The sequence below is a fragment of the Papaver somniferum genome, chromosome 5 (assembly GCF_003573695.1).
Source record: "Papaver somniferum cultivar HN1 chromosome 5, ASM357369v1, whole genome shotgun sequence".
NCBI classification, from domain to species: domain Eukaryota; kingdom Viridiplantae; phylum Streptophyta; class Magnoliopsida; order Ranunculales; family Papaveraceae; genus Papaver; species Papaver somniferum.
This window is the reverse complement of record NC_039362.1, coordinates 122,475,724-122,547,812: the sequence shown is the minus strand read 5'-3', so window position 1 is coordinate 122,547,812 and position 72,089 is coordinate 122,475,724. Positions and strand designations below refer to the sequence as shown.

The 72,089-nt window shown below is 36.3% G+C and overlaps 3 protein-coding genes and 1 long non-coding RNA gene across 5 annotated transcripts; 1 reads left to right on the top strand and 3 right to left on the bottom strand.

The window, feature by feature from the left end:
• Positions 1-30,896: 30,896 nt before the first annotated feature.
• Positions 30,897-35,301, bottom strand: LOC113282553 (DEAD-box ATP-dependent RNA helicase 27-like). Its single transcript, XM_026531585.1, has 11 exons — positions 34,848-35,301; positions 34,208-34,393; positions 33,711-33,896; positions 33,210-33,338; positions 32,939-33,052; positions 32,560-32,856; positions 31,995-32,033; positions 31,788-31,892; positions 31,614-31,682; positions 31,393-31,518; positions 30,897-31,279 (listed from the first exon to the last, which is right to left on the bottom strand). Exons 1-11 carry the CDS (start codon positions 35,208-35,210, stop codon positions 31,181-31,183), a joined length of 1,713 nt encoding a protein of 570 aa, XP_026387370.1. The 5' UTR covers positions 35,211-35,301; the 3' UTR covers positions 30,897-31,180.
• Positions 35,302-36,306: 1,005 nt separating this feature from the next.
• Positions 36,307-38,040, bottom strand: LOC113282554 (protein BASIC PENTACYSTEINE2-like). The gene is made up of 2 exons (XM_026531586.1): positions 37,903-38,040; positions 36,307-37,503 (listed from the first exon to the last, which is right to left on the bottom strand). The coding sequence occupies exon 2, from the start codon at positions 37,421-37,423 to the stop codon at positions 36,518-36,520; it is 906 nt and encodes a 301-aa protein (XP_026387371.1). The 5' UTR covers positions 37,424-37,503; positions 37,903-38,040; the 3' UTR covers positions 36,307-36,517.
• Positions 38,041-39,116: 1,076 nt separating this feature from the next.
• On the bottom strand, positions 39,117-42,135 carry LOC113282555 (calmodulin-like). 2 transcript variants are annotated; one of them, XM_026531587.1, is made up of 4 exons: positions 41,903-42,135; positions 40,857-41,014; positions 39,708-39,788; positions 39,117-39,475 (listed from the first exon to the last, which is right to left on the bottom strand). In XM_026531587.1, exons 1-4 carry the CDS (start codon positions 41,976-41,978, stop codon positions 39,341-39,343), a joined length of 450 nt encoding a protein of 149 aa, XP_026387372.1. In that variant the 5' UTR covers positions 41,979-42,135; the 3' UTR covers positions 39,117-39,340. The 2 variants fall into 2 exon arrangements, with proteins under 2 accessions (XP_026387372.1, XP_026387373.1); XM_026531588.1 differs by lacking the exon at positions 41,903-42,135 and adding an exon at positions 41,220-41,556.
• An 11,254-nt stretch (positions 42,136-53,389) lies between these two features.
• LOC113282552 lies at positions 53,390-56,050 on the top strand. Its single transcript, XR_003327016.1, has 2 exons — positions 53,390-54,918; positions 55,578-56,050. It is a non-coding gene; the product is annotated as an uncharacterized LOC113282552 (long non-coding RNA).
• The last annotated feature ends 16,039 nt before the right edge of the window (positions 56,051-72,089 follow it).

The window sequence follows — 72,089 nt, the reverse complement described above, 5'->3', positions numbered from 1 at the left end:
ATTTTTTTATATATATTATATATAGATAAATATCCATAGGAATGTAAAAAAGAAATGTTATTTGGTAGAAAATCCTACATATCCTTACATTTTGTGAGAAATGTTATAATAATATATAAGAAAGTGTCTAAAACATACTTCAGAAGTTGTACATGCAAACACTCGGTGCTAATATAAGAGAGATATGACCGTTATCATTTTTTTAAGAAAAAAATATAACGTACCAGTCTCACCTAAAAGGTCCAAATTTTGAGTCACACCTAAAGCATCCACAAACCTTAAGACGACCCTGGTGACTATTGGATATTTCGTTATGCGCCTCAAGCCATTTTGCTTTAAGGTATTTCCATGTCAACTAAGAGACATGAGTCGGTAAAACTAATTTTGAAAAACGCAGAAGTTTTTGAAACAATAACTTTCTATTATTCTCCTTGCACTCAGGAAAAGCGAAGAAGAACTTGTGGTGGAGTTTCCAAGTCCTTTCGCTGCCTCGGAAAATTGTGAATTTCAAACCGGTTCCATGGATCGTCCTCACCGAAATGTTTTTCAGATGCTTTTTAGTTTCTAGTTCGAAATCTATTATTTAGAATTTTTAGTATGATATGTTAAAAAATTTCGATGGTAATATTTTGATAATCAACTTGTACTGTTCATTATCTCTACGGTTGTAAATTTTAGTGAATTAATAATCATTTATCATTAATCCCTTCAACATTTGTTTAATTATTGTACTCTTTGTTATTTCCGTTTCCTTTCCTGTTATATTTATTTTTTGTGTCGGAAATAAAAAACATAAATCGAAAAGAAACATCGTTCATTGTGGCTTGTGTTACGAGCATCTGGGAAGAAGGTTGAGAAGCGTTGGCCCGAACCACACATTCTGATAGAAAATTATTGAAGCATAATAGGTTTTGGAAATTTTCATTCGCTTTCTGAGGTTTATGACATGATCTAGCTTTTAGGCAAAAAAAAAAAAAAACTTCAAATTTAAGCGACAAATAAAATAGGTCCTTTTTACAGTGTTATATGAATATGGGTTCAGTTTCATATGGAATATTATGCTCTTAGCCTTTGAATACAAACTATGAATTAAGGGTGCGGATATAGAAATTTTGATACGTCAATCCTCATAAAATTGGAATACGGAATACGGTGAGATACATATATCGAACAAAAACATTTTATATAATATGTCTAATTTAATATAAAAAAATGTATGAATTGGAAACTAAATAAAAACTCTCATAATGATCATTTGAAACAATAAAAAATACGATAAAAACTATCTAACTAACTGCATATTTCTTAGATATCAAAACAATTTTTATTAAAGAGTACTCCTAGTAGTTTTAGCTCGTCAAATGAAATTTTTGTAACTTCGAAAAAAATGCAACTTCGAGTTCTCTTACGCAATTAAGTGGATCAAGTGCATCTATGATAACAATCCACATTCTACTTTCTCTACTATCATATACTTTTAACTTTTTTGACTTTTTTTAATTTTTTTACGGTTCTTTATAATGAACTGATTATTAAGTCTAGTTATTTATATTATTATCTGATGAATACAAGTTTTTATATTGTATTGAGAACAAATGCATGGTGAGCTTCTAACAATATTGGAACTTCATGTATAAGTTTATATCAAATTATGGAAAATATCCCTTCTAAAGTATGTGAAAGGTATACCCAAGTATCACATACCCTTTTCGTGATAAAAAAAAAGGAATTACTGAAATATGGTATCATATATGTATCATGTTAGAGCATTGATCGGTCGAACTCACAAGTGTTGCTATCTCAAACTTGTTGTAAAATTTAGTTGATTTCTAGTCTACATTTAATCAAGTCTCGGATTAGGATAGAAGTATGTAGTTGAGTACCAGACATCACTGCGTTCTACCGTTTGAAGGCGAAGATCAATCGAAGCTTTTGGAGAACTTCACCAACAATAGGTAAGTGAAGAATGAACCACCTATTACTCAATTTTTCACCTTTTTATCTATGACACAATCTCGCAAGACTAAATTGGACTTTACATGCACAACAGAAATTTCGAGTCAAGTTTATCTTGTTAATTATTCTCGAAATATGTTGAATAAGCTTAAGAACATTTGTTCAAAACTTGATGAATTTGGTTAAGAACAATTTATTGTTATGACCTGAATCATGATTCATGTTAATCATTTGAAAATAGCCTAGAACAGTGGTACGTGTCATTGATGTTATTAGGGAATATTTCAAATTGATTATTAGAGAGATATAGAACTAATGTAAATCTGGATACAGGACAGTACTTGTACCAGCTTACATACTGGCGCAACTGTTATAGGTCCGTAGACGTAGTACATATGCCCACTATACGTACCGGCGTAGCTATAGTTCGGCAATGACTTTTGGTACACATACCAAGTATGCAAACCCCAAAAATTTATGTAGACTCGTGAACTCAAGATGGTACACATACCTAGTATGCATACCGAAAAAATTATGTGGACTCCTGAACTCGTTTTGTCTTAAGGGTATACAAACCCGGTACATGTACCATGACAAAATAACTCACGAACTAGAAGTAAATACACGTACTTACCGTATAAAATATTTTTCAGATGCATTCGAATTATTTCTATGAGATAATCGGCATTTGAACAAGTCTCTAAAAATACATATGGACATACTTGATCACATTATAATCTATGGTTGCAACTCAAGATTAAAGTCTTAAAGTTTTATCTGAAAATGGTTAAGCTTATAGTTCGTCTGACTAGTTTCGGCTAACATTTCATAAAAAAGTCATTATACACGGTTCAGTTATGATTCATCCTAACCAGGGTGTATACTATGTTATGTTAATCTCAATTCAATTTTTCATATTACGGTGAATATTGATTGCTTGATTCCAAAGCTACCTTAGCTTAAATCTAAAGCAACCTTGATCTTGAAAGTCTATATAGGGAAAACCTCAAGCAACTGGGATCTTTGAATCCCCGAAACTATTTTTGTGTTTACTAGTTGTAAACTACAATCATCCTCTCCTTTAAACCTTTTTAGGTTTAGCGACTAAAAAGACTTTTCTTAGGGATTTGTGAAGCCAAGTCCGACTATATTTATCTTGGTAGTTCGTGTATCCTGATATTGCTACTCATTGTTGAGTCTCACTCCTATCAAGCGAGATAAATAGAAATCACAAATTTTCTCTGTCTCAAACTTTGTGATTCCACAAGTATATTCCTTTTAATGATTCTTTGTTGAAATCAGAGCAGATATTACTTATGAGGTGAATAATAATCTAGGTTGCTCTTTGGGAGTCGCAGGTACCCGATTTTGAGGTTTGCTAGACTTTTTCCATTACAAACATTTCCTATATCACCTTGATCTTTGATCAAAACGCAAATCACATATATGCTTATTTGTGGGAGGCAGGTTGGTTTAAAGTCTTCAATTGAGTTGAAGTAACTCTTAGGCTATAAAGGACGTCAGCTAAGGGAATCAATTGGGCAAAGTCTTGCGAGATTCAAGAGGCGTAAGGAGCACGACTATAACTGAATTACTATGACGGTGGATTCAGTTTCAACTATATTTCAGTCCGAAGTTTTGATAGTAGGCTAGAGTATGTAGCGGCTTAATACAATTTGATGTTCAAATCTGGACTAGGTCCCGGGGTTTTTCTGCATTTGCGGTTTCCTCGTCAACAAAATTTGTGGTGTCTGTGTTATTTATTTTTCCGCATTATATTGTTTATCTTTATAATTGAAATATCACAGGTTGTACGTAAATCAATCAATATAGATACGTCCATCATTATTGTTGGATACGACTTGATTGATCTTAGATATTGATCTTTGGAATCGTCCAAGAACTCTCACGGTATAATCAGGTTCACGGACTTGTCTCCGTTTACATATAAACTCTTAATATAATTCCCGATTGATCTTAGATATTGATCTTTGGAATGTTCCAAGAACTCTCACTGTATAATCAGGTTCACGGACTTGTCTTCATGTACATATTGATTGTGAGAGAGAGAGATATAAACTCTTCATTAATTCCTGATTGAGATTCATTAAGTTGTAACTCTCGGAATTTTATTCAAGTTAAGTTATTTTGGTACCCCCCGCATTTTCAATTGGTATCAGAGCAGGCAAACACGCGAAAGACCTAACAAGTATGTGTTTGAACACTCTAGAAATTTATATACACGTACCTACAAGTCTCCAATTAATTTTGATTACGCCAAGTGTTTGGGACTTACCTCAAAGGATAAGTCCTTGGTTGATTCATTTGAATTTAGAGAAGATAAGGTTATGTTGTCAGGTTATGATGATACAACTCCCATGTACGTAATTTGTTCCACGTCAGAACCTGAGTTAGAGCTTGCCAGAAGTTTAAAAAAGGCTGTTGAGATTATTGATTTTCAAGCTTCTAGAATCAGAAATCTTGAAAAAGAAAAAGCTTAGTATACTGATGAACTTCAACAATCTCTAGATAGAGAGCGTGATCTCTTTGGCATGATCAATTCTTTCACTGACGATATCAAAAGACTCATTCAAGAAATTAACATGTACCGATAAAAGGTTAGTAGTCTTGAGGATATTGTCAAGGAAGACGTGTTACGAGGTAAACATTTAATTGAGACTCACTTATCATAGACGAATGAACTTCGTGTTGAAAAAAAATCCAATATGATCTCCTCTTAGCTCGAGAACAGTTTAAATTCTTTAAAAGAATAATTCTGCTCTTATAAGTGAAGAATTCTCAAAACTCGATGTTGTCTTTGGATTTTCAAAGGTATTTCCTTTCATCTTAGATGAGGAAGCTGGTAAGAAACATTTGTGTAAAAAAAATAATAACGAAGAGTACTACGAGTAAAGATCATGAACCGATAATGTTTTATGATAATCCACTCGTTTATTCACACTGCGGTAAAGGAGGTCATTTTGCATTGAAGTGTTTTATTAGGAAGAAACAGATTACAAACCTTAAAAAATTACCTACCTTTGCAATTGAAGAAGAAAAAAATCTGTCAGCAACTTCAATAGATCTTAACTCAGCACAAAATCTGAAGACTTATGAAAAGAAATCATCTCGGAATTTACATAAGTCCAGATACCTTTACTCTTTAGTGTCCAACAACACTCCTAGTATCAGACTTCCTAATGATAAAGAGGGCATGTCTGGAAGTTCCACCTCTAAGATTTGGGTTCCTAGTAACTATCATTTCTTGAGACGGATTTCAAGAGGTTCTAAAATTTCTTCCTTGAGAAACTCTTCGTGTGAGGAGCGGTCAAGGGTCATTGATCAGTTCAGGAAACAGGAGAGCTCATCAAATTTCCTTTATAAGATTAGAATCTTCTATGAGGAAACGAACTAGAAGAAGAGAGAGACTAATCTTATAAATGAATTCAAGTAGATAAACTTATATCTAGTGGTTGGGTTATTTTGTTATGCTCGTCAAAAATGAAGCCCAGTAAGGGCCTGACTAAATTGTATTATATTGATAGCCTTGGCCCGACAAAAATGAATTGACAAGAGTGCCTTTTCATATTTCTCAAAGGGGTCATTTCAAATTTACCCTGTCTTGGTGTAGTGCAAGAACAATGGTGAACTAATCAATTAAGAATAGTATTCAGATATCTATCTTAAGGAATCAAAAAATCTGGGACGAAGCGAACTTTTTGATTTCTGTCTATTTCACTACTAAAAGAGATTACAAAAACCTCGATAACAGAAAGACCAAGATCAGGATACATGAACTATCAATGTAAAGATAGTCAGACTTGGCTTCACGAATCTCTAAGTGAAGTCTTTTAGTCGTAGACCTAATTATGATTTTCAGTGGAAACCTAGGTCAATAGAGGACGACTCTAGCAATCAACTAGGAAAGAAAGTGTAAGGGATTAAATTTCTCGGTTGAATGAGTGCCCTTATTTATAGATGTTCAAGATTGAGGGTTGCTTAAAATTCAAGCTAAGATAACTTAAGATTCAAGCAAATACTTTTTCTGTTAAGATCAAAACTCTTGTTAGTTTTTCAAGTAATCATGTGAGAATTTTTTCCTGAAATCACATTGAAGAATATACACTCTGGTCGGGGTACATGAACCGTGTGTAATGATAGTTGTTGGCGAATATTTTTTTCGAACTAGTAAGCAATATCCATTTAAACACTTAAGACTATAATCATGATCCACATACACAAGGTTTTTTAGTGATCAATGTTATCTTAGAAGTGTTTATGAGAGTCATAACAATGACAAACATACGCATCTGCTAATATTTACTGGGACCATTGGTGAAATGGCAGTTTATGAGTTCATGGCGCTACGGTTCGTGAACCGTTCAGAGGCATGTGAACTCATATGTCAATGGTTCGCCAACTGGGTTCGCCAACCGTTACCTATTTCACCAATTTCAGGTCACAAGAATTCGTGAACTAGGTTGGTGAACTGCCCATTTCATAACCTTACGGTTTGCGAACTGGGCTTGACAACCTTCCCAAATTTCTAACGTCATATATTTATGGTTTGCGAAGTGGTTCACCAACCTACTCTATGTCAAATTCACAATAATTCTGAAAAACTCCCTTTTAATGTTTGAAAATTCCCATTTTCCATAGATACAAAAATCATTGCTTAGGTAATTTTCAAATGACCACAACATTAGTTCTTGAACAATAAATTATTTCGAACTAATACAGTTAAAGAACAATGAACATACATTGCTTGAATCATATATTGAGACGTTTAACAAGACAAGCTTGACTCAAAATTTTCTATTTGCAATAAATCTACTAGAAGTCATATGATATACTCTCATATAGATATAATGGTAAGGTTGTGAGTAAATAGAATGGTCCAGTCTTCATATATATACGTTTTTTGATGAAGTTCTCCAAATGTATTTGTCGATCTTCAATATCCGAGGGTTATTTAGTGATGTCTGATACTCAATTACCAACTTTTATACGTAGTCTGAGACTTGAATTCGTATACTAGAAATCAAGATATAGTTTTGTTCAACTAATATTGACAACAAGCTTGAGATAGCAATTGTTGATGGGTGAAAACGATTTACTGTTTTTTGAGGAAAAGTGAAGAGATGAACGATTCCTCGAACGATCAAACTTCATAAACCGTTAGCAAACAGATGCACTGCACGAGAGTGCTCTGAGTTCAACAGATCAATCTGTAAGACTCCGGCCTATACCAAGACAATGATCGTTCCAGAGTCAATTCGGTCACAAAGAGGGATGAGGGTCGATCTGTCCTAGTTAGAAATTTGCTGTATCATTCGCGAATAATACGCGAGTTTTTCCATATCAGTCGGGAACGATTCGTACGGCCGTCCAACTAAAACTACGACCTGTGTTCGCGTGTTTTCTGAAGAATCCGCATCATGCGCGAATTTGGCGTCCCGAATAGAATTTGCCAAAGTAAATTCGTCCAGGTTCATGTGCTACTAGGCCAAATTAAAGGTTTTTTTTGGAGGCCCAAGTAATTTTCCATCTTTTTTCCCCAAAATGGGAACGGAAAGATTCAAAATCTCGACATTCATCTCCCTTTCTCACTACTACTCCATTGAACTGACTATTCTTTGGTGGTAAATAAGCATATATTTAATATATGTACCATATTTAGTGAACAAATCCAACCCTAAGCTCTCTAATTACATTTTATTTGTATTTAATACATACTGAATTTTACATCCCGAATTCATATCTTGAAGACGAATTACACACGTATGTATACCGTACCAAATTATCCCCGATTCACGAACCGTTGACCGCATTTTTGACCGAACTTAAATTTTACAAATCCGAATAATACCCGTACGTTTGTCGTTCCGTACGTTTATCGTTTTCCGAATTGCTAACTAGGTGATCTATAGGAGGGAAGCTGAGAAATGTGTGAGATCAATGATGATCAAGGATTGTGGATATGTTGTAGAATTATGCGAGTTTTCTGTGAACTGTTGAGTTTAGATAAGATAAGTTTTGATGATTAAATTCTTCTATGTTGAGGGGTTCTTGTTCAGATAAGGATTCTCGTTGTTCAGTCATGGATTTGGAAACTTATTTATATTGCAAGAATATTAGACATATTGATTCCAGTAAGTGTGACGGTTGCAGAGGAGTAGAAGAGTGGGGAAATGGAAATCGTGTTTGAACCAGTTCCTCATCGTCCGAGAGACTTGGTTGATTGTTCATCCACTACTTTTATAACTCCTTCAAATGCATGTACGACTTACTCACATTTCTCATCGTGGGTGTATAACACATGTCGTAAGCCGGCATACCAAAACCCAAGTGAATATTCCCCCATGTGACATGATTGATGTATCATGAATGTGGAGTCTGCAAGGCAGATGTGTATTTAATTGGTAAATTATTGACTTGACTAGACATGAGTCTTAGACTTGATGAGTCGAGCATAATGAACGAATATGGTATGCTCTGAGACTCGTGTATTGAGCATAAGTTATCTACTGAGACAGAAAAATGGACAAACGTTGAGTCTTGATGAATTGTGGTACAACATTTTACCAGTTGAGGTAATAATTATTTTTTGATAATTTGGATCAAGGAGCGTCCAATGAGATTGCTCGATCATGGAGTTATTCTAATATGTCGATTATCCGATAGGAAAATAGGGATATCTTTTGAATTATGCAGAATGCTCATTTTTGATCTAATATATCATGAATGATCGAATGATAAAGTAGGAATAAAAGAGTATTGGATTCGATGTAAATACTGAATGGTTGTCTGTTCAAACCATGTTGCTTAGTCAAGCAAAAATGTTGGTAGAAGGATCGAACATTAAATATAAATTAAAGTATTGATTGCTGGATCAATATAAAAAAGTTGTCGAATTATCGTAAATTCGAAACCCTAATTTCGGAGAAATCTGGATCATGGAGATGGAGAGCTTTCCAATGTGGGTGAAGATATATCGACCAATCAATAGGCACGAGAGACGGCCATTAATGGTGGATGGACGCCCGAGCGTGCGGACATATCCCTAAACGAGGATTCATTGAAGAATCTTGAAAATGTGAATTATCATTATTAAAGTAATAACGGAGAGATATGGGACCGGCCGGCCATGATGGCCAAGGGACCGTCCAGGTCTGGTCACGGTGGTGTACGATCCACCATGACCCTCACACGCGCATTCCTGTGAATTTTAGGTATTCTTGTTGCTCGTTGGAGCAATATTCTGGATTTTTAGAAGAGTTTGATCTTGGCTGAAATTCTCAATTTTGCACGAATGACCAAGTAGAACTTTTCTAGTGTGACTAATATTGTAACATTTGTCGTGAGAATCCCGGACGGTCACGGGACCATTTGACTTCGGCTTTTTTGGAGATTTGAGCAATATTGGAGAAATTTTCTCAAACAAGGGGGTTTCATGAGATGAGAGTGTTAGAGCACTGCTCGGTCGAACTCGTATCTCAAGCTTGTTTGTCACGTTTAGTTGTCAAAACTATAAGTCTTGATTGCTAGTCTACTTATATCTATGTCTCGGATTAGGATAGAATGTGAAGTTGAGCTTTAGACTTCACGGTGTTCATCGATTGAAGACGAAGAACTACTAAGGGGATCTTGTGGAACTTTATCAACAAAAGGTATGTGGAGACTTGAACTCATCTATCACTAAGAAGTCTATTCTATCTTCTAGTGAGACAAAAGTCGTATAGCTATATAGACTACTATACACATTGATATTTCGAGCTGAGATCAACTCGCTTACATAGTTCTCGAAATATGTGCTGGTAACCTTTCGCTTTAACGAATTTCATCTTATATTCTTGACGAAAGTCAAAAGATGATCATGTGAAAATCGCCTGGTAACATCTTATATGATTGTGTGAGACAGTCATTTGATGTAGACTCGGAATGTTTCGTATTGATTATTTGATCATTTGAAAATTGCTTTGAAGCTAATAGTTTGTGAGAGACGGTTATTCCCGTCTTCTAAGAATGTCTCAATCATTGAAACGGGAGTTTAGAACAATTAACCATGATTGGATATTGCACAGTATGCATACTTTTATGATAACTCTTGCTTGTGTATTCCAAGTCCGGGAACTTAGTATGCATACCCGTGTGCATACTGGTTAAACAGTTGAAATCCGGGAACTTAGTATGCATACCCATATGCGTACTGATTTCAACTGAGGTCGGTCGTGAACGACAGTATGCGTACTCGTTTGCATACTGGAGAACACAGACCAAGTCCGGCTACTTAGGTATGCGTACCTGTTTGTATACTTGAGTGAGTTAAGTTCTAAAATTGGTTGTTCATGAACAAATACATTTATAAAATAAGGAATGCAATCTATTGCAAACCGTGGATATAATGTTCATGAATTGATTCGAGACAATCAAATCCGATTTTGCTTCAATTGTGTCTTGTATACTTGTATGAGAATGTAAACAATTGAACAATCCTATAACTAGTTTCATTTGAGTCATCTAAACTAGTTGTGATTGAGATGAACAAGGTTGATATGAAAGTGTTTCATTTGAGTCATCTAAACTAGTTGTGATTAAGATGAACTAGTTTCATTTGAGTCATCTAAACTAGTTGTGATTGAGCCAACTAAGTGCACACATTTAGGTACGGTTACCCATATCTAAATGAAGGCACATTTCATTTGTGTGTAACAAGCTAAGTCAATCTAACGGTTGAAAGATATTATCTTGAATCAAATCAGGTTTTCATTTAACGTCGAATATTGAATGCTTTGTTCACAAGTATGAATTCACATATAATGTTTATATCCAAACATGGTTATATAATCTAAACTCTCATTTCAATCATTGAAACGTTCTTAGAGGATGTTATATAGTTGGTATTCACAAACTATTTTTCATCAAAGCGATTTTCAAGTAATTAAAATAATCATCATGACTTTTGTCACTAGTAAAGATGAACTTGACCAAAGAGAAAGCTTACCAACACATATTTCGAGAAATAGATAAGCGATATAAACTCCGCTCGAAATAGCAAATGTGTATAATAGAAGTCTATATAGCAATACGAATCTTGTCTCAAGTCTCCATATACCTTTTTTTCGATGAAGTTCCACCAGTTCCTTGAGTAGTTCTTCGTCTTTGCATGATGAACACCGTGGAGTCTAGAGCTCAACTACACTTTTTATCCTAGTCCGAGACTTAGCTACAAGTAGACTAGAAATCAAGATTTATAGTTTTGGCAACTAAACTTGACAAACAAGCTTGAGATAGAAACGCTTGCGAGTTGGACCGAGCCGTGCTCTAACAAGAGATACAATTCTTTGATGTATTTCCATTGATTGAGTCTGACTATCTAGTTGATTCTCTTGGAATTATATTAGAGTTTGTCCATACAGATTGCCTAAAAGAAATATTGGGTGTGGTTGTTAGACCCCTGCTTTTTCAGAGAGAATAAATAATAATAAAATAAGGAATTAGAGAGGCATGGGACCGGACACGACCGTGGCATGGCCGGCCGGTCGGCGGGACCGTTCCCATGACGCTCTTTCCTATTTTTTTAACTTGTGTGAAGAAATATGAAAACTATGAGTTTTTCTTAAACAAGAGAGTTTTCAAGAGATGAGGGAAATAATTAAAAAAAAACAAAGAATAGGAGGTGTGGGACCGGTCATGGCCGTGGCATGGCCGTCCGACCGATGGACGCGGTCCCATGACGCCTCTTCCCTATTTTTTATTATTATTCCTTAGCTCTCTGTATATCCTCGTTCGTCTATATTTCGGGTGCTCGTTCATGCATTATTGATAAGTACTCTCGCACCATTTTCTTAGGGCTTACTCGTGGTGGCCCAAATGCTCGAAAAGTGAATATCGATTACTAATCCATAGAATTCAGCTGAGAAAAGCCATGAACGGAGTAATGAGATATTATTGATGAAAATAGATTATTTTCTAGGAAATCAATTGATGAATATTGCAACTAGAATTAATCAATTGATGGCTCTATACTAGCACGCGATCTGTCTAGGAGCATGATATGTATTCGAGAATCGAGGTATGAGATGGTAGACGCATCATACTCGCTCTGAATATTTATTCTATATAGTCAGAGAACATTGCGACATCCTGAAGACGTTATCACTCTATACTAGCAGGCAATCTGTATATGAGTCGTCCAATCACTATCGATTCTATATATAAGTGAATACTGAAATTGCTCAGTTAATGAAATATGTTGAAATCTCAGTTGAGAGACTTTAATGACTGCATATTCATGTGTGCCCTGAGAGGTTTGTACGCTCAGTCAGGTATCATGACATGAGGTTTGTACACTCAGTCCGAATCCTAAAATATGAATTTCACATACGCGTCTGAATCTAGGTCAGAAATATGCAAAATTGTGACTTTACGATTTTAGCAACACTTGTGAGTTCGACCAAGCAGTGCTCTAACAAGATAGAATTTTATTTAATTATGTCAGTTAGAGTACGAAATTCAAAGCAAATACTGTTTCCAAAAGTTAAACAAATTGAACCGGGCATGCACATTGACTTGGCCCAGCTGATGTGAACTCGGTTGACCCAAAAACTCAAAATAACACTCTCGGGCTTAAGATGTTGGGCTACGAACAATTATTCTGATCTACTGTATTTGACCATGAAGTCGCTCTCTCCAGCTCTCCCTAACCAAATTTTTTTGTTGACATGAAAAATGCATAATTTTCTTCAAAAATAGTCACCAAACTAGTAATAGAAAAAGAAAAGGAAAAAACAAAGGTAAAGGCCAAAAGAAATCTGAAAATGAAACACAACGGCCATCTAAGCACACAAGAGAAAAATGAAAAACTTAACAATTGAAACTTAGAAAGCCCCAACATGGAGATTTACAAACTCAGTATATCTTCCATAAATCCTAGTAACCCGATCAGAGAAATCATCCTCCAAATACATAATTTTACCCTGGAAAGTGCATTTTACCTCTTCTATTTGATCTTCGCTGGCACAGTCAAATTTACCGAGGCCATCATAATCATCAATTAATGGGATTTCCATGTCATTATACTATATGACTTTTCATGTTTCGCCTTTTTGATATTGTGTTATGACCCTTTTTGGCTGCCCCTAACAATTATGCGAGTGTAATAACTCTGCAATCATTACCAAGCCGTTAAAACAGTTATTACTGAGTTAATTTTACTTCAAACCCAACGTGTACGATAGTTGCACATGTAGGGTCTTTATTAGTTAGGGTTTAGATTAGGTTTTCCTTTACAGTATTTAAGACAAGTTGTTTTGGATATTGAGTTTTTATCAGATAATGAATTGAATAGAGGCTGCGCTCTCTTGAGTGTAGAGGTTACCAAAGTTAGTCCTTTCCTGATACTGAGTTCTTACATTGTATTGTCAAAATCATCATAGTTCTTAACAATTGGTATCACCCAGACGATCTCTTTTCATCAACTACAATGACAGGACCAACAATTAAAGATGTTGATAATAAAGCTGCCGAGCTGACAACGATGATATAGAAACTCACATAGTTTCATACTAAAGATTCTGAAGAACGTGTTGTTACTGCAAAGTCTCAATCAGAGGACATACGCTCACTTATTTCTTCCATCAATATGCTGTCCAACAATATCAATAAAGTTATTCCTGTAATTCCAACCACACCTGAATCGAGTCACGGATCTCACAACCACAACCACATACCTCAAGATCCTAATTTCAAAACCCCTAAACTCGATTTCCCTAAGTTTAACGGTAATAATCCTCGTTGTTGGATCCGTAAATGTGAAAGGTTTTTCATTTAAAGTATGTATCGGAACACCATAAACTGAAGTGGGTGCTATACATCTAGAGGGTAAAGCGGATTCCTGGTTCCAGGATTTTCAAACGGGTAAAAATTTTATTCCTTAGTCTATTTTTTTCATACATTTGTGAACGTTTTGAAGATCTAGCAGATGAGAATTTTGTTAGTTGTTTTAATAAATTGTCTCACATCACTACTGTTGAATATTATTATGAGAAGTTTGAACCTCTGAAAACTCTCATGCTTCTAAACAATCCAAACCTTAAGGAAGACTATTTTGTGATGAGTTTTTTGGGAGGCTTAAAAGATGTGGTCAAATATTTTGTGGAGATGCACAAGCCAACAACACCGTCACAGGCTTTATATCTAGCACGCTTACAAGAAAACTCACTTAGCCTTCAGCCACCGCCACAAACCAAACCCTCTTTCTACAAGCCACCTACCACAACCACTTATTTTAAAAAATTCACTCCCACCACACAAAAACCTACAACAGTCTCTCCTACAAGTCTTGTGACTAGTACACTTACCTCATCCAAACAACAAACCAAGTCTTTGTATGTTCCTTCACCCATCATGCGTTTATCCAGAGACCAAGAAGACAAACGCAGAGCTCAAGGACTCTGTTATAATTGTGATGAAAGGTACACACCTGACCATCGATGCAAGCCACAACACTTGTTCATGGTCAAAACTGAAGAAGAGCAAACAAATCCTACTCCTTCCACAACTAATATAGAGGGTTCTGAATCTTTATTGGAGTCAGATATGGAAATTTCTTTGCACACTCTCAAAGGTACAACTAGTGCTTATACTAAGGATCCCAGGATTTGTCAAGAATCATATTGTCACCATCTTAATTGACACTGGAAGCACTCATAGCTTCATTGGTTCTGCACTTGTCACTCAATTGGGTTGTGAAATACTTCCTACAGCACATATGCTTGTGACAGTGGAAAATGGAGATAAAACAACAAGTACTAGAATATGCCATAGTCTCCACGAAAAATGCAGGATCAAGACTTTTTTGGAGATTTAAGACTACTTCCACTAGGTGGTTGTGATATAGTCTTAGAAGCAGATTGGCTGAGCACTTTGGGGGATGTAACATTCAATTTAGCCAAACTATCAATTTCCTTCCTTCATAATAATCTCCTCATTACACTTCAAGGATCTACTTCTAAACCATCTATCATGATGATGAGTGACAGTGCAATGAGTATATTTTTGAAAAAGAACACACCTGCTTTAGTGGGTCAATTTTTTCACATCACAGCTACACCTACAACTACTGAAATACCAACTGAAGTACTCAACATTCTTGAGGACTTTAAGGATGTGTTTATTGAATCCACTCAACTTCCTCCTCAAAGAAGTTTGGATCGCAAAATTCAATTAAAACCAAATGCTCTTCCAGTCTCTCTTAGGCCATAAAAATGCCCATATGTGCACAAGTCAGTGGTGGAATCCTTGGTACATACCATGCTACAAGATGGTATCATTCAAGATAGCCAAATCCATTTTGCTTATCCTATACTCCTTGTGAAGAAAACAGACAACACTTGGAGGTTTTGTGTTGACTACAGAAAGCTCAATGACATCACAGTAAAAGATAAGTTTCTCATTCCAATCATTGATAAATTACTGGACGAGTTATATGGTGCTGTTCTTTTTACTAACTTGGATTTAAGGTCTGGCTACTATCAAATTAGAATGCATATCCCATACATTCATAAAACAACATTCAAGACACACCATGGCCACTATGAATTCACAACTAATGCACCTGCCACTTTTCAAGCTTTGATGAATTCAGTTTTTAGTCCATATCTCAGAAAATTTGTTCTAGTCTTCTTTGATGACATTTTAATCTATAGCAAAAATCTCCAAGGGCATATTCAAAACCTCTCTTTGGTCCTTGCTTTACTCAGAAAACACAACCTCTTTGCTAAAATCTCCAAATGCACTTTTGCACAACCTTCTTTACAATATTTGGGTCACATCATTACTGCTCAAGGTGTAGCTGCTGATCCAGAGAAGATTCAATGTATGCAAGAATGGCTTGTACCCACTAATCTCAAGAAATTAAGAGAGATTTTAGGTCTTACTGGCTACTATAGGAAATTCATTAGAGGATATGGCTCTATTTGCAAACCTCTCACTGATATGTTAAAGAAGAATTCCTTCATTTGGTCTCCTGCAGCATTAGATGCATTTCATAATCTCAAAAATGCTATGTGCTCTACACCTGTGTTAGCATTACCTAATTTCTCCAAGCCATTTATTATGGAATCTGTGCTTTTACCGATGGAGTTGGAGCAGTACTCATGCAAGAGGGAAGGGCTATAGCATTCTTCAGCAAACCTCTTGGACTTAAAGTTATGGGGTTGTCTACATATGAGAAAGAACTTCTAGCTGTTGTTATGGAAGTTACAATATGGAGACACTACCTCTTAGGCCACCATTTCTTCATCAATATTGACCAGCAGAGCATTAAATATTTCATGGACCAGAAGCTAACTACAGTTTTACAGCAAAAATGGTTGGTGAAATTACTAGGATTTGATTACATAATCCAGTACAAAAAGGGTGTAGAGAATGAAGCTGCAGATGCACTTTTAAGAATTCCCTGCAACACTACATCAACCAGATGCAATTCCTTGGCACTTTCCATTCCCACTTGGGCCCAAGAAGTCACTCAAAGATATGAAGATGATCAAGCAGCCACCACAATCATTCCTCTATTACTTGACTCCAATGCTGCTCCTCACTACACTTACTCAGAATGAGTTCTCAGGTATAAGGGTAGACTTTATGTAGGAGAAATCAATGGACTCAGAAAGAAGCTTTTAGAGTTTATACATTCTTCAGTTGTTGGGGGTCATTCTGGAGTACAAGGCAGTTACCAGAGAGCCAAAAGATATTTCTACTGGAAGGGATTAAAGAAAGATACTACCCTTTTTTTCAGCCACTGTGACATTTTTCAAAGAAATAAAGGAGAATATGTGCACCCTGTAGGCCTGCTTTAACCTCTTCCAATACCATCTCAAGCATGGCAGCACATTTCAATGGATTTTATGGAAGGCCTCCCTAAATCCAACAAAAAAGATGTTATTATGGTAATTATGGACAGGCTTACCAAATATGCCCATTTCGTTCCTCTAACTCATCTATATACAGCTTTAATTGTGGCTCAAGATTTCTTACACAACATACTCAAGCTCCATGGCCTACCAGCTTCTAATCTCTCAGACAGAGATAAAGTGTTTACAAGTACATTCTGGCAGGAGCTTTTTAGATCTTTGGGCACAAGACTGCACATGTGTACCTCATACCATCCACAGACAGATGGCCAAACTGAAAGATTAAATGCTTGCTTGGAAAGATAATTGAGATGAATTACAGGACATAAGCCAAAAAACTGGAGCAGATGGCTCTCTTTGGATGAATGGTGGTACAACACCAACTACTACTCCAGCTTAAAGATGACACCTTTCACTACATTGTATGGTTATATACCACCTCATATGGCATTCCCTGTGGAAGTCACCACTTCAGTATCTGTGGTTGAAGACTATCTTAAAGAGAGAGATGCAATGTTAGACGTCCTCAAAGAGTCTCTCATCAAATCCCAGGAAAGAATGAAACTTTATGCTGATAAGTTGAGGACAGATAGATCTTTTGAAGTAGGTGATCAAGTATATCTCAAGTTGCAGCCTTACAGGCAATCTTATTTGGCTATCAGAAGCAACGTGAAACTTTCTGCTAGATATTTTGGTCCTTTTCAGGTGCTACAGAAAGTTGGAGTTGTTGCTTACAAATTATCTCTTTTCCAGATGAGTCCAAGATCCACCCAGTATTCCATGTCTCTCAGCTAAAGAAAAAGATTGGAGCCTCAACAAATTGTTCACCCACATTACCCTCCACTGATGCAGATGGTAAAATTGTTCTCACACCTGTGGCATCTCTAGCTTTTCGTCAAGATTTTCGACAAGGCCTACCTGTCTCTCAAGTGCTCATTCAATGGTCTCACACAGCCCAAGCTGATGCTACTTGGGAGGATGTTGCAAACGTTGAAGCACACTTCCCTAAATTCAATCTTTGAGGACAAAGATTGTTCGAAGAACGGGGTATTTGTTATGACCCTTTTTGGCTGCCCCTAACAATTATGCGAGTGTAATAACTCTGCAATCATTACGAAGGCGTTAAAACAGTTATTACTGAGTTAATTTTACTTCAAACCCAATGTGTACGATAGTTGCACGTGTAGGGTCTTTATTAGTTAGGGTTTAGATTAGGTTTTCCTTTACGGTATTTAAGATAAGTTGTTTTGGATCTTGAGTTTTTATTAGATAATGAATTGAATAGAGCGCACTTTTACTGCTACTGAGTTCTTACATTTGTGTTGTCAAAATCATCATAGTTCTTAACATATTGCTGCCCTCAAAGAGTCAAAGTGGCGTGTTGGTAAACACGCAGTGGTCAAAGTGGCATGGCATGCAGTAAACAAGCAATGCAAGATGCAACAACCAAACTCCACCAAGGAAATTTATAAAATTAAAAACAAAATCCACCCAGGAAAAATCGACTGTCAGGATAATAAAACATGTAGTATCCCTCCAATTCACTTATATCAGAATATAGTACGGGCACACCAGATTCATGGAAACTGGATCCTATAATTTTGGGAATCTTATCTTCCTAACGAGTTTATATCCAAGCCCAATGTGTACTGGTGTTTGTTGGTTGATTTTATTTTTGGTACGTTAGTGTTTTGAATCAAATTGGTACGCTAGTGGGTACACCCTCGTGTAAATTGGTACATGGTGAAGTGGGTGGAAGGGACATTTCAAATCACATTGGTACAGGAAAAGGAAGAAACCCCTAGAGGAAAATCGGGGGATTAACTCAGATCCAAATCGTTTTCTAAATCGTTCTCATCTTCTCTCTCAACTGGATTTCTTTCATGTTCTAGTTATTAATCTAGTGTTCTCTTTACTTTATATATGTTATTCTACCAGTTTTATCTAATTTAATCTGTTTATGGCTCTTCTATAGGTTGGTGGTGCGCTTGGACAAAGCTTGGAGAGTTAGAGTGGTTTTGCCTGACTCCACAGTTCCCTTTCTTATAATCTTTGAAATCTTGATTACGTGAAGATCTCCATTTATACTGTCATATCATTCAATTTCTTTAATCCTTTGCTTCACTCATCGGTTTAATCTCTCTCACACGCTCATGGACACAATAAACCATGACAGCAGTCTTTCTATTAATAACACCTGTGCTTTTCCCAGGATAACCTACAAGTGCTGAGAGCCTTAAAACTCCCTGATATATCTGTAGAGGATCTCGCACAAGGTGTTGCTAAATGGAATTTCTGCTTCCTAGGAAAAGTTTATTCAGTAAAAACTTTTACTGTAACTGAGCTGGGCAAGGAGTTGAAGAAGTTATGGAGTAAAAGTAAAGATATTTTTATTAAAAAGGAAGATGATGGTTCCTTTATGGTCAAGTTTTACTCTCGAGATGAATATGACATAGTTCTCAAATTTAGGTCGTGGTTTATTGAAGGCAACTTGTTTTTTCTTGAACCTTGGAACCCTTCAGTCCCCAAGAGTGAATTTGATCTCACTAAACAACTATTCTGGCTTCGATTCTACAACATGCAACCGGAATTTGCAACTCCTAATATTGTTAAAGTAATCGATGCTTCAATGGTGAGGTACGTGAACTAGATCCTCCTGACTGTATTGTACAGAAAGGAAAAGTACAAAAAGCATTAGTACTTATAGATGTTAGAAACCCATTACGAAGGGGTTTCTGGATGAAGAATGCAGTCAATCATGAAGTCTGGTTACGTATTTTTTATGAAAAGCAACCTTTCAACTTGTGTGGAAGATGTTATATTATAGATCATAAGGAGGAAGAATGCGATACTATAGCAAACTTCTTGTTACAGCAGCAAAGAGGTTATCTCTCTTCCAACTCTATTTTTGATCCTCCTTCATGGGATAACCCAGATAACAAATCTGCTAGAGTGGTGATTCCTCAGTTACAAGCTCAAGAAGATTAGCATAATGAACAAATAGAGGGGGCAGACATGCATGCAGAAGAAAACCAGGACTTAAATGAGCTCCAACAGCAGCATGCAACATTCAATGTGAGAAATGGAGAATCTTCTCATATGGGTATGAATCGTTGTCAGAATCAAGAAGAACTGATGCAAATCGCTAACCAGGAGGACAACTCACCTATTTTGGATATACCTGTCACCAGCATCGAATGCAACACACAAGGTATGCTACAAGTAGTTGTTAATAGAAATAGAGAGAGAGAGAGAGGAATACGTGGACAGAAAAGGAAACAGGGTAAGAATGGAGAAAGGACAGTCAAGTCATTTTTCGGATTCAGTTTCTACTCAGGAAAATCAAAATCGAGGGATTTATCCTCCAATTTCTTCTCTTTATGATAATCTGAATATAAATGTAGGAGGAGATTTGGGTATGTTAAAATCCTATTTAGCCATGGGTGAATTTGATGTTTCGGTAGAGGATTTTAATGCTCAAAATATAGATCCTAATGATATAGGAAACCCGAAACTGCTTAAAGAACCCCTTCAGGAATTAATTCATCATTTCGAGCTGAATCAATCAAGACGGTATGCTACTAGTTCAGTTGCAGAATCTTCAGTTAATGCTCATATTACTGTGGATGATACTGTTCACTCGCCTAATTCATATCCCTCTTATCATGGAACAGTGTCTGAGCAAAATCACATTAGAGCTCTCTAAAGCAAAGATCCAGGTGCTTCCAACCAGGTAACAATTTTTCATTCTAATCTCAATCAAAAATTTCCAATTTCAGCAATTATTTTTCTTGTTGTCATAATTTACTGTTTTGATATTTCTTATATTATAGTCAAGTATCGAAGCTTTAATAATAGTCAAATCAACTTAAACATGAAACTGCTAGCTTGGAACACTCAGGGTTTTGGGTCCAAGGATTCTAGAGATTACTTAGATGATATAATAAGATAGCATAATCCGGATGTTATATTTTTATCTGAAACAAAAATCTCAGCTGATAGAGCAAAACTTTTAATACAAAGGTTTGGCTTCCCTAATTTCTGGTTTGTTAGCTCTATTGGGTTATCGGGTGGTTTGATTCTGTTATGGAAGGATGGGTTTCCTTGTGAAATTGTTAGCAGTGCAGACAATATGATTCATGTTTTAATTCATTCTAATCCATCAAAAGAGGAATGGCTTCTGACTTGCATGTACGGCTCCACTAATGAGGATGTGAAAAAATTACAATGGGACTTCATTAAGGAGCTCAGTGATAATGTTTTTCAGCCTTGGGTCATATTTGGTGATCTAAATATTCATCTTCATAACAAGGTCCATCAGGTTAGCAGTAGTTCGAGTGGTAAGAGGGTAGTTAATCTAATAAACTCTGCAAGCCTTATGGATCTGGGGTTTGTGGGACATAACTATACATGGTCGAACAAGTCTAATGGAAGAGGATACAAAAGAGCCAGAATTGATTTGGCTTTGCATAATGCATTTTGGCAAATTAAATATCCTGATTCCAAGTTATTCCATCTTCCATTTAGAGCTTCTGATCATTGTCCGATTCTCCTTATTTATGAAGCAGAGGAACAAAAGACTCATAAATCTTGGAAATTCTATAAATGTTGGTTGCGTGATAAAAAATGCATGGAGGTAATAAATTCTGCTTGGCACACGGAATCAATAAGGAGTAATTTTGGAGAGCGTATAAATAGTACACGTAAATCATTGCTAAATGGAATAGGGAAGTTTTTGGACATATTGGTCGAAGAATTAAATGTCTGAAAGATCATCTTTCTCATATTCAATCTCTTCCTTACATCGATATGAACAGTAATAAGATTCAGGAAATACTGGAAAACATCTCTCATTGGGAAAAGATTGAAGCTGAATTTTGGCAACAAAAATCGGGAGATAACTGGTTTCTAGACTCAGATAATAACACATCATACTTTCACTCTAAAGCTAATAGAAGGCGCTCTAGAAACAACATAACCTTCCCTTAGAGATAATATGGGAAAATGGGTTCATCAAAGAAAGGATTTGGAGTCTTTACTTACTAATCATTTTCTTCCATAGAAACTTCTTCAAATCCAGTTTTCTCTTCCTCTTTTTTCAATATTATCAAAACTATTATTACTCCCGCTGATAATGAGAAGCTATTGGTTATACCTACTAAACAGGAAACCCATGACACCTTTAAAAGCATGACTCCTTGGAGTGCTCCGGGATCGGATGGGTTTCCTGTTGGATTTTATTTATCCCAATGGTCAATAGTTGGTGATGATATTACTTCCTTAGTCCAACAATTTTTCTCTAGTAAACAAATGCCTGCATATTTGAATCAAACTGTCATCTGCCTCCTACCTAAAGCAACCAACCCGCAACTCCAAGTGATTATAGACCAATTGGTCTTTGTAATTGTTCTTACAAAATAATCTCTAAACTAATAGTCCTTCGAATGAAACCTTTTATGGAGAGACTGATATCTCCTTCTCAGATGGCTTATGTTCCAAAGATATTAATCAATGATAATATTATCTTAGCACAGGAGCTTATTCATTCAATGAAAAAGTCTAAGAAAAAACTCCCTCTAATAGCTCTAAAATTAGATATGTCGAAAGCTTTCGACAGACTGAAATGGTCTTTTATAGATAAAATGTTACTGTACTTGGGTTTCAGTGAAGAATGGAGAACTATCATTCAGCAATGTATATTGACTACATCGATTTTCATTCGTCTTAATGGTAGTGTGTGCAATTCTTATACCCCTTCTAGAGGAATAAGACAGGGAGATCCTCTATCTCCCTATCTTTTCATTCTGTCAATGGAGTATTTATCAAGGGTACTTCTAGATGCTCAGGATCGTAATTTAATTCAGGGTATCAAGACTTCTCAGAAAGCAACACTGATTAATCATTTGCTCTTCGCAGACGATTGCTTGTTATTCTTTCAGGCTTCAGACAAAGGTATCTCTTATATTTCTGATATTTTGAAAGAATTTGGTAATCTATCAGGACAACTTATAAATTATTCAAAGTCTTCAGTTTTCATTTGTGGTGATATTTCTCAGGAAGAAAAACTATCCATAACTGCCATATTAGGAGTTAGAAATCTATGTCCTTCAGATAAGTATCTGGGTCTACCAATTCTTCTTGGAAAATCGAAGGTTTCCTCCTTTCAATCCGTCAAAGTTTCTTATAATAATAGATTCAATGGGTGGAATTCTAAAACTCTTAACCAGGCTGCTAGAACAACCATGGTAAAATCTATTCTAAATTCCATTCCAGCTCATTATATGAGTAATTTTAAAATACCAAAAGCTACTTTGCAACAGTTAGATACCTGGCAAAGGAATTTTTGGTGGGGTCATAAGCAAAGTAAAGGCATCAAGTTTATCTCTTGGGATTCTTTGTGTGTCGCAAAAGAGGATGGTGGTTTGGATTTTCGAAATCTGGAACACTACAATATCTCTTTGCTGACTAAATTAGCTTGGTGGCTCTGCACAGAACCGGATAAGCAATGGGTTAAGAATTTGAAGCAAAAATATTCTCCTCATTGTGAATTCTTACATCTGCAGCAAAAGTGTCAAAACTCTTCTTGGATATGGAAGGGAATAGAATTGGGTCTTGAATATGTTAAGAAATACTATAGATGGGATATAAGAGATGGTCAAAAGGCTTTAGTATGGTATGACAGAAGGGTTTTGAGGCTAAATGATCCTCCATACCCAAAAGATAATTATAGAGGACATCACAGAATTTTGCGGGTTTCTGATCTCATGCTACAAAATCCTAGGAGATGGAACTCTAACATGATAAAAGATGTCTTCCCAGAGAATATTGCCAACTTAATATTACAGATGAGATTAATTCAACATGGTGAAGATACATTAATATGGGAGACAAATAGATCAGGAGACTTTTCTGTCAAGTCTGCTTACAAGACAATTAACAATGAATTCTCTAATCGGGTTAGGAAGCAAAGTTCCATTTCCAAAGAAACTTGGAGGAATCTTTGGAGGACAAAAGTTCTGCATAAGATTAAATTGTTCATTTGGAAATGTCTGAGGAATATTGTCCCAACTCTCACTAAAATTAGTCATTATAAGAGAGGAATTGACACGAAATATCCATTCTGTAATAGTCAGGATGAAGACATCCAACATCTTCTTATTGACTGTGAGTTTGCAAGGGAAGTATGGCTCAGAATGAATGTTAATGTGGCTCATATTCAGCATCAAAATATTCATGTAGTGACCTGGATCTTAAGATGGTTTCAAACTGCAAATCAATCTAAACACACTCTGGTCTGGTTATATACTCTAATGTGTACTGCTTGGTACATTTGGAAAAGAAGATGCTCTAAGTTATTCCAAGACAAAAGAGTTAGTTGCTGGTTTGCCTGTCATGAAATCAGAAGCCTAATATAGAACTGCATGGATAGCAATCAACAAAATCATCATACTTCAACTCAATTTCATATTAAAACTTGGGTTCCACACAGTGATAACTGCCTGAAGCTTAATATATATGTTTCATTTGATCATAATACAAAAGAAATTGGCGTTGGACTAATTCTCAGAGATTCTGCAGGTTCAGCCAAAGGAATCAGGGGGAGGTACTTCAATGGAGGAATGAATGCTGAACAAGCTGAGTGCATGGCCATGAAGGAGGATATCTTGTGGGCCCACCAGCTTAATCTTAACAACGTCACTTTGGAATCATATTGTACAAATCTAGTTAATGTCATCAGCAGTGTCAGCTCTACTATCCAGTGGTTGAATAGGAGATATGTAGAAGAAATAAGACATCTCCTATGTTCTGTTTTATGTTTTGGTGTGGTTTATGTAAATAGGTCAGCAAACAATGTAGCTCATGTTATAGCTAAAGAAGCAAGAGCTAAGAAAACTTCTTTTGATTTTGGTGAAACCATCCCAACTAATTTCGAAAGACTTGTAAGGGATGAAAATAAGTTAATGTATAAGTCATCTATGTATTAATAAAGTTGTTTGCTTGCATCAAAAAAAAATTGGTACGCTAGTGTTTGGTAAGTTTAGTCCTGGTATTTTGAAAATAAAAACCGTATTTTAATTAAGGTTTTTAGTCGTGGGATTGGATCCAAAAAAGTAGGAAATTATGTTATTCGTGGGTTAGTGTTAGTGAAAATATCTTCCATATTTTTGTTTCCATTTATCTTCAGTTCTAAAACCTACAATAAGTCCAGATGAACTCATAGAGAGTTTTTCATTTTCTTCCCATTAGAGAAAAAGGGTGTCGAAGGTTCTTACAATTCTGGCTTAGTATCGCAACTTGTGATTCAGAGGTATATTTCGAGTACTGTTTTTTTCTTCGTTCTAAATTTGATTTTATTTAGTACTGCTAAATGCTAATTAATTTGTCCCCAAAACAAAGTGTGTGTAAATTACTCCTATTTTTTGTTTTCTTCCAATTGTGAGTTTAGTGATTGAATGATATTTTCTTATGCACAGTACTGTTTTTATCATGGGTTTGAAAAACAAGAAGCTGCAGAAGGGGAAAAAACACAGTGTGGCTGGAGCAGTAGCAGCAGGAGAAGATAGGATCACAAACTTACCTGACTGCATTATTCATAAGATACTTTCTCCACTTGAACTTAAGTATATTGTTCGCACTAGAGTGTTATCTAAAAGTTGGGATCGCATTTTCAAGTCTATCCATATCCTTAATTTTCTAGGCTAACATGAAACCTGATTTATGGATACCGTGGATAGGATATTGCATTCTCATGATATGTCGAACATACAAACATTTCGTATAGTTTATTCTGACTACTTGGAACCATCTACAATTAACTTATGGATCTCTGCTGCAATAGAGCATAATGTTGAAAAGTTCGATCTTATATGGGGATATGAAATTGAAGCAAGTGAACCCATTTGTCTGCCAGAATCTTTGTTTACTAGTGAATCATTAACTAATTTGAACTTAGATATATATTACGGTATATATCTTCCTGAATCTATGTCTTGTCCAAGACTCAAGCGCCTTGAACTCTGTGGAGCCATATTTACTGACGAGTACAACAATGAGCAACTCTTTTCCGATTGCCCCGTCCTGGAAGAGTTGTACTAGAGAACTGTGACTGATCTGGTATAGAGATCTCACCACCTGCACTGAAAATCTTGAAAGTTGTGGGTTTTGATGATTGCTATAGATGGGATAACTCGCGTTTTTTACAAGGTTGTCGTCTAAAAATTAATGCACCGAATCTAGTATCTCTCAGCTACAAATGTGATCTTCCGAAGGAACCTGACACACCTAGCTTTCAAGCAATAGTTGATGCAGATTGTAGGTGTAGATAATCCACATGGCTAGGTGGAAAGATCCTAAGCTATGATACACCAAAGAAAAAAGAGCGGCGTAGCACAAGATAGAACCAAACGGCGCAAAGAGCGAGGCATCACGTGGGTCAGACGTGATGGCCCAATAGGTGTCGGATGTGATGTGACCCTTATCCTCTGACAGGTCGGGCGACCAATCAGAAAGCACTCGGTCAGACGAAGAAAGATGGTCAAACAAAGGAACGAGAAGAAAGAAGGGCGACATCGTGTTAACCAGGCGATACAGACTCGGCCTCGGGTGAAGAACTATCGATCAAACCAGGAAGTCGGGCGATCAGTGAAGGTCTGATAGAGAACAACTAAAATGATGTAATGTGACCAACATTGTAATTCTGTTGTATGTCGACTTTGGCCTATAAATATAAGGGAAGGTCGAGAGAGAGAGGTAGGTTTTAAGGAGAGAAAAAAACAAGGCATCATACTTGAGTTGTGAGAGCTTCACCATTTGAGAAGGAGAGAACAACTTGTAACCAAAGAAGAGAAATAAGAAAATTCATCCTTCCACCCCATGGACATAGGTAATCATACCGAACCACGTATATCCTTGTGTCTACATTTACTTGTGTATCTTCATTTTGTGTTAAATCATCTTATACTTCGTTGGATGTAGTGTGTGGTTTTATGCCACTACACAGATCTTGACTTCAACTTTGACAAACATGTTGGTGGTACAAAAGGGAGGCTATACAGAAGAGGTTTTGGTGCTGCTGCAAGTAGGTTTCTTCAAGTGCTTTCACATGTGAAGCGTCTATCAATTTCTGAACGAGTGCTACGGGTATTATTTCTTGCTATTGTCTTTATGATAGTTTTGGTTATGTGGTTCTATAATTTTTCTGATTTCTTCAAACTGATACAAATTTTTCTATTGCCTTGTGATGAATAATAGGCGTTGTCCTTTATTAAAGATCCGAAAAAACATTTACCTACGTTTCATCACTTGAAACAGCTGAACGTGGAACGTGAAGCAAGTACTGATAAAGCACTAATTGCTTTGCTCCAATCAGCACCCAATCTGGAGTCCCTTGAATTTAACGAGGCAAGTACACAAAACTTTTGCGTTTCAGAAAACCTATCTCCCTGGATATTAAGATGACATGTTTTGATTCACATTTGTTTTGTCAACTATGTCATTGTGGTAATAGTTCTTTTGATTCTTGTTTTTCTTTTTCAATTTCAGTACGTTTTCATGTATACAACCTACGTCTTACTAAATGGTGATGAAGACGAAGGTCAGAACCATGGAAATGATGATGATGGTTTGGATCTTGATATGGTGACTATCGGACTTCCACACCTCAAGTCAGTTTCCTTCAAGATGTATTCAGGTCAACCAAGAGAGATGAGTCGGGTGAAACTAATTTTGAAAAATGCAGGAGTTTTGGAAACAATGACTGTTTCTTATTCTCCTTGTACTCACTATCCAAATATGAAAAGCGAAGAAGAATTCAAGGCACGGGTACCAAGTCCTTTTACTGCCTCAGAAAGCTGTGTGTGGAAGATCTCTTCCGTGGGATGTCCTCATTAAAATGTTACTCATATGCTTTTCTGTTTCGTGTTCAGAGATTTTTTTCCTTAGAAGTGTTCAGAGGTTTTTTCTTTAAAAGTTATATAGTGCAACACTTGAAAGGTTTTTGATAGTTATAATAAAATTCTACAGATTATCATCTTTGGGCTTATTTACTTATCATTTTTATCAGCAACCCCTTCATCCTTTTTTTAATTAATGTACTCTATGTTGTTTCCCTCTCTTTTTCTGTTCTAGTTACCTTTTGCTTCCGGGAAATAAACACTAACATCGAATGAAATCAAGCAATTTCATTGTAAATCTGAAACTTCATTTCTATGAATTTTGAGCTTCCACGGCTGAGTATCATATGAATCTTTTTCTGTCTCTAAAACCGGTTCATTATATCTTTGTTTTCTGGTTTGGATGGCCTTTCATAAGCCATTTTGTTGTAGTAATTCGATTGCGGTAAATAAGGATTCGTTGCTCGGACTTGTAAAGATTTAAAAATTAAGATATATACAGAATATATGTCACAAGATCAAGAGGAACCAGGACTCAGGATTCCAATGTGTTTCATATTCAAGTGGCTCAGAAAATAATCCTAGGCGATTATAGCTCAAAATAAAACAAGTATTAACTCTATCTTTGCCAAATTAGATTCCATAAAATATTACTTGTATATTATAAGCATGGCACATCAAGAATCCCTAGGACTAAGCATGTTCCATCAAACAAAATCACAAGTAATTAATTGAAATCATAAATCAATTAAAATCGGTGCAAAAAGTGAATTAAGAATTATTTAAATAACCACATGGCTGAAAAACAGCTTCCTCCATCATCCCAGTATTGGGGTTTAGCTACTCATAATAATCATGTTCTCAAAATACATACTTGATGCTCAAAATATGATTAAAAGAGTGAAAAATATAAAACAGTGAAACTACGACCCTCTATAAGCGTCCAGAGAAGAACGATACCAGAGAACTGCAGTAAAAGAACGACACTCCGCTGCTGTTGTTGATGTTGCTGAAAATAAGTCTGCCCTGGAGAGTCTGTTCTTCGTGTTCTTCGAGCTTTGTTAATGGCAGCAGCAGCAGCAGGTACAATTCCTGCAACTCCTCCTGCGCCTCTCTGCTGGCCTCCCAATCGACCCCTAACTCTTCATCCCCCTTCTCTGACATAAAACCAACTATTTATAGGCTTTAAATCCCCTTGAAACTCGATCAAACCCCTTGGAAATCTCCATTATTCTTTACGGGTTGTTTGAAGAATAATCTTCTTCTTGTTGCGTTACAGGCTGTTTCTAGCTATTCTCTCGTCTCAAATATCTTCTAGGACTTTTACCCAACTGTTTTGATGTATATCCCACGCAAGATATCCCATAAATCTCTCAAACTAATCTCAAACCTTAAACAGAAACCGTGTGCACTGTCTTGACTTTGTGTGGATTTTCTGACTTATCCAGCCCAATTAGATGGGTCTAATCGCTTCTAACAGGTCCCTTATGTCTTTTAGAGTCCGTGGGTACCAAATTTTCCCATTGAGTCGCCTCCTAGGTCGCTCAAATCCTTGATCCAAAACTGTTGACGTTGCTGCCTTTTTTTCCGCCAAAATCCAGTTTTGAAACTTTGAAGATGACCTCCCCCTATCCAGTTCCGGTGTCCCTTTAGTACATGCCCTCAAATGGGGTGCCCCTTAATAATTAGGTTACCCCTTATCCAAAGTGAGAGTCCGTATAGTAATTTTCTCCCACGAGCGCAAAAACCACTTTTTAGCCAATTTCGCCGCAAAAGCTTATTTCTCCAAAAACACCTACAAAGACATAAAATAACCAAATAAGTACAAAATCGAGCACTAACAATATAAACAATTGGGACAAATTAGACACATAAATGCGTCTATCAATCACTCACTGTAATCTGTCGACGAGCATCAGGAGACAAGAATGCATTTTTTGGAAACCTGTTTTGAGGCATAATGAATTTTTTTGAGGTATACTAAATAATGCCAAAATAGGGTCACTAAATAAAAAACAACATCACCCCTTATCCACCCTTTTTGATGATGACATAACTACCCTTACATAATTAGTGTTAATGATTATGATTAGATTTGATTAGTTAGGAATTTTAAGGATTGATTAAAATTAAATTATTAGTGGGGAATTAGTAGAAAAATCAAATTTATGCGAGGGAGTTTGGATTTTTGAGAAGAAGAAGAAGAAGAAGAACTTGGGTTTTGACTTTTGAGATTTTAGTGATTAGAAGTGACCAAAATGTGTGACTCGAATCAGAAGTAAACTTCTATACGAGGTTTAATTTCCTTTTTATAAGTTGAATTTATCAAAAATTGAATTTTTAAAACCTAGATCTACTGACCAGATGAACAGTAGTTATCAGCCGAACCTGGATATAATTTCAAAAAACAGAGGTTCGACTGAAAAGTTATCAGCCGAACTTCACTCTGTAACTGACGAATTTAGGTTCGGCTGATTCGAACAAAATCTAGCAAAGTCACATTAGCCGAACATAGTGTTTCTCTAAATCATACACTAAGTTCGGCTCAAAATTGATACTCCAAGATCAGCCGAACTGATTTTCTGAAAACCCTAATTTCATCTTTGAAATCATATTCTACCGATCAAACAAAATAAAATCAATAAAAAACAAGATGGGTTTGTTACACATACATTCTAAAATACATCTAAGAACAATTGAGATTTGGATTTCGCACTCCAACATCGCTCACTTCGATTCATGTTTCCTTTGTTTGATTAATTTCTTGATTGAATTGGAGTCCTAGATGTTTATGTTTAAAGTTTATTTTGATTTTTGATTTTAGGTTTTTGAGAATAAGGACATTCTAGTAATTCAAATTGTTTACGGATATATAGGTAATTACACTACCTTTAGACACCCTTATAAACCCACCCTAGATGGTATAATGAATGAGTATGTCTCAGAAAAAAAATGAGGATGCCTCAAAACAGGTTTCATTTTTTGAGTCCAGAAAGATTGCGAAGAGTATGGGTAATGGGGAAATTATGTGATTTCTAGCTCTTATTTCTCGGGCCCAGTATGTTTTCAAACTTGTGAGTGCTAATTTCTGGTGTAGGGAAGGCGGAGGGAGGCATGGCCATGGAGGTGAAGAGGTGTCAAAAGTGTGATTTTTCCGTTGATTAACAGAAACTTACAGAAGACAATTAATAAGAGATTTTCCCAAGATGTCACAAAATTGCTAAGCGGAAATTTTAATCATGTCTTAGCCTTAAAACCATACAACTGCAGCAGGCAACATAAAAACCTGGAATCATCAACTAGCTAAAACCATATCTTAGCCTTTTAAACCATGTATGAAAACTGAACCAAAACTTGAGCAGAGTCATTCCCAAATTCCAACTGGGACAATTATGGTCATTCCCTTGACAGCTGCCATCAATTTTTACGACTCTTCTTTCTAGATTTTGATCTACTGCTATCAGGTGCCAGATATATCTTTGGTGGACCAGAAAAGCAAAAGGAAGTAGCAACAGCCTGTAGGTCAGGAGGAGATCCCACAAAGAACAAATTTCAGAATCAATATTAAAACTAACAGGAAGCACACAACAAATAAAGCTTTGATAAATAGTAAATACTAGATACTGTACCTGCAGGTCGAGTTTGTGAACGTTGAAGATTTCCTTCATAGAATGTGAATTATAGGCCAATATATACGATCTGTATGCTTCTTTTGCTGACATATTTAGATAATAGTTTTTGGCCACCACTCCCTCCTGCATAGTGACAATTTAATTCATTGACAATTCTTTACCTAAACTATTAAACAAAGACAGATTGACAAGTTTTAGTTCCCATCAAGAGAATATACCAATTGAGATTGCACTTTTGTTAGCTTCTTTTCATCAAATGCGTACTCTTTCAGCGGTACTTTTGCTGCCTGCAGATTAGAGGAAAACCCGTAAGAACTCGGGATTGATCAAAATAAAAGCTTTAACAAGTAAATGTAAGACAGTACTTTGGCTCAGCAAGAATCAAGAAAGACCTTTAGAAATTGTAAAAATTGCAACTCTTCTGGTATTAAGAAGAGAAGCGCATTTCCATTTGCATTTTCATCATGAGCTGTTCGACCAACCCTGTGGATGAACTCCTGAAGTAGTAGTAACACCATAAGCAAAGAATCCATCAGAATGAGTCATTTATAGAAGACGAAAAAGGGTAGAAAGAGATTGGTGCAGAAAGAAGTGCGCACCTTGGGCTCATCTGGAGGATCATACTGCACGATCCAGTCCTACAAGTGTGATAAACATACAACCGTAGAAGTGAGAAATTTTAATAGTAAGAATTTTCAATAGGTTGTCAAAGACGAATACATTAAAATTTTTGGCATTTTATGGTTTGATACAGACCACGATTAGTCTAAGTTAATCAAACATTCGCTTAAGCTAAAACCGGATTATTCATATTCGGATTAAGGTGTGATTAAGATTCTATCATGTACTCGAGTCTTTTTTGGTTATTGCTACATTAAGCTTAAAGTAGCATAATATGGCTTCATACAGTATCAGGTGTCTCTCCAACTCATGATGGACAGGTTGGAGAAGCACATGGCTAGGATGTTGAAGTAATGTTATTTTAAGCAACTCTCTAAAGATATTATCTCTTTTGGTATGCAACTATCATGTCGATTAAGTTGTAGGACGTGTTAATTCTAAGTCCTAAAACATTTTCAGCATTATTTTAAACTGCAATCATGTTTTAAGTCATAAACGAATCATATCAAGTGACGGAATTTCTAACCAAAGATTGTAACATACCACAGCAGGAATATCAAGCCCACGAGCAACATCTGTACATAATAAGATGCCTTTCTCTGCCTCGCAGAAATCAGAAAAGGTTGACGTACGCTTCTGCTGGTTTTGTTTTCCATGGATATCAAAGCAGTCCACATGAAGGTGCCTCAGAAGCTCCAAGTGATATTTTACAGAACAGCATGAAGAGAAGAAAACCATAACTTTCTTGGACAGATTTCTTTTCAAGAAGGAATACAACAGAATGAATCTCCTAGCACTTGGCACAACGCAGTAACCTAGCTGCAATCCTTCTACTGTGGACTGCATTCACAAAGTAAACTTATCAACTTTGTTCGCAGGAAAGGTTGGCAAACAAGCACAAATCATTTATATATAAATTTACCTCGGACATGCCATCATCCACATTAACATACACCGGGATGGACTTAAATAACAAGTGTGCAATATCTTCGACCTTCGTAGTCTGAGTGGCGGAAAACAGCGCTGTGTTTCTCACCTGAACATTAGAAATTTATACAATTAACTTGGACATAAATTGCAGACTTGCAATATCATGTTGATTAAAACATATAAAGAATTTAAGCTTAAGTTAGCAAGTAGTACGGAAATAAACGACATGCTCTCATACTTTACATAGATTTCAATCATCATACCAAAATAGTGATCTTTTCGCCATTTTTAATCTTTTTTATCTTTTCCTTTGGAAGAAGCTTTATAATCTGCTTCATTTGCTCCTCAAAGTTCTCTTCCAGCATTCGATTAGCTTCATCAACTATGAGGCACTGCGCATCGATGAAAATTGTAAGAAAAGTTACAGGTTTATTAAAACATTTACATAGCCGTACTAGCAAGAATTATGCCTTTGAATTAAGCAGAGCAAAATATTCCGCCATTTACATACATCACAATAGAAAAATACTATTATACGCTCTAGAGGTTAACGCCGAATTTAGGAGTGTGAAGAGGTGTTCGATGGGGCGGTAGATACCAATTTTACTAATATGTATCTTGAAGTAAAAGTAAGAAGACAATCACACATAGACAAAGGCTAATACCAAGCACATGTATCAAGTGTTGTGGATTGGTAGGATAGGCTCAATTCAACAAAAAAAAAAAAGAGAGAGAGAGAGAGAGGAAATACGAAGATCGTTTACCTTCAAATTTTTATAAATAAATCCCTTGGTATTCTGAAGATGATCAAGAAGTCTGCCAGGGGTAGCAATTAACAGATTTACTCCTTTCACAAGGCGTTCTGCTTCTCCTCTTCGAGCTGCACCATCCATAACCAGCCCAAGAGTCTGAGTGTGGTACTTGAGAAGGTCCTTAGCCGCAGCATGTGTCTGGTTCATTTAAAATGAAGGATCAGAGATCAGAACAAGAAAGGGAAATGTTCCAGAAGTTTACTACAATTACAGTTTAGTCCTAAACATGCAGATGTGAGCTAAATGATTGACTTCACACACCGAAAACAAATACAAGTGTGAACTATGTTTTACACCCAGGCATTACAATTTTACTGATATATGTGTAGTAATTTACTATTATATAATGCATTTGAATAGTTACATTGAGAGTAGTATCACAACCAAATTGTACAAACTACAAATCTGAAAACACATGGATGGACATGAGTAGAACAGGACAAGTGTACCTGCATAGCAAGTTCTCTGATCGGGCAAATGACAACCACCCCAGTTCCATTATGCGAACTGAACTTTTTCTTGTACAACAATTCAACGGCTGGTATCAATAAAGCTAGGGTCTTCCCAGAACCCGTCCCTGCAATTCCAAGAACATTCTTTCGTTTCAGAAGTTGTGGAATAGCTCTAGCTTGAACCTGCAATTTTAATCAAGATACATTAGTTCGTCCTCCACAGAGGTTTACATACATTAACAAATAATGTCCTTGCATTCCATATCCCATATTAGTCCAAATGTATCCCATAAAACAGTTTACATAACATTAAAAAAAATGCTATACGCATTCATTAGAATTCCGATTAAAAACATTCAACCAAGCCTACATAAAATCGAGCGACTACTGATGCTAAACAAACACTTCTTTGATGAACTACATTCGCACAAACTCCTTTCCAAAGATGAGAGATACGCTAAATAGACACCAATTGCCTATTAAGTAACATAACTTTAGAACACATGTAAATAATCACCATATGAATGTAAGGATAACTAGGGTTTCTGGCCATATAGAGTAAATCCAAATTGGGAAATTAAGTTTACTCTTCATTAAAAAAACAGTGTTTCTCTCAGAATTTAAATCAAAAGTTTACCCGAGTCATATTTTCAAAACCAATATCTCTAACAGCATTCATGGTAGGTTCAGAGAGGCCTAAATCAGAGAAAGCAACATCCGCCTCTTCTTCTTCTTCTTCTTCCTCTACCTCTTCCTCTTCATCTCCATCCTCGTCTTCTTCGTCGTCTTCATCTGTATCCTCTTCTTCTTCGTCTCCATCTTCTTCTTGTTCTTCAATTCTATCAATAAGATCTTCTTCTTCCTCCTCCTCCTCCTCACTTTCTGAGACTGGTATTTCTACTTGTTTCTTACTTTCCTTCTTCTTCCTATCTCTCTTCCTCTTCTGATTCATTATAACCCCTTCATTTTCATGGTTAATCTCTTCGTCTGAACTATCCATGGCGATTTAACTTTTGGTATCGGCTAGGGCTAGCAGAGAGATCAGTCACGAAAGAGAATTAAGAGAGAGAAAACGAGAGAGAGGAGTGAGGGTTTTTCTAAGGTTTTTATTCAAGTCCTAATTTTACCCCGCCGCGGTATTTGGGTAGAAAAATATTTCATGTTACGTTAAACCCTGCCCAAGATTTGCCCTGTATTTCCATCCTAAAGCCGCATATTTAGTAGTTCTAGGATTTTTTGCCTTTTTTTTTTTTATAAATAGCTTGTGTTTTGGCTAAAAGCCATCAAAGTTGGGTTCGAGCATAACTAGTCTCGACTCTGCTGAACAGATCAAGTATCCGACCTGCAATCCCCATAACAAGTCTACCACGGTTTACCTGCTCTATGAGCAAAGGGGGATGGGTATTACCACCGTAATTGACAGTGGAACTCCAAGGGTATTCTTTTATTTTGTTGGATCTTTTTGTGTAATTTTTAGTCTTGTGTGTAATAAGATAATCACACCAGCTTTAAGTATCAAAATGGTTAAGCATATGGATCATGTCCGAGCACATTTACATGTGAATTCCTGTTGGGAAGTAGGCATAATCGCCTCAACTACTTAATAGCAAATGGTTTATACACCAGCAAAATGTAATGTGAAACAGCAATGACTCCCTATAAGCATTTCAACTAACAAGTGCATACTGTGTTCAGTTATCATGAAAACAACAATGGGGTTGAAGTCTGGACTAATCTCAATTGTGTCAAATTGGCTGTTGAGCTTGGAAATCAGAATCTAGAGGTGGAGTGGGGTTCCTAATTTGCAATTTACATGTTTGAAAGTCTTGTTTTCAACCATCAGTTTAGGGAAGCCAAACTGCATAGCTGACTGCTAACGAAGGCTTTTGCTGCTGATGCTATAGACGGGGATCTGGATTGGCTCTCCACCAGATTTAATTAGCAGTATGAGTGACAATTCCATGGAAAGATCTTTCCACATTCAACTTATATTCTAATGAGACACGGTGCACTTAATGACAAAATCAGATAAAAGTTGAATAAGGTTACACCCTTCCTACATCTCAGTTACTAGATAATATAAGAAGACCATAGAATGGAAGTTAACAGTCAATTGCATAATAGCAAATTAAGTGAACTTGAATGTCTGAATTCCAAAGGGCATGTAAAATAAAACTGAGAAAATTTGTCGACTACAAACTATTCAAAGAAGCCTCAGCAATAGGCCACAAACAAATATATACAAGATAAACAGACCAAATGCAATGGAAGAGGCTGTCAACGGTGTATCCGCATTGTACAGATAATCTACCTGATGGTGACAAATTTGTTGGTACCATGCTTTGCCCAGTGAGTCCTCAAATCAATTGGACTGGAAAGATTGTAACCTTCCGTCGCCAATTTCTCCAAAACCTTTTTAAAAGCTCCTTGACTCATTTTCCTTCCAGCTATCCTTGCTCCTCTTCTTTTGTTGCTCATCGGCAACGGGTACATAGAAATACTAGTTGTACAACAAGCTGATTGCCACCCACCACAGCCCCATCGATAACATTGTTGAGGAGCTCCAGTGCATGAGCAAACAGGGATAGGTATTACCGAGAGATCGATATCGATCCCATTTATATTAACTCCCATACTCTTCCTAGCAGGCCTTGATGCTCTTTGAGTTGGAATACCATCTTCATCTTTGGGCACCACTCTCTTAGGCTTTTTAGGTTTAGGTGACTTTTGTGCTCTGCCCCCAGGTCTTTTCTTCAGCGGTCCATTGACATTGATTGGAGGTTCTTCCATAGTAACCATTCTTTCTACTTTCAATGCCTCAGGCTGCTGAGGTATAATCTGCAATCCATGACTTCCAGAAGCTTCGGACAGACCACCGTAAGAGTTAATATGGTTCATATGGTTTAAATGGTTTCCATTCATATTAACTTTGACATCCTGCCTCTGATTAAGCCAAAAATCCACCGAAGAAGTATTAAGATGTGGCAGATGTGTCTCTGGCATCCCCATGTCGACGACTCTATGAGGATGATACACTCCGCCATTGTTCATATTATTATTAACCATAACTTGATGATTCCTTCCTATTCCTCCACCATGTTGGTTATTAAACAATGGCTTAGTATCTCTCTCAGTAGGTGAGCTAAGGTTCAAACCAGAGTGACCTCGGTGTGGTGGTTCATAATAACCATGCCAATTTCTCAGATTGTCCATGATTCAATCAAAATTTCACCACTCCTTCTTCTTATACTTACTTATATCGTAACCGCATAAACAACAACACTAGGCCATTTCTACAAAAAAATGAGACAACATACAAATCATAAAGATATACACACAGATCTACATTTTACTTCACATCAAAAAATCATTTGGAAAAATAAAAAAAAAAAAAAAAACTAGATTCAACTTTAACAAGAAGGGGATCTGTAGCAACAGCAGCTAAAAAAAATCCAAAAAAATCATCTGCATTCTAGAAGTGAAGTGATTTACTTAGATCTCTAACAGGTAAGAGAAATCCAGACTAAATCTGAGAAATCCAAGTCATTTAGAGATTTAGGGTTCACATATGAAGCAAAAAAAACACAAATAAATAGGATTGACAGATTTGGAAGAGAGATAAATTGAAAATACATGGAGAGAGAGGAGTGAAAATAAAAGAGAGATACAGAGAGAGGAGAGAGAATACTTACTCTGTAGAAAGAGAGCTTAGGGTTCCTTCTTCGGACTTGTTTTTGTTCCTTTTTGGAGAGAGAGAGACGGTGAGAGAGAAAGATAGATAGATGGATGATAGAGAAGAAAGTTTTAGATTTAGATTTGAGAATTTGAGAGAGAGGAGAGAGAAATGAGACTATATAGGGCAAATTTAATGAATATATATATATATATTTTTTCAACTAACCCTAGATGTGAAATGCGGTAAATGCCCCCCACAGAATAACTAAATTGTTTTTAATTTTTTTCTTTAAACGAAATTATTTCTTTAATATATTAGGAATTAAGGGTAACTAAGAAAAAACTAACATAATTCACATGTTTCCATAGCTAAAAAACCGTATATGTTAGTTTCAATGTAGTTTCAGCAGTATCCTACTAATTCGGTAACTGGGGATTTTGCAGTGGCCGGTCAGTTAAAGACTTTTTCAATGGATATATGCAGTTCAGTTCAGTTCAGTTCAGCTTGTACTTCGACTAAAATGTTTTCTTGTCTCTAGTCAAGTGTGTGAGATGAACACTTTTAGACATGAAAGTTTAGTTTTGTTAGTTTGTAAGTTGTAAAACATTGCTATCCTCTTACTTACAAATTCACCTTTGAAAGATAGATTTACATTTAACAGATAGATTTTTTGTCAACAAATTCACATTTGAGCTGGTCAAATCAAAATAGAGACTGGGGAATGAGGATGTTTTCTTGTTTTTCCTTTTTCTATTGCAAAAGAGAGATATTCTTCGGATCAAAAGTTGAAATAGGAGGAAGGTCGTGGAGCTGGGGATTAGTTTTACATGGGGAAGTTACATTTGCAGACTTTTTTTTTGTTGCTGGAAACACTCAGCTGCCAAGGCAGACTGATTACAAAGAGGAGGAGAATGCAATGGTTTGACTCTAGCATAGCTAGCGAGATTATGGGCAACAGCATTCCCATTTCGCTTTGATAAGTTTGAATTGGATGGAGGAGAAACCCTTGGACAACCTTAAGATTTCATGGGTCTGATCTTCCAGGGGGAAGTTAGATTAGTCGAATTGAGCAGATTCACAAGAGTTTGCGGGTCACCTTCAATGACTCGTATTTCTACTCCAATCTTCTTAGCAAAAATAACAAGCTGCAGAAAGCCATGAGCTTTGGCGCAAAGAGGAGCTGTGCAAAAATTAACTACGAAATTTTTAAGGTCAGAAAATTTGACAAGATATAGAAACACTGATTCATTTTATCTCTTTCAACATGCATATGAACATTCAATTAACTTGTCTAGAGATTGTACTTTCATTTAAAATGGTTCCTTCTGCACTCATTCCACTAACAGGATATACAACTCCAGTGGGCAATGTAATTTGTTAAATAAACTGGATAATGGCTTGCTAATGACAGGACAATTCAATTTCCCTTCTCAAAAATAAAAACTGCGCCATGTTTACTTGGCCAACATCATCTTGACAAACTCCTCGTAGTTGACCTGGCCATCTCCATCAACATCTGCTTCACGAATCATCTCATCCACTTCCTCATCAGTCAACTTCTCTCCCAGATTTGTCATAACATGTCGCAACTGCTCCATTGTAATTCACACCAACAAAGATGTGTAGAAACAGAGAAGAAATATAAGGCAAGGAAAGAAAAAAGATATAAACATCATAGGTGATATAACCAGAAGATGCATTCCCTCATAGTAATTGGTACTTTTCTTAGAGGCAGAAAAAATGAGATGAACTTTCGAGGTGCATTTAGTCCTTACTATAAGCACATGAACAGAATAAGAAACAAAAAGAAAACAGCCTTACCTCAGCAGCAGAAATGAAACCATTTTGATCCTTGTCAAAGACCTTAAAAGCCTCCTTCAGTTCCTCCTCAGAATCAGTATCCTTCAAGGTTAAATAAAAAAAAAATTAGGAAGTTCCTATATAAATGCACAAGTGAACAAGAAAAGAAGCCACTTGATTTGATTCGAAAACTGCCTAGTGACTATGTACCCCCTTTACTGGGGTCTAAGACTCTAATACTGGTGCACCTACTTTCTACCCACAGATAGCACCAATGTGTCCCACTCGTATGACGCATACTATTGTTGTCTTACAACAAGTTGGTTTTATACGAACATGAAAGAGCAAAAATTCCTATTTTTATGAGGTAAAATAAAAAACACTGATGCATCAGAAATCTAGCATTCACAACTACAAATTTACCCACCGAATTAAAGCAACATTGTCACTTAAATTACGAGGTTCTGGTCAAGATAAGGCCTATCCCTTATACAAAAACAGACTATCAAGGTGTGACTCGACCAGAAGATTTTAAATCAACAGTGAATATGCTCGTGCACTTTAAATTATTCTACATCAGCAAAGTCATGTTACGCACTTTGCAGGCATGCACACATGGCTACATGCCCACAACTGAAGCTAATTCAGTGTAACAAAATACAGCAGGAAAATACAATGCAACAGAATCTCATTCGTTTTACACCCAAGCAATAATAACATGAGCAGAGAATACAGGCCAGATTCTGGTATTTAAAATTTTGATTGGGATTAGATGTTAATTTGACACCTCTCAGTTGACTTTTGATCCATTTACTAGCTACAAATGTGCATACTGCTCACCAAATATTATTTTGTGCAAGAACAGATTCTTTAGAAATTATAATTTTGAAATAAGTAAGCACGACGAGAAAGAACGAGGTAATGCAAGAACGCATAAGATGAAGTAGCCTCAAAAAAGACGTGTCATTTGATGTACAACTTTAGAATCCGAACAATAAGATTCTGATAAAAGGAGCATGACAATTTCAACTCCTAGGATGATAGGGGGGACCATATTCAAACTACAAAATCCTGATCAACTTGAACTAAGGCTAAGCACTTAAAGAGTAAGAACAAGATTCATGAAGTCATTAAGCATGCAAACACATAGAGGATTAGAACATAACTCACTTTCATCTTTCGTGCCATCAAATCCAAGAACTCCGGGAAATCAATAGTTCCATTTTGGTCAGCATCAACCTCGTTGATCATGTCCTGAAGTTCAGCTTCAGTTGGATTCTGTCCCAGAGACCTCATTACAGTTCCCAACTCTTTAGTAGTGATACAGCCTACATAGTGATACCACACCAGTGAGACAATCATGTCATTTCTTTTAGTACAACATAACTGTTATGTAAGATCAATAATTTTCAATACTAAGAACCGTAGATAGAAATAAATCACAAAGCACAAACTTCACTAACATTAAAGAACGACATGCTCATTAGACAACTACAAAATGTTTTTTCTGAGCAATCTGTTAGAGTCACAAACCATTAACAGTCCAATAGCAAGCATTCTAAGTGTGGGGAGACTGGAGGTGCTATGATAATCGTACTGGCCAAGGATCTAACACAGCTAATTGAAGAAGAGAACCACACATGCAGGTTAAACACTGAAACTCCCAGCACCTCCCTGAGAAAAAAACAACAACTAAGCACATAATTAACACTAACAACATCCCATTCCTTGAGGAAACTCCCTAAATGAGTGAAACTAGTGCAGGACTAGCAGTATACGAATCAATTCTAAGAAACATAGACGTAATCATAGTTTATCGAAATCATCGACTCAAACTTAAAAGGAGATATCTGCTTATGATCACAGTTTATATGAGTAATTATAAACCGAATCTATTGATAATCATAGCTAAAATGAATTTGTTCATCGATCCAAAATGAATTTGTTCATCGATCCATCAGATTATACAGATGCTTTTACTTTGACTTGACCTATTCTAAAGATGATGCTAAGCTACATAGAGTCATAGACCATTTTCTAGGTCATCTGGACCCAATTCCAAGGACTCTTAGTTACCCAGTTTTTATAACCCTGATTTACCACCATCCACCAGTGAACAGATCCTAGTACAAAAATTACTAGAGTGTAAGTAATGATGATGTTAAAGATTTTTTTTAGACTATGAAATGAAAGGAGTAAAAGTAAAGAAATGATACCATCTCCATCTTTATCAAATAAGCTAAAAGCTTCCTTGAATTCTGAGATCTGATCTTCTGTTAACTGATCAGCCATTTTTCTCTTTGCTTGACTTCGTGAGACCTGAACTGATCGACTAATAAAACCCAAACAAAAAATAGAGAGAGGGAGATACTTGTGAGGAAGTAAAGACTAAAGACCGAGCGACTATTAGTAGTAGACTGACTGACTAGTAGCAGCCAGTACTACCAGCAGCATACCCGGCCGGGCTCTAGGTACGCACAGAATTCTTAAAAAGTAAGAACCTGTTTGGTAACAGAGAAAACAGAAAAACGTAACGAAAACGCGTTTGGTAGCTGTGTTTTTTTAATGCTTTGTACCTATTTTTGTTTTGGAAAACAGAGAAAACGAAAACATTTGTTTATCGTTTTCATTTTTTCTTTCTTTTTTCTTCGAAAATGAACAGAGTAAAAACAAAGGATTTCTCTAATGCTACGATAGATCAAGTGTGACTGTTGGATAGATTTTTGGGCATCATCTACAGTTTTCCAATACTGCGGTGGGGATCAATATTGCTGGTGTTTTGGGTCATGAATCGAGTTATAGTCCAGCCGGGAAAACAACCGAGATGTGAGATTTTGCTGATGGTACGGTGATTAATGGTTGTGTTTTCGAATGCGTAAGATTTTATATATGATTGGAAATGTTGGATACTTACCCAATACGATTGTGCAGGCGGAAATGTAGCGACATAAGCGGTAAAAGGCAACAGTAAAATGGCATTTCTTCACCGATACCCATAACCTATTTGATAAAATCCCTAAAAGAAAAAAAAAATGATTTCTTGTTGTTTTCTTTGCATATCTTTACAGATTTTGATTGTTGAATTTAAGAAGGTCTTCGATTAATGCTTTCCACAAGAAAAATTGTATTTTTGATGAACACATCAGTGTCCATAAAAACTTAGTTGATGGTAAAGGAGTTCGATGCAATTGATTGAAGGTGCTAGTCAGACATTTGCATCTATAAGCTGAGATGAACTGCCAGGACGATATTTGTTTATCTATTGTCTATTCGGCTTGATTGATAACTTTTACTTCAAGAATCTTTAGTTTTGATTGTGGCTTGAAATAGTGTTCAATCCCCGCTTTTAAGTATTTAGTGCCAATAATGTTAAAAAGATATTACTAATATTTCCTCGTTCACCAGAATTTTTGGTGTTAACAAAATTTTAAAGTCAGGTAAGTAGTATCATAACCATATATAAATATACCACTCGAAATTTTCTAAACACGATCTTTTTTAATTGAAAAACTACTTGTTAACTTTATTACCCACATAAATAAATAAAAAATACTTGTTTCGTGAAGAAACCTCATGTCTACGACTTTACAGTAGCAAGAAATCCAAATTTTATTAATATTGCTCCATGGACAAAAATATATATCAAAATACAAATCATGCAAATTAATTTAATACTCGTCATCGTTGTTCAATTTTATCCACATACTCTATATTTTTTATGACATAAATTTTTTAAGAGGTTACAAAATTATGATATCTGGCAAAGAGAAGGAAAACTTAACTAACGCTCGATATTTTTTTTACGCTCCCTGACAAGCATATAGATGATATCAGCAACTTAATTATCTTACCAAATTAAAATAACAAATTGTTAATTATCATCTCGACTTACCAAATTAAAATAACAAATTGAAAAACTTGACTGAAGATATTTTACTTCTAGTGTTTTTGTTATACCGGAAAATCAATGGAACTACGTATAAATTGACTAACAACCTTTACATCAGCTTCTATCTGAATTTTATCCAAAACAAAATCTCACTACACTTAGTCAACCGTTAATCTGTAAAAAAGATCTTTCTTTAAATGTCATTGAGTACTAAAGTCTTTGACTTTGCTACGATAGTGTTAGAGCATAGCTCGGTCGACCTCGCATGCGTTGCTATCTCAAGCATGTTTGTCAGTGTTAGTGATCAAAACTATAAGTCTTGATTTCTAGCCTACATAGCTAAGTCTCGGATTAGGATAGAAAAGTGTAGTTGAGCTCAAGGACTTCATGGCGATTCATCATATAACGACGAAGATCTACTCAAGGAACCGTGGAACTTCATCAACAAAAAGGTATGTGGAGACTTGAACTTATTTATCACTCAAAAGTCTATCTCTTCTATCTCCTACTTCTTATGCGACAAAAGTCGTACGCTATATAGACCGGATCATACACATTTGATATTTTGAGCCGAGTATATCTCGCCTATCTATATCTCGAAATCATGTGTTGGTAAAGCGTTTCGCTTTGACCAAGTTTATCTTCACCTAGTGACGAAAGTCATGAAAAGTTTCAATTACTTTGAGAATTGCTCTGACGCGAAACGGTCTGTGAATAACGGCTATATAACGTCCTCTGAGAATGTCTCAATGATTGGAATGAGAGTTTAGATTACATAACCATGTATTACTTAATCCGAAGTTTTCGAACTTTGTTGATTGAGATAAACCGGAGGAATTGGCTTTTCCAAGTCCGCCAACTGATGGAAGTTCTTGTACCGAGAATTTTTGTTGGGATTTTCCAAAAACTCGTTTGCGTGTAAGTCCGCGAACTCAGTCCACGAACTGGCGAAAGTCTCTTTGCCGAGATTTTCTGCTGAGTTTGGAAAACTCCACCGGTTGTCTTAAGTCCGCGAACTTGTTTGTGAGCTTAAGTGGTTATGATCTAAAGATGTGCTCTGAACATGAAACTTAAATTACTAAGGAATGCTTTATGCAAAAAGTGGCTACAAAGATCATGATCCGATTCAATCGAATCGAATCATCTTTGTTTCAATTGTGTCTTGTGTAGTTACATAAGATCTCATAGCAATTGAACAACTCTTTAACTAGTTCATTTGAGTCAATTGAACTAGTTATGGTGAAGAAGAACAAGGTTAATATGAAATGCTCATATGGTTAACCTTTTGAGTTACTATGTTGAACCAACATACACGTACACGTTTGGGCATGGTTTTCACAAACCCAGTAAACGTCTACCCAAGTGTGTGTGACAAGCTAAGTTTTCGATCTAACGGTTGAGAAATATTAGCTTGAATCTAAATTAGGTTTTCATCTAACGGTGAATATGGATTTCTTTGTAACTAAGGCAAAACCCTGATTTGAAGGCTATATAAAGGAGACATCTGGCATTGTGCAAAACTAATCCCCACACTCTGTGTGATACTAGTGCACTCGCTAGAGTCGATTCTCCTTTAACCTTTGGTTTTCTTCTCTAAAACCAGGTTAACGAATTAAAGACTTCATTGGGATTGTGAAGCCAGACCGATACTACTTTTATCGTAGTTGTATGATCTGATCTTGCATCTTCTATCGTATGAGTACAATCTTTGATTGCCTTGAGATCGTGAGAGTTCTCCGATAGGCAAGATAAAGAAGTCACAAACATCTTCGTCTCACTGTTTGTGATTCCTCAACAAACCTCCTATGTAGTCAGGAAAGATTGTAGAGAGGTAATTGATTAATCTAGGCTGTTCTTCGGGAATATAAGACCGAATTATCAATTGGTTCATGTTCACCTTGATTTCATATCTTAAGACGGAACAAAACCTAGGGTTTATCTGTGGTAGACAAATTTATCCTTTGATAGACTTTTCTGTGTGAGACAGATTTGTTTATTATCAAGTCTGCGATTTTGGGTTGCAGCAACTCTTGGTTGTGGGTGAGATCAGCTAAGGGTAGTATCCTGCTGGGATTATAGGCGTAGGAGTACAACTGTGCCTTGGATCGGTGGGAGACTGATTGGGGTTCAATTATAGTCCAGTCTGAAGTTAGCTTGGAGTAGGCTAGTGTCTGTAGCGGCTTAAAACGGTGTGTATTCAATTTGGACTAGGTCACGGGGTTTTTCTATATTTGCGGTTTCCTCGTTAACAAAATTTCTGGTGTCTGTGTTATTTCTTTTCCGCATTATATTTTATGTAATTGAAATAATACAGGTTGTGCGTTCGTGATCATCAATTGAAAATCCAACCTTTGGTTGTTGATTGATATTGATTTATCCTTGGACATTGGTCTTTGGTACCGTCCAAGTTATTCCTTGTATTTGATAAAGACTCTCTATTGATTTTAGCTTGAGTAAAAATCAAATCAAGAGAGAGATATTAACTCCTTGAGATACTTTTATCTAGATTGAGTCTGACTGTCTAGTTGATTCTCTAGCAAAGTATTTCGGAGTTAGTCCATACAGATTGCTAAGCGAAATATTGGGTGGTATTGTTAGACCCCCGCTTTTTCAATTGGTATCAGAGCAGGCAAACACGTTTAAGACCTAACAAGTCCGTGTTTGTAGCGATCTGACTCTATGGACAGAGGTGCTATCTCTATTAATGTACCATCAGTCTTTGATGGCTCCAATTACTTATGGTGGAAAATTGTTATGCGAGGTTTTCTTAAATTGCGTGATTTTCAATCATGGGTATATGTGGTTAATGTCTATGATGCTCCCGTTGTGGAAGTCGGTGATGTCAACGTTCCCAAACCTATTGGTGAATACATCGCGGTTCAGATAACTGCTGCAAAGAAAAATTCCGACGGTTTGAATGCTATCATACATGCCATTACCCCAAATATTCATCATCATGTGAAAAACTGCACTAGATCTAAAGATGCTTGGGATATCTTAGAAACCGTATTTGAAGGCAAATCCAGTGAAAAGGATGCTAGGATTCAAAACCTTAATTCCGATTGGGAGAACCTTCGTATGGCAGATGAAGAAACATTTGATGAGTTTAATCACAAAGTGTCTGAAATTGTTAATGCATCTTTTGCATTGGGTAAGACTATTCCTGAAAATGACATTGTGATGAAAATTCTCAAATCGCTGCCGTCTAGATACGAGTCTAAGAAGCATGCCATTGTTGAGGGGAATAACCTCGATAATCTTTCCAGAAACACCTTGGTTGGAAAGCTTAAGATCTTTGACCATGAGCATACATCCAAAGTCGGTAAGGATGTTGCCTTTAAAGCACAGAAGAACACTAAATTACTGGTCAAAGGTAAGAGTGTTCATGTCTCTGAGAATGATTAGTCTGAGGATGATTTTTCGGATGAAGATCTTGACAAATCAGTCTCCTTGATCACAAGAAAGTTTAAGGATCTTCTGTTGAAGAGAAGTAAACGATTTTCAAGAGACAGACCTAAGTCATCAGACAAACCTCACGGTCGCGTACCTCCTAAAAACAGGGATGTTGACGAGGCTGATGACGAGGACATGCCTCAGTGCTTTAAGTGTAAGGGTTTTGGTCATTTTGCTAACGAATGCCCAAATCGTAGAAAATACACTGGGAACAAAGGTCTAGCTGTAACACTTGATGAAATGTCTGAAACCTATGATTCCGATGAAGATAGGAAATCAAGTATAGGGCTTCTTTGTGAAAACATCGATTTTGATACTTGTAGCAATACGTATATCAACCTCAATGGGTTCAGAGAAGAGAGAAAACCAATCAAGCTGGAATATTCTTTGAATCCGATAACTGGAAACCCTGTCAGTGATGTTTCAGGATCAACTGTATGTCTGTCTGCTTGCACATCTCAGATGCCTGAATACTATCCAAGTTTGACGTGCTCGTTTTGTTCGATGAAGGGACACGAACTATCAAGGTGTTACAAATACAAGCACCAAGTAAGGCACTCCAACAAATTTCAACGAAGAGCAGATCGATTAGCAAGGAAGCTGAAACTTGCTCAGAAGACCACCGAGGTATGTAAGATCTTATCTTCGTCTAAGAAGTTGGTTTCCAAGGATAGAATAAGACCATTTGAAAATAAAATATGGTCAAATCGTTTTAATAGACAAAGATAAGAGGATTCCTCCCATGAGGAAAAAGATGGACAAATCGTTGTTCATCGCAACACAACTTGATTGTGTTGTTGGGAAAATCTTGTATCATGTGCATGTTCGAAAAGAGACAAGATTGAGTGCTGATCCAGGCTTCAGAAGAGTTTTTTTCCTTCTTTTCTTAGTTTTGTTATTTTTTGTCTATCAAATAAAAGAAAAGGTTATTATCTACAATTCTACTCTTTATAGGATTTTAGAGTTGGGCGTATACGAACTTGTCAATAGGTTTCGAACCCTACATTCTTTTTTCCTCTTGAAATCCTATATAAGACTTCTTGTAGAGTTAAGTGATTCAATCACACAAATCCAGTTGTTTATAATTGTTCTCAAAGCACTATGTCGTCAGATGGAAAGGATGTCAACATGATTGTTAAGTCTTCAACCAAGGAAAAAGAAAAATCTCATGTCTCTAAGTCCCTGAAAAGAAAAAGAAGGAATATAAGAAAACCCAGGGTTGTTCCTTCTAACTCTCAGAAGTTTTCCGATGTTCTTGATGAGTTAAAGGAAATAAGAAGGGAGATTTATGAAATAAAGACGTTCGTGTCTAAATCTTTGGAAATTCAGAGGACCCTAATTCGACCTCTTCAGCCAAGACAGTTCGTGGGTATTGATACTTATCTCCGTGAACCTTATGTCCCGATGGTTGTCGATAACAAGGAGTTCGGGAATGATAAAGAATTTCTCAAAGGAATTGTTGCCTAGTATATCTTCTTTTTGGATTAGTTGGAAGAATAACTAGTGCCTTGAATAGCGATGATTGTGACTACACATAACTATTTTTGTTTTCATCTTCTTATGTTATTTTTTAGGTTTATTGGTTTTTAAATTCTAAAAATATTTGGAGGATGATGTTATTGCAGTATTGATCGTTATGATTTTGTGATATTGCATTTTGATTATGGGATATGTATTGTTTGTGTCCGTGAACTTGAAGGTCCCATATGCTGTCAAAAGTAAAGTCGTTCATGAATTGGTATTCGTATTAATGAAAGGATGAATGGACTTTTGACAATTACAAAAGTTATGCCTATGCAGTCATGTATTTGATGGAAAATAGGATAAAATCTTTTGTTTGACAAGGATAAAGTCTATTATGTCGTTATGATGGAAAATAGAATAGACCCTTGTATGTTATCCACAGTATTGATCTTCATTGATCCATTTTGTTATGTTTTACCGTGAAGGCTCCATTGTGTGTCTTATGTTGAGCACGATATAACTAAGTCGATTTTTCTTATTGGCTTTGTTGGTTGTTCCATAAGATGCTATATGTTGAGCATCATAAACTAGATTAATCATCTTGGTTGGTTATTTAGTTATTTGCTCCGAAAGTCTTCTTTTGTCGAACAAATCCTTTGACAATTAAATTGATTACTTTTGTAATTAGTTTGGTTGTTTGTATTCCAATTAGATTAATTATAAGTTCTCTTGTAATTAGTCTAGTTGAGTATTCATATATTCCACAAGTTCTTGTGTTGAGTATGTGAACGGATATTCTATTGGTTGATGTAGTCGTATATTCAGTAAGGTTTTTCCTTATGTTGAGTATGTGAACGATTAAGTTAGTCGTCTCCGTATGATTACCTTAGTCGTAACTCCGTAAGTTTACTTAAGTTGAGCACCTTCAATTAAATTGATCACTTTTGTGGTTTGATTTAGTTGTGTAATCCAATTAAATTAATCATGGGTTTTCTTGTGATTAATTTGGTTGAGTTTTGGATATAGAAAATCATTTCTATGGTTTTTTGGTGTCCAATTTAAAAATCTTTCTTTGCTTTCGAAATTAAGGTCGCTCTTGTTGTTCTTTCGGGAATGACATCAAATGGGGGAGAGTTCTTTTGAACTTGTGCTTAATGGTAATATCTTGCGGGGTGTGCGGCTGTGGAATTTTATAGGGGTTATCTTGTATCTTAAAACTCCTTGATGAATGCATTTAGCTTCGGCTTTATGATTGCATCTAAATTAAGTTGGTATGTATTTTTCTTTTAGTCTATGAAATGTCTCTTGTGGAAATTTCATTATGATCCCGTTCTTGTACCTTTGCCAATTTTATTGACAAAAAGGGGGAGAAATATTGTAGTTCACACTACAAATACATATGATTTTTGGATCATTGTGTAAGGGGGATTGGTTTCCATGATCGATATGGAGTATTGACTAAGGGGGAGTGTTACATATCACCATAGTATTATTGTTAAAGTCGTGATACAATTGGACTTTGATGTTACATAATAATACTATGACATTGTATAATAATGATCAAGAATCTCCATTTCTTTCATTGTTATAGCTACGGATCTTCAACAACGATGATGCTAAACTTACAACCTTTGGGATCATTGGAGTACGTGGAAGGACGAAGATTTCAGGAAACGTTGAAGATTAGACTATGGAATAGTAGCCACTAAAGTTTATCTTTTTTGTATTCCATATGTATTAGTAGTTTTGTCACTAAAATTAACAAAGGGGAGATTGTTAGAGCATAGCTCGGTCGACCTCGCATGCGTTGCTATCTCAAGCATGTTTTTCAATGTTAGTGATCAAAACTATAAGTCTTGATTTCTAGCTTACATAGCTAAGTCTCGGACTAGGATATAACAGTATAGTGGATCTCAAGGACTTCATGGTGATTCATCATACAACGACGACGATCTACTCAAGGAACCGTGGAACTTCATCAACAAAAAGGTATGTGGATACTTGAACTTATCTATCACTCAAAAGTCTATCTCTTTTATATCCTACTTCTTATGAGACAAAAGTCGTATGCTATATAGACTAGATCATACATATTTGATATTTCGAGCCGAGTATATCTCGCCTATCTATATCTCGAAATCATGTGTTGGTAAAGCGTTTCGCTTTGATCAAGTTTATCTTCACCTAGTGACGAAAGTCATGAAAAGTTTCAATTACTTTGAGAATTCCTCTGACGCGAAACGGTGTGTGAATAACAACTATATAATGTCCTCTGAGAATGTCTCAATGATTGGAATGAGAGTTTAATTACATAACCATGTATTCCTTAATCCGAAGTTTTCGAACTTTGTTGATTGAGAGAAACCGGAGGATTTGGCTTTGCCAAGTCCGCGAACTGACGGAAGTTCTTGTACCGAGAATTTCTGCTGGGATTTTCCAAAAACTCGTTTGCGTGTAAGTCCGCGAACTAGCGAAAGTCTCTTTGCCGAGATTTTCTGCTGAGTTTGGAAAACTCCACCGGTTGTCTTAAGTCCTCGAACTTGTTTGTGAGCTTAAGTGGTTATGATCTAAAGATGTTCTCTGAACATGAAATTTAAATTACTAAGGAATGTTTTATGCAAACCGTGGCTATAAAGTTCATGAGCCGATCCAATCGAATCGAATCATCTTTGTTTCAATTGTGTCTTGTGTAGTTACATAAGATCTCATAGCAATTGAACAACTCTTTAACTAGTTCATTTGAGTCAATTGAACTAGTTATGGTGAAGAAGAACAAGGTTAATATGAAATGCTCATATGGTTAACCTTTTGGGTTACTATGTTGAACCAACATACACGTACACGTTTGGGCATGGTTTTCACAAACCCAGTAAACGTCTACCCAAATGTGTGTGACAAGCTAAGTTTTCGATCCAACGGTTGAGAAATATTAGCTTGAATCTAAATCAGGTTTTCATCTAACAGTGAATATGGATTGCTTTGTAACTAAGGAAAAACCCTGATTTGAATGATATACAAAAGAGACATCTAGCATTGTGCAAAACTAATCCCCACACGTCTGTGTGATACTAGTGCGCTCGCTAGAGTCGATTCTCCTTTAACCTTTGGTTTTCTTCTCTTAAACCAGGTTAACGACTTAAAGACTTCATTGGGATTGTGAAGCCAGACCGATACTACTTTTATCGTAGTTGTGTGATCTGATCTTGCATCTTCTATCGTATGAGTACAATCTTTGATTGGCTTGAGATCGTGAGAGTTCTCTGATAGGCAAGATAAAAAAGTCACAAACATCTTCGTCTCACTATTTGTGATTCCTCAACAAACCGCATGTGTAGTCAGGAAGGATTGTAGAGAAATGATTGATTAATCTAGGATGTTCTTCGGGAATATAAGACCGGATTATCAATTGGTTCCTGTTCACCTTGATTTCATATCTTAAGACGGAACAAAACCTAGGGTTTATCTGTGGGAGACAGATTTATCCTTTGATAGACTTTTCTGTGTGAGACATATTTGTTTATTATCAAGTCTACGATTTTGGGTTGCAGCAACTCTTGGTTGTGGGTGAAATCAGCTAAGGGAATCAAGTGCGCAATATCCTGCTGGGATCAGAGGCGTAGGAGTACAAATTGTTCCTTGGATCGGTGGGAGACTGATTGGGGTTCAACTATAGTCCAGTCCGAAGTTAGCTTGGAGTAGGCTAGTTTCTGTAGCGGCTTAATACATTGTGTATTCAATCTGGACTAGGTCCCGGGGTTTTTCTGCATTTGCAGTTTCCTCGTTAACAAAATTTCTGGTGTCTGTGTATTTCTATTCCGCATTATATTTTATATAATTGAAATAATACAGGTTGTGCGTTCGTGATCATCAATTGGAAATCCAACCTTTGGTTGTTGATTGATATTGATTGATCCTTGGACATTGGTCTTTGGTACCGTCCAAGTTATTCCTTGTATTTGATAAAAACTCGTTATTGATTTTAGCTTGAGTAAAAATCAAATCAAGAGAGAGATATTAACTCCTTGAGATACTTTTATCTAGATTGAGTCTGACTGTCTAGTTGATTCTCTAGCAAAGTATTTCAGGGTTAGTCCATACAGATTGCTAAGCGAAATATTGGGTGGTGTTGTTAGACCCCCGCTTTTTCAGATAAAAAGATTGATAGAAGGGAAAAGTGTCAAAAAAAGAATATTGATATTTGTTATTAACCTTTGATGAAGTTCTCCAAATAATGTCTTCGTGTTATTTTCAATCTTCATAATCCATAGGTAATTGGTGAATCCTAAAACTTCACTACTTAATCGAATCTAGTGCCAACACCAGTGCATTAAATCGAGCAATCACTCTACTAATTTTTATGAAGTTTTTTGATAATTTTTATAATAAGATGTCGATCTTTCCCTCTATCTAAACCGTTTCGATCAATATACTTTATGACTTTCAACTACACCATACTATATAGAAAGATCATCTAAATTATCATAACATATTAATACCTTTAGATGCATCATCTGTAAAGACCCGCAAGCTTGTCAACGTTATTAGACCGGTCAAGTGTCGAATTAGCCGATAATAACTCGATTAGTTTAACACGAACGATAATTAATAGGAATTAATCTAACAACGATCTAGATACGAAACTAGTACCGTTGAATAAATATCGAAAAGTTATGTGAATTAGGCTACTCGAACGTGTCAATCAGATACCATAGGAAGAAGTAATCATCATATTGGTTTGAAGGGCAAAATAGTATTTTCACAAATAGACCGACCTGGAGTTCCCTTAGCGAAGAGAGTGGGTGCAATAGTATCATCCTTGATCTTATCTTCACCCGATCGAGAGGATAAAACTCTTCTTTATTTCTTCTTCTTTCATATACTTCTTTCTTCTTGTTATTTCTTCGTCTTTCTTCTGCTCTTCCTCTGTTCTTCATTCTCTGATGGTTTTTGAATCAAATTGATGAATTTGAGATCGAAACAAAGGGAGAAAGATCATGTAGTGACTTCCGGTGTACTGAGAGATATGATATTGATGTTGGAGAAGATTGAGTTATTGTTATAAATTGAAAATCGGGTTTCTGAAGTTAAGGTGCGTAAAACTGATGGTGATATAATGATAATGAAGGATTAAGAACAATTGGGGTGTTGTTTAATTGGATTTTTAGTGTTATCTTGAAGAGTAATTTGAGTTTGATAATTAGGGTTTCTGCATGTTGTATTGGAGTTCGAATTAGGCAAAGATGGAGAAGATTTAGATAAAATTGTAAGATGGGTTTGTTTAATTGAGACTTCTGAAGTTGTTGTGGTGATAAATTGAGAAGATAGATTTATGTTAAATGGAATTAGGGTTCTTGAGTCGATGTAAGTGAGGATTTAGAAGATTGTTTGGAAATGAGTTCTGTTGATATGAAGAACTGGGTTGCTGTTCTTGGTTCGAATTATATAAGTCTTGAGTTAAGAATTGGTTGTGATGAATTGATGAATTACAGATGTGATATGTTGCTGAATCAAGTTCAATTGCCTGAGTAGAACTAATCAGAGGTAATGGTTTTTCTTAGTTAATTGAGTAAAGCTTTCTGTTCAATTTCGAGTTTATAAGATTGTTAATTGGCATAAGAATTGAGACGCAGGAATTGAGATTATTTTAAAATGGGTAATTGGAGTGCAGAATTACTTGGGATGAATTTATGTATATCTGAATTGAGAAATTGAGTTTAAGGAAGGTGTTGTTGTTGTTGTTGTTGTTATGGTTTGTATGAATGAGTGATTTCAAGAGATGGATATGAGTAACTGTAATTATTGGATTGAGTATGATCTCAATTGAAGTTCCAGTGTGATTGAGTTACAGGTTCAGGGGACTGGATTGCGTGTATATTTGATCTGGTAGTGGTAAATGGAGATGGTGGTGTTATCTATGTTATGTAATGCAACTGAAGTAAGATGAATGGTTTAATAATTGTGGGTATGCAGGTGGTTGTGTTGAAAAATGGGTTACAGAAATGAATGTGTATGGATGGTGGTGTAAGTTGTGATTCAGGTGGAACTGCAGATTCAGTTTGTGCTGGTAGAGTTAATATTAATAAGAATGCCAGAGAACTGTTAGTGGAGGAATTGAAGTGGTGCTATGGATGTTGATAATTATGTAATGAAATTGAAATTCATATTTTGGAGTGTGTTGAATTGTAAGCAATGGAACTGGTGCATATATAATGAGTTGGTGGCAATGTTGTTAAAGTTCATGGAACTGCAGTTGCAGATATAGTGATGTTGTTTGTGTATTTGTGGAATTGGAACTGGGAATTGGAGTTTGTATTCGTATAAGCTAAGTTGGGTTGTATGTTTTGAGAATGATTTGAAATTGGGAATGAGGGTTAGATGAAGGTGTTGAGTGAATCTTTAGGGGAAAGCTTGATACTGCTTTTGCAGGTAAACTTAGTTTCAGTTGTGAATTATATAATTCTGTTATAGTGAATTTATTTATATAATGATCAATGATAGAATCAGATTGGTGAAATTGAACTAGGATTAGAGTTGCAGGTGTGGTAGAATCTTTGGCTTGTGCTTGTGGCTCAGGCCTGAACCTTATGCATGTTTGACTAAACTTATTCAGTCTGACTCGTTTTGTTTAGCTTACTCAGACTATGTGACTGAGTCGAATCAGTTTAACTCAGTTGACCTTTTGACCAGGACCTTGACCTTGACAAGTGGACTTGACTTTGAATAGTCTTTGACCTTCAGTTGACTCTTTTGACCATTAATGACCGTTAGTTGACTCGGATGGACTGGACTTTAGTTAATGGGCTTACTTAGTGAACTTGGGCTTATAGCATTGTTCCTAATGAACATGAATTGGACCCTAATGGTCCAAATCGACATTAATTCCTTCTACAATGTTGTAGATATTCATAAGACTTAGCTATTGGACTATAGGACCAACCCAATTGAATTAGTAAACCTTAGATATGCTAAAGACATGGAATGAAAAGGTGTAAGGTCATAAATGGGCTTAGAACCATTAGATAGACTTGTATGATTCTTGTGTGAGCCTTTTGGCTAGATTCTTAGACTTCTTGTGTGATTAGCAGTTAGTTTGTATTAACAACGATCGATTCAAAGGATGAACCAGTGGATCGTGGATCTCGAGGTAGGCGTGGCTTGTCATCAAAAGAGGTGGGAATACATTTGACTCTTTTGTAACCATTGTTGTTTCTTTTATAAATGTCTTTGTTTAATAAACTCATGAATTGTCAGTTTATGCATTCCATATATTGTTTAAATTACGTTATGATAGTTCTGTTGATTCTGTTAATCTTTTCATGGTTTAGAAAGGACCTGTAATGTTTTGTTGTCAATATGAATTGTTATGAGAAATGAGAATTTCCACGTATGGTATATAGGATATGCTCCTTCATCACATTTATACCTACATGAATTCAGCTTTTATTGCTTAGAGTGGGTCATCATGGTCTTGGTGAGATCAATATCTAATGAGTGTGTTTAGCACGAATATTATACATTGTTTGAAGAAGGAGTTTGTCCATATACATGTTTGTTTATTACAGTGACTTGGTCACTTTTTAATGTTTGGGAAAATATTATTGTTTTCCAAATCTTGCCATGATTACTTGAAAGTTAAATGTTATTCCTACTGGGCACCCCTTTTAGGGATGATGTGCTCACCCATTCCCACTTTCAGTTTCAGAGACGGATCAGAGTTGCGCAGCGAAAGCTTCGAGGAGTTGATTTCGTTAGTTGGTTAATCTTTATTATGTTTATTATATTGCATATTGTATTTGTAAACTAAATGACTATTATATATGTATCATTTGGGAAGAGTTCTTGTATATATATATATATATTTCTGAGCGGGGCTAGTCTTGGGTTAAGTTTTGGAACATATTTCTTAATTGAATGTTTAAGTAATTGAATTAGATTCGTAGTGCCTCTCTTTTTAGTTAATCTCTTGGATTAGTCAGCTGCTAGCTTAGGGGGCGCTACAGTGTTGGTATCAGAGCTTATTATTAGATCTTATATGGGAAAGGATAGAAATAGCCAGTGCCAGTTAGTGAACTAGATTAGTTTAGAACTGGGTTGAGTTTGTGAGATAAATCTTAATAACTAAAAGCTATCAGTAATTAAAAGATATATTGACTGATCGATTTGTTTGTTTGGTTGTTTGTTTGTTTATGTAATGAAGTAAAAATTGTAGGGTACACCAATAACTTTAGCTAGTAAAGATTAAAGAATAATTAGTCTAGCACGTACACAATCCAATACTAGAGAAATAATGAGATTAGAATTATTGATAAATCTTGAAAATCACATAGAAAGTTATGGAGCACTTCGACTTATATGTAGGATCAACAGTTTATAAGTATGTGAATGTTAATAATAATTTGGGACTCAATAATATTTGTAAGAGTAGTTAGAATAATAGTTCGACCATCACTATTATAAAATTAAATTATAATAAATTTACTATAAAATTTAGAGTTATTGTAAATATCATTTGGATAATAATTATAGGATAGTAATAGCAAAATGTAAATTTTATTAACAGTACAACTTGACGATTATTTAACAATAATATAAATTTAAGAAAATAAAGTTAGATCAAATCAAATTTAGTATTAATAATAAAATTAAACTTGGCATTATGATTAGTTACGATTAACTTTTATCGGTATAAGAAATAAGAAATAAATATAATAATAATAAAAGCCTCGGTGGCATCCTTTCATAATAATAATAATAATAATAATAATAAAATATTAATACCAAACAACTATGAGAAACTGTTAACGGATATTTACTTATACCAAGTCATATGACGAAATAAAGAAATAGATACATTGGAAATAATAACAGTAGCATTTGGATAATAATTATAACATCCAGTTATTTTTAAATAATACATGAATTTAAAAATTATTTAGTTATAATAATATAGTTTCATTTGGAATTAAAGAAAAAATTCGAGTTCATTAAAATAAATAAATAACAATAATAATGATAAATAAAAATAAGTTTTGATGATTAAATTGCTTAAAATGATGTGAACTATTTATATATTTTACGAAGTAAATTTATCAGACTTACACCAATTACGATAAAAGTCTAGAGACTAACTGATCTTAATAAATTAATACTTAGCTAATCCCGCACTGGGGAATAGTGAAGGTTGTGTTTTCTCTGTTCGTAGGAATGCATTGTTGGGCTTGGCCAACCTTGACAGGGCAACTGCATTTGGAGATGACCCATCATAGAAGTTTGGTTTAATTCTTTAGTAAACTTATAGATACAATTTCACCTAGAAAGATCCGGAGGATTCTTCCTTGTAGTTAGAGACACATATGTTATAAAGTAGAAACTTGTCTAGACAGCTTAAAGACTAAAATCTATAGTTTTGCATTATATAAATTAGTGTAAGAAACTTAGACTTCCCAATTTGAAAGAACTTAAATCAGCGTGATTGAACCTAGAGGTGCAAATTTTATATTTTAGTTGTATAGCCATATAGGTTTGTGCTTTGTTTTATGTCGTCTGCGTTTAGACAAGAGATGGGATTATTCTATAAAGTGGAGAGTTTCTGAAAACCAGAAGGATGGTTTGATTTTCGAGGGCGAAAATGAATAAGGTGGGGAAAATGTAAAGACCCGCAAGCTTGTCAACGCTATTATACCGGTCAAGTGTCGAATTAGCCGATAATAACTCGATTATTTTAACACGAACGATAATTAATAGGAATTAATCTAACAACGATCTAGATACGAAACTAGTGTCGGTGAATAGATATCGAAAAGTTATGTGAATTAGGCTACTCGAACGTGTCAATCAGATATCATACGAAGAAGTAATCATCAGATTGGTTTGAAGGGAAAAATAGTATTTTCACAAATAGACTGACCTAGAGTTCCCTTAGCGAAGAGAGTGGGTGCAATAGTATCATCCTTGATCTTATCATCGCCCGATCGAGAGGATAAAACTCTTCTTTATTTTCTTCTGCTTTCCTATACTTCTTTCTTCTCGTTATTTCTTCTTCTTTCTTCTGCTCTTCCTCTGTTCTTCGTTCTCTGATGGTTTGTGAATCAAATTGATGAATTTGAGATCTAAACAAGGGGGGAAAGATCATGTAGTGACTGTCGGTGAACTGAAAGATATGATATTGATGTTGGAGAAGATTGAGTTGTTGTTATAAATTGAAAATCGGGTTTCTGAAGTTAAGGTGCGTAGAACTGATGATGATATAGTGATAATGAAAGATTAAGAACAACTGGGTTGTTGTTTAATTGAATTTTTAGTGTTATCTTGAAGAGTAATATGAGTTTGATAATTAGGGTTTATGCATGTTGTATTGGAATTAGAATTAGGCAAAGATGGAGATGATTTAGATAAAATTGTAAGATGGGTTTGTTTATGTAGCGCCCCCAAAGGTAGTGATTTATGATTTTTCGTGGGGTTGTAGTAATGAAGGTTCAAACTCTCGGATTTGTGAAAGAAAATTTTTTAGACTTAATAAAAAAAATAAATATATACAATAAAATATTAAAAATGGTGAGAGGTACTGGGACTAATGATTCGGCCAATCTTCATAACATAGGGCTCAATGATTTATTCTCAACAATAATCGCTCAAAACATATATGGACTCTTATTTTGCCAAAGTAGATTCTCAAAACATTGATTGTAAATGTTAAGCATGGAACATCAAATCACCTAAGCTAAGCATGACCCATCTAATCAAATAACACCAAATTTAATCAAATCATATTTCAGTTAATTTTTAATGGAAAAGTCTTAAAAAGAATTAATAAAATTACCCATGTATGAAGCTCGGCCTCCTCCGTCGTCCCAGTGTTGGGGTTTAACTCATCATAGTAAAAATGCTCTCAAAATAATTTATTATGGATCAAAAATGGTTTACAAATGATGAGAATATGAAAAATACAATAAAACCAGAGAACTACGACTCTCAGTGACAAAATAAGACTGTTGAAGCTCTGTCGCAAACGCTGTGGAAAATAAGACTGTCTGATTACGACCCACAGGTGTTAGTCGTTACTACTGTAGAAAAACGACTGCTGCTGCAGGTCCTTTCTTCGTGTTCTTCATGTTCAGCAGCAGCAGCAGCAGCAACAACAGAAACCGAGTTTGGGAAAACTCGAATTTCTTCTTCTCTGGCTCTCCTCAGCCCCCAGACTCTCGACCCCCTCTCTATTAGACCCAAAGAGCCTATTTATACCCAACAACAGCTCCAAATCTCGCCAATAACTCCAATATAATTCTTCATTATGCGGGCAGTGAATAACAATATTTTCCGAATATTTTCTTACCAAACTTGGAATTTCTTGCGTAAACTTCCTCCCTCCACGCTCCAAATCGATTCTTCACGACCCAAAGTGATGCTCGAGTCATTCCACATCATCAGAACACGTCCATAACTCTCCATGACGCGTGATTATCATCCTCCAGTGCATGCTTTCCCTGTTTTGAACTCGAGAATCAAAACACGTATTCCAGCCAAATTTGATCGAAACCACCACCCAAACTTTGTTCCTTATGCCAAATCACATCTTTCTGCCAATTTTCAGCGATTGAATCGCACTCTAACCCATTCATTTTGACAATCAAAATTCTGCCAGTCGAAAACTTCATTTCCCGCCAAAAACACAAATTCAAATTGTTGAAGAAGGTGCCCCTTATCCAGAGTGCTGGGGTGCAAATATCAATTGGGGTGGAAATAGTAAATTTTCTGGGTTCCTCCGGGACATTTCTGGGACTCTTCCGGTGCATTTCTGGGGTGCCTACGGTACATTTCTCCGGGGTGTAAAACACTGCTTTTTGAGCCCATTTCGCCGCAAGGGCTTATTTCTCTAAAATTTCCTACAAGAACACAAAATAACACAATAAGTACTTAATCTAGTCTAACAATACAGAACATTGAGAACAAAATAGACACATAAATGCGTCTATCAGGTAGCAGCTGACTAATCCAATAGATTAACTAAATAAAGAGGCACCACAAATCTAAATCAAATACTTAAGCATTCAATTAAGAAATTTGCTGTAAAACTTAACCCAACCTAGCCCCGCTCAGAAATATATACACAAGAACTTCTCTCAAATGACACATATACAATAGTCATTTGGTTTACAAATATAATATGCAACATAATAAACATAGCCGAAGTTAACCAACTAATGAAATCAACTCCTCGAAGCTTTCGCTGCAACTCTGATCTGTCTCTGAAACTTAAAGTGGGAAGGGGTGAGCACATCATCCCTAAAAAGGGTGCCCCGTAGAAATAACATTTAACTTTCATGCAATCATTAGAAATGATTTGAAAACAATCGTTGTTTTCCCTAAACACTAAACACAACCAATTCACATAGGTAAAAAATCATGTATATGGAACTAACTCCTTCTAAACGATAAATTATATGGTGACTCGTTCGATCGTTCCGCACCTAGATAGCTATATGGTGACTCGTGCCGCACCTATTTAAGCATAGCTCGAAAGTGAGTAGTATAAATGAAGGAGTAGTATCCTATATACCACATATGGAAAATCTCATTCTACAAGCAATCAATGGAAATTCTTATTTCCCAAACAATTCATAAAGACGAAGACAACATTACGATTCCTTTCCAAGCAATGGAAAGATTAAAAGAAATAACAGAACTTTTACAATTCAAAGTTAAACAATGCATGAATTTGTTAAGCATAAATTTTTGTAAAGAAAACATCAATAATCACAAAAGAGATAAATATAAATTCCCACTTCTTTTGATGACAATCCACATCTACCTCGAGATTCGCAATCCACTGATTCATCCTTTGAATCGATGAATCGATTGTTGTTAATATATACTAATTGTTAATCATACAAAAACTCTAAGAATCTAGCCAAAACGGCTCACACAAGTATTATACAAGTCTAACTAATGGTTCTAAGCCCATTGGTTCGAAGCCCATTTATTCTTCTACACCATTTTATCATCTATCTTTAACATATCTAAGATTTACTAATTGAATTGAGTACATTCTATAGTCCATTGACTATGTCTTATGAATATCTACATCTTTGTAGAAGGAACCAAAGACTAATTCGGACCATAAGAGGTCCAAAATATCAATTTAGGAAGACAGGGTTCATCCTAGTCAACTAACAGTCGCTAACAGTCAAACTGACGGTCAAAGGTCAACTATCAGTCAACGTCTAGTCAAGGTCAAAGTCCTGGTCAAATAGTTAACTGAGTCAAATCGGGTCAAGGATCCAACTCAGTTCAAGTCAGGGAAATCAATGTGTCGACTCAGTCCACAAGACTGATTCAGGTTATATAAACCAAGGCCCTTGCTCAGGCCAGAAGCTGAACTGCACCATAATGGTGTATCAACAACATAGAGCACAAATCCAAAACTCTATTACAAATTCAATTCTACCAAATAACTACAAGATTATTTCTTAATCACAATAGAGCCTACCTGCAAATGCAATTCCAAGCTTTTACAGCAAACACTAACAACAACTAACTCTAATTCATCCTCTCTGCAAAACCTTACTCTCGCCTAACTCTCAACATGCCTGCAATTATCCTTACAATCTCTTCCCATAATACCTACTTGAATCTCAGTCTCAACACAGTATTATCATGACCCCAATTCCATTTACACGTCACTTCATTATAATCCATTTCAGTTCAGCATCAACACATCTTATCACAACACATTGGATTAAACACCACTGCACAATTCATAACTTCATAACAGATATACAAGAACATCACCACAACAACATCAGTACCATTTGTGACTCAATTCCAATCCCATTAGCACTATCTAACAACGTTTCCAAAACTGAACTTTGTAGCTCATCTACAACACTCCAGTATTATAACACTACCACCATTACCCATTTACTTCAACACTAAAACCATCTGCAGCTCCACCAGCCATTACACCATCTCAACTTCTCTTTCCCATTCCCCCCTGCACCTTACAGCACCACCACAGTTAACTCAGCTCAACACACATCTATCCCATAACCATTTCAATTCATAAAGCTCAACCCCTGCACAATTCTAACATATACCATCTTCTTACAACCAACACAACCTAAACCTTATCACATCCATAAACAGATTCATACCACAGCAAACTTCATTTATAGTTCATGGAAAAACTTATAAACCAACTGATTATACTATTAAGAAACATTACCTCAAATCAGTGCTGCTCAGGCAACTGAAGTTGAATTCGTCATTCCTCTGCCTCAATTGAACAACCATATCAAACTAAAACACCCAACAATCTCATCACCATCTTTGTTTTACAGAGGAACCCTAATTCCATTAACAGCTTCAAATCCCAAACCCTAACTCATGATTCTTCACAAACACAACTCTGCCGGATCAATTGGACAACAACCCTCTCGAATCCCCTTTTGTAGAACATTAATTTCACCTTCTCTGAGTTTAATTTCATCTTCGAACTCATCTCTGAATCAAACTCAGAAACCCTAATATCAAATTCAGATCACTCTTCAACCTTATATTCTAATTCGTAATAAACCCAACTTAATTCAATCCTCTAAACCGTCGTATTCATCTTCTAATTCTTCTTTGAGCCTCAACTGAAACCCTAACTCGTAATTCATTACCTTCTTCAAATCTGAATCAACAACAGATAACCACATCATCACTACTACTATTCCAAGTTATTCTCTACCTCTTATCTATAACAAATATTCCATTGTATCTCTCAAACTTGCCGGAGAAGAAGAACAGGAGAAGAAAGAAAAGAAAAGAAAAGAAAAGAAGAAAGAAAAAGAACGAAGAATGAGAAAGAAGAAGGAACGATACGTGGATTTATCTGCTCGGTCTGGCGAGATAAGACCAACGACAAAAGATAAAGTCACCCTCCCAAATGATATGGGAAGCCTGGTCGATCTAAATTATGAAAAGAATATTTTGCCCTTCAAACACATTGATGATATCTTCTTCATCCGGTGTCTGAATGACACGAGCGAGTAATCCATTTCGCATAACTTTTCGAGATCTAATCAGTGATACTAGTTTCGTATCTAGATCGTTGTTATATTAATTTCTATTAATAAAAATCTATATTAACTAATCGAGTCCTTAGCGGGTAAATCGTCTCTTGATCATCTCTTGACCAGTCTAATAGCGTTGATGAGCTTGAGGGTATTTACAGTTTAATTGAGACTTCTGAAGTTGTTGTGGTGATAAATTGAGAATATAGATTTATGTTAAATGGAATTAGGGTTCTTGAGTCGATGTAAGTGAGGATTTAGAAGATTGTTTGGAAATGAGTTCGGTTGATATGAAGAAGTGGGTTGTTGTTCTTGGTTCGAATTATAGAAGTCTTGAGTTAATAATTGGTTGTAATGAACTGATGAATTACAGATGAAAAGGTGATGTGTTGCTGAATCAAGTTTAATTTCCTGAGTAGAACTAATCAGAGGTAATGGTTTTTCTTAGTTAATTGAGTAAAGCTTTCTGTTCAATTTCGAGTTTATAAGATTGTTAATTGGCATAATAATTGAGACGCAGGATTTGAGATTGTTTTATAATTGGTAATTGAAGTGCAGAATTACTTGGGATGAATTTATGTATATCTTAATTGAGAAATTGAGTTTAAGGAAGGTGTTGTTGCTGTTGTTGTTATGGTTTGTATGAATGAGTGATTTCAAGAGATGGATATGAGCAAATGTGATTATTGGATTGAGTATGATCTCAATCGAAGTTGCAGTGTGATTGAGTTACACGTTTAGGGGACTGGATTGCGTGTATCTTTGATCTGGTAGTGGTAATTGGAGATGGTGGTGTTATCTGTGTATAGATGGGGAAAAACGATTTGCTTGTTTTTAAGGAATTGAGGAGACGACCGTACGGAGGAGACTCCTCGAACCGAGCAAAATGTTAAACCTCACACAGATGCACCGCTGCAAAGGGGGTGCTTTAGATTAGAGAGATCAATCTGTAGTACTCCGGCCTAGATCAATACAATGACCATTCCAGAGTAAATTCGGTCACAAGAGAGGATGGGTTGATCTGTAGAAGGGAAGCTGGGAAATGTGTGGAATCAATGGTAATCAAAGATTGTGGGTGTGTGAATTATGAATATGATAAGCTCTGAATGATTGAAATTGCTCAATTGAGAGTAGTTGCTCAATTGATGAGTTGATGATCTCGTGTTTTCGATGAGACGTGAGATTGATGATATTGTTGATGTTGATCCTTCAATCATGATTCAGAGACTTATTTATATTGCTGGAATTTTAGACACCATGACCCCATGAAGTGTGACAGTTGATGGAATCAATGAGTGGGGAAGTGGAGATCGTGTTTGAAACCATTTGCTCAACGTGTAGAGACTTGGTCGATTTTCCACCCACTACCTCGTGAATTCATTCAAATGATTGCACGACTTGCTCACATTCCATCGTGTGTTTGAACACACGTGCCATAGACCGCCAGACCAAAACCCTAAGTGATATCCCCCCAAAGTGACACGATTGACGTCTCGTGGTATGTTAGTCAATTGATGACTTCGTGGTTTGATGGGACGATGAGTCCATGTAGTTTGTGAGTTGAACATGATGTTCTGAAACTCATGAATTGAACATGTCATGAGACAGAGGTATAGTTCTTACGATGAAGTGAGCGAGTATTTCTCATTCGATGGATCGTTGAATATTGATTGTTGAACCAATATTCCTTGGTTTGAGAAAATATTTATCATCTGAGCAAGTGTTGCTCATGTGATGAATTGTTGAATATTTGATTGTCTGAGCATGTGTTGCTCATCTGATGGATTATTGGCAGCGTACCAAAAATATTAATTAGAATACTGGTCGTTGAACCGAGTATAATTAGTAAAATTAATGACCATGAGGTCGTCGTAAAATTATTAATGTTGGAATCTGGAATGATGATCCTTGGATTCAGAAACCCTAATTTGATCAATTGATGATCAATTCATGGTTCTCCAGAAGTTTAACCATGGGACGAAGGAGGGAGCGACTACATGGGACCGTGGATCAACCATGTAGTTTCCATATGCTGACGTGAGCAAATACAAAAAACTCCTGAAGAGTTGACGATTTGTTGGTGAAAGAATGATTAAATGCTGGTTTAATCATTTATTCGAAAATGTTCGTCTGAGCCTTAGGTGAGAAAACCTAATTAATTATGACGGAGTGAGGGACCGACCATGGGGTCATGAAACCAGCCCTGGGTAGTCACGAGACCGCCTGATGATCACTTCATGAAAATCCAAAGTGTTTGGAAGAGTCCTGGACCTAATACGTGCAATTGTGCAAATTAGGTCAAAACTGTGAAACTTGATGGGACCGGCTTCTGTAAGCCAAACAACCAATCTTGGTCGGTCAAGATAGCATGCTCGTGTCCCCAAGGCGTCCGCGTCTCAGTCCTGAGAATTTTGATATTTTCTGGCATGCAATTGAGCATCCATTCGAAAAAATATGTCAAAATTAGGGTTTCGACGAAACTGAGGAAAACACCATGAGATGATGGAAAATAATTATAAAATAAGGAATAAGGAGGCGTGGGACCGCCGAGGCCAAGACATGGTCGGCCGTCGTGACCACGGTCCCGTGGTGCCATTTTCCTTAATTTTATCATATTTTTGATGATTTTATGAAGAATTCATGAATTTTAAGAAATTTGATGAATTTAGGGAGTTTCCATGAATTGAAGGAGTTTTCATGAGTTCAAGGAAGCCAAAAATATTAAAATAATAAAAACACGAGTGTGTGGGACCGTGGGGGCGTGGCCGGCCGGTTAGGGGCCCGGTCCCACGAGTTTTCATAATTTTTTTATATTTTTTAAGTATTTTTCATGATTTGAGGGAATTTTTCCTAATTTGAGAGAAATACCATGAAATCAAGGAATTTGATGAATTCAAGGAAAAATAAAATAAAATAATAAAACAAGGGGTGTGTAGGACCGGCTAGGGCATGGCCGGCCGTCTAGTGGCCCGGTCCCACAAGTTTTCATAATTTTATTTGATGGTTTGTGCAAAATACCATGAAATCAAAGAGTTTTTTTATGAAATTAGAGAAATAATAATAATAATAAAATAATGAGGAACCGTGAGGTGTGAGGCCGGCTGATGAGTGCTAAAAAGTGCATATTTCTATATCTTTTTGTTGGCAATTAACTCATCTTTTGTGCTCTAATTCTCCATTTTATCTAGAGCTGTCAAACGGGCAAGCTAGGGTCAACCCGGTCCTAGCTTTCCAACCCGTACTATGGTTAGGATCAACCCTAGCCCTAGTACTATTCACGAACAAGCTCAAAACCCCAACCCTAGCCCTAGACGGGTCAACCCTAACGGGTTGGCGGGTTGGCTTGTTAATGTTATCAATTTAAAAATTAAATTTAAAATTTAGGATTGTTTAGGATTATTCATTTAGTAAAGGTCGAACCTAGGTCAATTTGGTGTTTAACTAGAAGCCCCACCACTGAGTTGTAAAGTGGACGTTTTTATTGCCACTTAATCAACGATATAGCCGGTTACGGCGCTTTAGTTTTCTTAGGCAGAGAACCCTAACATCAACTAAGCATTTTACTTTTTTTTTATCATTTTATAAGTTTAAATTAATGTGAGTAAGACTAACTCACTGTTTAAATTATGCTAGTCCTTTTATCAATTTAGGACATCCCGAATAAATATATGATTGATGAATCTAAGTTGTAATTTAATTTATTGATTGATTATTTAAAATCTAAAAATTGTTATATTTGTTTGGGTAGATCCAAAATTATCTTTATTTATTGATTTAAAATTAACTAATTCTAATATATGTTTGCAAATCATGGATTTTAAAGAGTTGGTGGGATTGAGGGATATATTTATTAATTTTGACGGGTTGACGGGTAACCCGCTGATTGGCCCTAGCCCGGCTTGTTTTCTAGTAGGGTTGTATATGCCAACCCTAACCCGACCCGTTTAGACAACAAGCCAAGCCGGCCCGGGTTGAAACAAGCCGGGTTAGGGTCAACCCGCAAGCCGGGTTATAAATTGACAGCTCTAATTTTATCCCATATTCTGTATTTTCATTGTTTTCAAGAATAAATACTTTTCTTAATTAATTTTGTATTTTTAGGTTCTAAATAAAGTTTGGATGGAATTACGGAGCGAAAAGAGCAGAAAAGTGGTGGAAGCCGATAGGAATCACGCAAGGAAGCCGCGAGGAATGTTGTGCACAAGACCAAAAGGCTAGAAATGGGCTTAACAAGGAAGAATTGTTCTTAAAGAAGATATGGGCTTGGCATACCCAAGGCCCAAAACCCTTACCCAAACCCATTTCCAATATCCATACCCGTCTCCTTCGTCAGCCGTCAGATTGGATCACATCTGAATCCAATGGTCGCAGCATCGCCAGTACATCAAAGTCTGAAGATCCTGTCTAACACTACAACACCTAACTCCATCTTGAGCCGTCAGTTTCGTTGTATCAGGCATCCGACGGTCGATACCAGCCCCTTCACTTGTAGCCGTTAGATCAATCTATCATTTCCGCATCCCACGGCTCAGCTTCGCGAATCATCGAGACTTGATGCAACCGATCAACACCCAAACACCTAACACCTATACCCGCAGAACCAAACACACCCCTATCCATAATTCCATCGACTCCACCTCCATCTTCTCCACTCCGTCTGCAACAGCCTCACCTTCACCACCAACTCCGCCAACTCCACTGCCTCAACCACCACAATCAACCACCAAAAGCCATCATGGCTATCCCTCACCGAAACCCATCATTCCCCTAAACTTCTAGCCATCTATTCTCTCGATTTCTTCCCTGATTTCTCTCTGAAACCCTAGGTAAGAAATCAATAGAATAGGTCGAGTTAGAAACGCAATTGGAAGGCATGGAGAGGAGCAGGAGAGTCAGAGAAGAAATGGGTCGACCTTCTTGAGTGATTTGTCACGTCAAATTAGGTAAAGTCGAACCCTAATTTTAACTGTGTAATTTGGGGATTTGGGGATTTTCTCTGTAAACCCTAATTGATTAATTTGGGTATAAATATGGGTTGTGGGTGTTGTGTTGAAGATATGCCTGGGCTAGCCAGTGCTTCACCCAAGAGAACTGGAATAGCCAGTTCCTCAAGGGTTAGTTCTTCGTTTAAATTATTTTGTAAATTTCAATTGTATTTGTCCCATCCATGCTCTGATCTTGTTGTGATTGAACTGTCTAGGATTGAATATCCTTTTAGGTTGTTAAAACACTAAGCAAACTTCTCTGCGGGTAGTTGCAGTGTGAGATCCCCAACTACTATTAGGATTAAATTCATCTTAGTGTTCTTAGTAATCTTTCTAGACCAACCCTTAGATGAACAGCCGGCTTTGAACCGCAACTGTCATCTAGTTAATCAGTGAGCCTAGAAGCTCACTGATAACTAACAAGGGATAAGAACATAGTTGGAGGACTTAGCTTAGGTGAAGAGGGGAATTCAATCCCTAGTTTCCAAAACTCACTTTCATCCAAAAATCCATCACTGTTTAGTTTGTTCAATATTTGCTGTTTCATGTCCTATTAGTGTCTTGTTTAATTCTGTTAGTTTTCATATCCTTGTTTAGTTAGTTCACTGCTTAGAGAATTAGCTTAGGAAACTTCAACTCACACCCTAGTCCCTGTGGATTCGACCCGTATTTTCACAAGCTACAATCGACACCGTGCACTTGCGGTTAACAAGTAGCCTTCCTCTTTGCTCTTATTTTCTTACATCCTTAAAAGCCTACCAAGTTTTTGGCGCCGCTGCCGGGGACTGGTGCTGTGTAGTTGAAAAAAAAAAAATTGTGCTCTTGCTTTTCTGTTTTCAAACTTAGCTGTAACTTAGCTTGTTTAGTGCAACTTAATATAACTGTTTTAGCTGCTTTAGCTGTAACTTAGCATGTAACTGTAGTTCTGCATCTCTTGCATCATCATCTGCATTTAGCTGTAATCATTGCATCTTCATCTTCATATTTGCATCATCTTGCATTTTTGCATCTTGCACTGCATATTCATTATTGCATTCTTCCCTTGCTTCTGCCTCACTTTTCTTCAAAGAGACTGATCATCTCTGTTGAGTGCAGGTACCATTGGGCTTGCCACCTTGCTGTTGGCATGTTGCTGCCTGACTTGCTGTTGTTGCTGGCTGCCTGGTGCTATTGTTGCTGCTGTTGTTGCTGGATGCCTGCTGAGCTGCTGCAACTGCTGTTGTTTCTGCTGTTGCTCTGTGCCTTATGGTGCTGCTGCTGCTGAGTCTCTGCTGCTACTGCTGAGCCTGCTGTTGTGCTGCTGCTGAAGCCTGAACCTGTTGTAGCTGCTGTTGCTGAGCCTGGTGCAAAGAACCAAGCCCAACTGGGCTGTGCAACTAAAAAGAAAAACAGAACAACTGGGCTGAGGCAAAAACCAGCTAAGCATACAACCCAGTTTACTGGGTTTGGGGTATTGTATTCTCCCATTAAAACTCTGGGCTCTTAGCAAAAATTTGAAACTGAAATTGTATGATTGCAAGCAACTGAATGTTTCTGAACTGTGGGTTTCAACCCTGAAATTTGAATTTCTGAACTGTGGGCTTGACCCAAAACAAAAATTTGTAAAACGTTTTCAAAGCCCAGTTGGGCTTAGTCTTTTGGCTAAACAGCTAGCCCAAAACCCAACTGAAACTTAACTTATGGGCTTGGTTTACTGAACAGTTGGGCCTCGTACTCAAACTATAAGTTGTCAGCTGGGCCTTTTTCCCTAAAAACCAAAGTTTTCCAAATGTTTCCCTAAAAACCAAAATTTTTCTTTTTCCCATCAAAACCAAATGTCTTCCGACAGAACCAAATTTTTCCCAAAAGGTCCAATCCCATTAAAAACCAAATTTTCTTGTATAGAATCTAGTAGATAGTTTCTTAGTTAAATCTTTTGTTTCTTTTGTACATATTTTGCTAATCCAATGTGACTCTTAACTGAAATATGTTGGATTTTTGCCTTGAATAACGGAGTTCTAATTTTGCTTTCGCCGTCAAATCGGGTATTCTCTTTCCTTTTTCTCTACTCAGCATAATCCTCTTCGTATGTTATAATTCTTTTCATATTTTGAAACATTGAGGACAATGTTTAGTTTAGGTTTGGGGGTATGGTATAGATACCACGATCACATGTTACAATTGAAAACAGAACTCCTTCTTTTTGAAAAAAAAAATGAAAAATGAAAATAAAAAAAATAAAAAATGATAAAAAACATAAAAATGGAGCTCATCTACCTTGAAATGTTGACTCTTGTGCATGTATGTAAACATAAAGATTCTTAGTCTAGATATTTAGGCACCCTGATTCTAGCACAATTCACATAGTGATAAGAAACTTGCACGCGCACGATCTACCAATACATGTATAGCCTCATCCTTGAGGTGTTCTATCGGAAGTCACGATTGCCAATCACTTTAGAATACTGAACGAAACTTGACTAGCTTGTTCTTTGGTTGGTTGGGATAGAAGGTGGAGGTTACATTAAGAAAGACAACCATCGAATTTAACTGGGTGCATCAAAAAGGGCTACCTCTTGCTAAGAGTCATGTAATTTTTTGTTTCCTTTTGTATATGTATCAAAAGTGTTACCATGTTAAAAAAAAAAAAACAACGATGTATATATTCAAAAAAAAAATCAAAAAAAAAAAAAACAAGTATTTATCAATTCCATCCTCTCTTGTTCCAAAAATAAAAGAGAGTAGTCAATGTAAATAAGAGTTATGTAAAGAGTCATCTTTTGTGTTTTTTTGTAATAAGCAAGGAAGGGTGTATGCCATTGATGTACAACGCGAGTAATTGTGAAATACCTCCAACTCATTCACAATTCTCGTAAAGTCCGGACAGCTAGCTAGATTTCGACCTCGGTTCTTAGCCTGAGAAACTATCTCTTGGTGATTAGTAGTCATAACATCCGATCATTCTTTACACATGTGTAGATACACTTTACACTCTTATCACGTGTCTTTAGTTGTTATCAGTGCTAGGATTGTGCCTTTGATAGCTAGATTGACATCTCCATTTTGCTGTGAGCTTCTACTGTCTTGCACATGTCACATTTGATGGAATCTGAGCTTATATTTTGTCCTAGAACTTTGTAGGTACGTGCTAAGAAAACCTTCATGAGACTTCAACTCATCCACTAGGGACACTTAGTGGTTTAAAAGGCTTAGTGCATACGCTAAATGCATTCGAGAGACCAGCGACAGTGGTATAAGTAGGATTTCCTTAGTTTTGTTTTACTTGAGGACAAGTAAAATTCAGGTTTGGGGGTATTTGATGAGTGCTAAAAAGTGCATATTTCTATATCTTTTTGTTGGCAATTAACTCATCTTTTGTGCTCTAATTCTCCATTTTATCCCATATTCTGTATTTTCATTGTTTTCAAGAATAAATAATTTTCTTAATTAATTTTGTATTTTTAGGTTCTAAATAAAGTTTGGACGGAATTACAGAGCGAAAAGAGCAGAAAAGTGGTGGAAGCCGATAGGAATCACGCAAGGAAGCCGCGAGAAATGTTGTGCACAAGACCAAAAGGCT

Bases quoted from the DNA above. Each gene is read 5' to 3' on its own strand.
- LOC113282553 (XM_026531585.1), bottom strand. From the start codon at position 35,210: ATGGATAGTTCAGACGAAGAGATTAACCATGAAAATGAAGGGGTTATA. The intron at 32,034-32,559 runs GTATGTTACAAT...TCACACTTGTAG, and splicing joins GGCTTGATATTCCTGCTGTG to GACTGGATCGTGCAGTATGA. The intron at 31,893-31,994 runs GTGCGCACTTCT...CTACTACTTCAG, and splicing joins ATCCTCCAGATGAGCCCAAG to GAGTTCATCCACAGGGTTGG.
- LOC113282554 (XM_026531586.1), bottom strand. From the start codon at position 37,423: ATGGACAATCTGAGAAATTGGCATGGTTATTATGAACCACCACACCGA.
- LOC113282555 (XM_026531587.1), bottom strand. From the start codon at position 41,978: ATGGCTGATCAGTTAACAGAAGATCAGATCTCAGAATTCAAGGAAGCT. The intron at 39,789-40,856 runs GTGAGTTATGTT...TTAACCTTGAAG, and splicing joins TGATGGCACGAAAGATGAAA to GATACTGATTCTGAGGAGGA. The intron at 39,476-39,707 runs GTAAGGCTGTTT...ACAATGGAGCAG, and splicing joins GTTTCATTTCTGCTGCTGAG to TTGCGACATGTTATGACAAA.